The 60,948-nt window shown below is 44.9% G+C and overlaps 2 protein-coding genes across 7 annotated transcripts in view; both read right to left on the minus strand.

Annotated features, from left to right (window-relative positions):
• The window catches only part of LOC127382872 (uncharacterized), an 8,806-nt gene extending 2,097 nt beyond the window's left edge, over nt 1–6,709 (minus strand). Inside the window, exons 1-7 of the mRNA XM_051615017.1 lie at nt 5,869–6,709; nt 4,343–5,428; nt 3,299–3,364; nt 2,232–2,332; nt 1,463–1,527; nt 707–858; nt 470–622 (exon numbers count right to left, since the gene is read on the minus strand). Coding sequence (XP_051470977.1) covers nt 470–622; nt 707–858; nt 1,463–1,527; nt 2,232–2,332; nt 3,299–3,364; nt 4,343–5,428; nt 5,869–6,529 — 2,284 coding nt within the window. The 5' untranslated portion in view covers nt 6,530–6,709. The remainder of the gene's footprint in view (nt 1–469; nt 623–706; nt 859–1,462; nt 1,528–2,231; nt 2,333–3,298; nt 3,365–4,342; nt 5,429–5,868) is intronic.
• A 28,547-nt stretch (nt 6,710–35,256) lies between these two features.
• Nucleotides 35,257–60,151, minus strand: B3GNT2 (UDP-GlcNAc:betaGal beta-1,3-N-acetylglucosaminyltransferase 2). 6 transcript variants are annotated; one of them, XM_051614871.1, is made up of 4 exons: nt 59,180–59,736; nt 58,886–59,043; nt 38,188–38,327; nt 35,257–37,709 (listed from the first exon to the last, which is right to left on the minus strand). In XM_051614871.1, exon 4 carries the CDS (start codon nt 37,698–37,700, stop codon nt 36,507–36,509), a length of 1,194 nt encoding a protein of 397 aa, XP_051470831.1. In that variant the 5' UTR covers nt 37,701–37,709; nt 38,188–38,327; nt 58,886–59,043; nt 59,180–59,736; the 3' UTR covers nt 35,257–36,506. The 6 variants fall into 6 exon arrangements, with proteins under 6 accessions (XP_051470831.1, XP_051470830.1, XP_051470827.1 ...); XM_051614870.1 differs by lacking the exons at nt 38,188–38,327; nt 59,180–59,736 and adding an exon at nt 59,751–60,151; XM_051614867.1 differs by lacking the exon at nt 38,188–38,327 and having other exon boundaries at nt 59,180–59,735.
• Nucleotides 60,152–60,948: the final 797 nt, after the last annotated feature.

Genomic DNA, 60,948 nt, shown 5'->3' on the forward strand with positions numbered 1-60,948 from the left:
CTATTTAAGCTAAGCTCTGAAAGCTGGTGCCTTTGGTGTCTGGAAAAGACCATTTTTTGTGCATAAGATTCTCCTCCTGACTTGGACCCCTATGCTGCATAAACCTCACTCTTCCTCCCTCCCCTCAGTTTCTGGAAGGATCACATTTGCCTCACTTATATCTGAAAACAGCTCCCAGAGAAGAGCTCCTAAAGCCAAAGGAGGAAGCCTAAGGAGACAACCAGCTGGAAACAGCCTTACAATGTCCTTCCCACATCCACGTTAAAACCCCCACTCCAGTAGCAATGCCATTGTGAAGCATCACATGCAGCGTATGTTAGCAGAGGCACAGCTGGTAGGATTCCAGGTGAGGAGAGAGCCCCCTACCCTGATGTGCTCACTGCAGGTTGCAGTGCTGTACAAATCATTCACACACGCAAGAAAAACACCCAGCTGCAGGAGAAGGCATAGCTGCTACTTTGTCCTCTACCTGTTTGTGGAGCACGGATGCAGAGGGTGCCAGACTTGGTGGGAGAATGGTCTTCATAGTCCTTTTTGCAGCGGCAGAGGTACGTGCCCACGCCATTGAAGCACTCTGCCCCCTCCCCACAGAGGCTGACCCCGGCACTGCACTCGTTTACATCTGTAATGGGGAATAACAGGTCCTGTGAGCTGAGTCAGCCTTGGCATAGAAAGGGTTTATCCCAGGGAAAAGTTAAACACCCACCTTCAATGAACAGCGAAAGAAGCTGCAGCTTCTCCACTCCTACCGAGGTGCCAAGCAGCTCCTTCAGCTGGGAGTGCAGGAGCAGAGACACATTTCTCTCCTCTGGCTTCAGGTGCAGCCAGAAGGTGAGCAGCAGGTTGGCATCGCTCGTCCTGCGGGCAGGAGAGGGCCCAGGGTGAGGTGGGAAGGAAGCATCACCACCGGGCCTGGCTCTGAAAGCTCGTTTTGACCTCCCACCCACACAGACTGTGGTGCTGCAGGCTCTTGTACAAATTATTTGTGACAAGAGGCAGCTTTGTACTTGGATCAAGAGAACAAGAAAGCCCAGTAATGGCTCCTTACTTAGAGATAGGCTGAAGTGACTAGGTGTTCATGTAAAGTGAATTGCCATGGCAACCTGCAGCTCTGGGTCAGCCTCCATGAATTGTGGCAGGGACCTTTCTGACAGCTTCCAGCAGCTTTCTCCAGCAGACACTGTGGTAGCAGGTGTGAGTATCCTAATTTTGTCCAGAGCTTAAATCCATCTTAGACCTATAAAGGCTCTAGCCAGCACTAAACACAAATTTTCATCACCTTTCCTCTAGAAAGCAGATAATTTTTTTCTACTTTCAGGACAAGTTACAGGCAACAGGAGAGGAGCAAGGCTGGGTGTCTGCCTGGGAAAGGAGAATAAGAGCCCAAGCCACTGCTAACCAAGAAGTATTCCAGCTTATAGCAGAGTCACCTGCCAAGCTAGCAGCACATCAGTAACTCTACCTTTTTATTTCCTTCAACTTTATTTCATTGACTCTCTTGGCAGAAAGTTTCAGGTTCTCCTGGATCTGCAAAGGAAGAGTGACCAGTGCTGATTTGATGTTTGATAGGCAGGAATATGGCAGCAAACAGTTCCATTTCTCAGTCTACCTCCCCACCTTCTTCCCCATCACAAACCACTTGGGATGCATTAGATGTCCCATAGCCCACTGCTCTGAACTTACATTTTCTTTAAGAGAATACTAACTGTTCCCATTTGCTTAGCTTCAGTTCAACCCCCCAAGCACACAAGATTATTTGGGTAAAAGAAGGGCAATAGTAGCCCCAGGTAAGTGCTTGGGTTCTAAACCATCACAGAGCAGCAGTGGATGGATGGCAGCTTTCTAGGCCAGGCACCAGGCTGAAACCCTGGTCTCTCTCCTGTTTGCATCCAGAAAGGAAAGTTCAGGGGTAGCCCTGAAAGCAGATGCTCATACATTTGCCCTCTTCTAGGGCTGCCCCGTTTCTAGAGGAAAGTTACAGGCCTGGGTTTGTTGTATCCCTCTCTCTGCAATGCTTTTCTGCTGCCTTGTGATGGTGCAGCCCCAGGCAGGGCTGCAGCAGCTAAAAACCATCAGCCTCAGATGACAACCAGCACAAGCAACTCGGATGCTGCTTCATCATGTGCCTTTAACAGAAAATCCCTGGAAAGAAGGGCACAGCATGGTCTCTAGCAGTTGAAGATTTGCAACATAATATTTGGTTTTCTGCCCCTCCTCGTGCCCAGACTTACGTGATTTTTCACAGATTCAAGAAGACCCTTTTGGAGCTCACTTCCACCACGAGGAATCCAGTCCTTGGGTTTGATTTCAATAGTTACTTCAAACAGCACATCTACCAGAAGATACAAGATCCTAGCATGTTTAAGTTTGTGTAACACAAACAGGCTCTTTAAACAAGTTAGTCTTTAAACATCAACAACAGCAGAACAGCTTCACAAGAACACACTTGTGTAAGACAGTGCATCACATAGAACAAGTTGTGGAGTAACAGATGAAAACAAACCTTAGCTAATGCTTGGTGCTGAATATGGGAATTGATCTTTGAGCAAAAAGTATACAAAGCATTAACGTGTATCCAATCACATTCACATTGCTTTAGCTACTATCTTTTCCAAAGGTATCATAATAATTTCTGATGGAGTCTAAAAGCCCATTTCTCTCTCCCATCTCTCTTTGGATCAGCTTAGACAAACTGCTATGTTCTGGCTAAATCCAGGCTGGTACAGATTTATCAGCGTCTGCTGTTTAAAGCCAATTTATTCAGGAATATTTCTCTTGTTCAAAGCTCAGGCTCCTTCTCTATTGACTCCTTTTTGCAAACTGTTCCTGTGGCTTATTCTACTATACAAACCCAGTATTGTGCTGCTTAGTTGCTAATGCTCCCGTAAACGGGTTTGGCTTCTCTCCCCAGTCTGAGGAGCACAACTCCTGCAGGTTTCTGATTCAGATAGTCATGAGACACCCATTAGAGTATATTTGAGGAAGCAAGGTTCATTCATCTTTAAAAAAAAAAAATCTTTAAACAGCCAACAAGTAATGCTTGAATTCAAACAAGCCAGCATTTATGTCAGGTTTAGCATGAGCGCTCAGGCTTCTCCAGGATAAGTGCAAAGTGGCCAAAGCACACCTGCAGGGTAGCAGTGTTTTATTAAAAACCAAAATCTTCAGAGCAGTTACCACTCAGATGCACCTTTCACTCCTTTCCAAACTTTATGAGCAGGTGATGCCCACTCATAGCACCAACCAGCACACAACTTGAGGCAGTGTTTTAAGACATGTTTAACTCTGCATCACTCACCTCCAGGGTGGTGCTGGGATTGCAGTGCTGTGTCATTCTCCTGAGACGCCAGGGCAGAAACCAGATCTGTCAGAGCAAGGGAAAGAATCAGGCTGCTACCCACAGCATGCTGACTGGGGACAGGAAGTACATTAGGTATATGTCACTTTGCAAGAAGAGTGACATGTGCCAACTCCTTCCTGTATTCCTTGTACCAAAATTAAATATCGAGCTCTAAATACAGTCTGCTTTGCTCTACAGCGGGGAGTGCTCTTTAGAAAGAAGTTACCCAACAAGCCACATTACCCTTTCTGAAAGGGGATGAAGCATTAACCCTGTGAAGCCACCAGAGCTCCTACAACCAACAGAGCTGAGCTGGACCACAAGGGAACAAAGCATCTTGTGTATTAGATGCCAGCAACTGCAAAATAACTTAATCAGCTCTTCCCCACATCAACAATGAAGGGGCAAGAACAGTTTGCAGGAGAGGAAAGACCAATTGAAAATGCCTTTTCTTCTGTTTTCAGGCAGAAATTAACACATAGCATTGGCTAAATATTTCAACAAAAGAAGTCTACCATCAGCTCTTAAACTTTCTTAGGAGACAAAAGTCTTTCTTTTTCTCCCCTCCTCCCTCTAACTTCTGGACCTCATACTCAGTTTTCATGGCTAGAAGCACCGTGCCAGGCTACAGCCGTAGGAGTCAGTGCAAGTCAGAGCTGTCTAAAACCAAGATCAGCATTCACAGCCTGCTTTGGGTATAAAGTCATAGCTGAGAGGCCGGCTCCTCCATGGACAATTCAGAGCACTTGTATTAGGAACTAGCCTCTCTGTGTTAAGAGGAGCATCATCTCATATACATCCATGTTAGAAGAGAACTCTGTCTTCTCAAATACCACCTTCCTTGGATACAGAAGGAGTCAAGAGTGCTACCACATGAAGCAACTGAAAGTAAGAGCCATGTCTACAAATAAAACCTCTTAAGAGTGTGCTGTATGACTGGAAATGGAAATTGCACAGTGTGAGGTATCACTTCAGCCACGAATAGCCCAAAAAACAACTTACCAAGGAGCTCTTCATTCCTTTCTCCCAGAGACACAGTATCTCCAGCAGCCACCCCAGGAAAGGGGTAGAGAGAAGATTTTGTACTCATATTTAGCAGTGGCTCTTCCAGCACTGGCATCTGTGTGTGATGTGCAGCACCAACCACTTCTTCTGACAGGCCGTTGCTGGACTGGTCCAGGCTAGATGATTTCACAGAGACACCTACATGGTGGCTGGGTGCCTCTGAGGAAGAGGTACCCACTGAGTGAGGGACTACAGTGACCACAGCAGACACTGGGTCTATGCCCTGCTTTGCAGTCTCCAAGGCAGATGGCTCAGCTTTATGCCCAGCTGGAGCCAGCTCCACCAACATGTCATCTTTGGTTTCTCTGCCTTCAGTGACACCATCCTTAAGTTGTCTTTCCAGGCTAGTTTCATCCTGCAGCTGATCATGCTTACTCAGGTCAAGCTTACTGAATTTAGCACCAGACTGAGCATTTTCCATTAGACTTGGAGGGTACCGGGCCTCTTCATCTGGGCTTACAAGCTCAGGCTGAATCCTGTCACCAGCAGGTGCAGCTGATGGGCCTGGAGAGACTCCCAGCATGGGCAATAAACCTTTTGTTACCACTGTCCTCCAGCTCCCCTTTTTGGAGACCTCCTGGACAGGTTGGGGGGCTATGGTGTAATTTGAAGAGCCCACAGCTTCAGAGTCTCTGAATACATAATACTGCCCTTTAAAATGTCCATATTCACTGCTTAGGGAGCCACTCCCTGATAGAAATAGTACATGGACTGCAGTAGCTTGTGTAGCAAAGGTCAGAGTACCTCGGCTGTGACAGGCATACACCACTTTTGTTTCCACACTTGATGAGACCCCCTGGAAGATTATTTTGTCCTCATTTTTGCCACAGCCTTCATTGCCCTGGAACCCCCAGATGTAGATGACAATGTGCTTCTGGGGGCCTGCCCAGATGGTCCAGTTGCACCAGATGTTGGTTTTAATGTCAGCATTCAGTGGCAGGTAAAACACCCCAGATCTATCCTGGAAGACGAGGTGGCAGCTGCTGAGAGGGAAGAACTCCATTGCCCAGGGACGTCCTAGCTCTGACACATGGGAAAGGAAGTGCATAGTCAATGGTCATTGTACACACTAGGACATGGATATAAGAGCTTCTAGAAGCACTGCAAATTGCACAGAAGACACCTCCCCTTTAAATCCTTCCCCTGCTGCAAGATATTCTATAGCTTCAGCTACACTTCAGTTCTGCCATTGGAGCTGAGCCCAAGCTCCCTGCTTCTCTGCAGGGATCCGGTCCTTTGCAGCCCATCCAGCCTTCAGTAGCTTGAATTAAGTGGTTTGGCTTCCAATGGGGGTTTGGCCAATAGGACCACTTATTGGAAGTCTTCCCCTCCCCAGACAACTGGGGCTACACTTGCCAGGCTTGGAGTGCAAGTGATAAACACAGCCCTGTCCTTACCCCCAGATCACACTTCTGCCTTCTAAAGATGGCTTACAACAAGATATTGAGTACTAGGAGACCTACCAGCATGTCTCTGTTGCTGTACTCCTGGCACTGGGGTGTTTCTGGATACAGGATCAGAGGGTTCCTGAAGCTTCTGGTCTCTTGACGTTGTTTCTCTCCACCAGGCCACAGGAGGACCAGGGTGTGCAGGAGTAGTTCTGGGGGAGGCATTTCTCTGCTCTTCTGCACCCTCTTGAAGAGCTTTGAACGTTTTCTCTATATTAAATTCCTCAAGGACGGAGGCAGAAGCCGGTTTCTTGCTAGCAGCCGTGCCCTGATGCACCTTGTGCTCCTTTCTCCTCACCTCCCAGGTAATGGGCAGGGAAGCTGGTGCTGTCTCAGAGCCACTGTTCACCTTATTGTCAGGCCAAGGAAGCCCCATACCAGGCCTTGGTACAGTGATGGAGGCTAGGGAGGAAACCTTGGCCACCAAGCCCACAGAAGCTGAGGTTTCTCCTAGCTGGCCATCTGCCTCCCTCAGCACCAGCTTTGTCATCCCAGGGCCAAGGTGTTCAGGGTACTCATCTGTGCCCAGTTCAGAGGCTACTGACAGATGGGGAGGTGGTGAAAGGGAGACCACCTCCTGTTCTCCTGGGCTTGCCAGCGAGATGCCTGCGCTTTTCCTGAGGCTGATGGGGTCCAAATTCAAAGTAGCTGGTGGAGAGAAGACAGCCCTGGACATGGGCCCCACTTCTGGAGGAAGATGTGATTCAGGGTTTAAATTGGTAGAGCCAAAGTCTGCAGGGACAGGTTCTGAGCAGGAGACCACAAGCAAGGGTATTGTTTCTCTCCCTAGGGTGGACGTGGCTGTGGGAAGATGCTTCAGCCCTGTTGGCAAAGGGGGTATGACCAACCTCTGCTGTGCAGCTCGGTCACTTTGGTGGTAGCAGCTTTTTACACCCAAGGAAGACATACAAACTTTCTCTGCAGATGGACAGTCATGTGCTTGGGAATTTTCAGAAAGGCTACCAGGGTCTGTAGGGGCTGACTGCAGGACATGACTGCTCTGGCCGTGCAAATGAGGATGCTCTTGGAGGCTGTCCCACAGTGCTATGGGATGCAGCACTGTTTTGTCCTGAAGAACTCCCCTAAGACTTTCCAGAGGGGAAATACTCATGAGCTTCATATGTTGGAAGCTGGTTGTTTCCAGCTCAGATTGAGTCATGGACAAATCCCCAAAACTGCTTTGGCATCTTTGGCTTCTCTCAGGTAGCAGATGTGAGTGGTCCCTGTCTACCGCTTCATATGGGCCACTCAGGCTGGGCATTAGGCCCTTTGCAAGGCCATCAGCATCACCACTCACTGTGCTGTCAGCCAAGACACTCAGTTTGGGATGGCTTTCATCCTTCTCTAAGCTGATGGTGCTGAGCCCTTGGTACATGGTGATATCTATGCTGTCTTTGCTTTCTCCTCTGCCAGGGGACAAAGACTCCAGATGTGCAGTCAAGTCCAGCCAACTTGTGTGTGTTGGTTTAATAGCAAACTGTAGGTCTCCCAGGACTTTTGGCCTCAGGGTAGGGTGCAGGACAGACTGCCTCTTCTCCAGACCCACGTCTGCTGACTGCAAAAAAGGTTCCACTACATGCAAGGCACCAAGCAATGGAGTTTCCCCAGTCACAGGCAGACTCTGTCCCCAGGTATCCTGCACTGCAGTAGGAATTATGTCCAGAGGTTCTTCCCTGCCTTGAGCATCCTTGCAGCATCTCAGATCTCCTTGCAGCTCAGACCCCAGCACATAAGGAGCTTTTGTTTCCAGGAGCAGTGCCCTTGCACCTTCCCGTGGGAAAAGCTCAACAGGACTTCCAAAAGCCACACTATCCAGCATGCTCTCTCTTCTCTGCAGTGACCCATCGCTCAACAACATGGTCTTGCCAAGGCTCCCAGCGCTATGTGTGGTCTTGAAGCCCAGAACATCTCTAAGGTCTCTAGCCCATCCAGACTGAAAAATACCATCTTGCTTTGGCAGTTTTAGAGAAGGAGTTTCAGAAACCACACCATCTCTGGAGGAGGATTCACTTTCCTGGTCTTGGAAGATGTAGTACTTCCCTTTAAATTGCATCTCCCTGCAGTTTGGCAAGTATCTCTTCAGCAACACAACTTGGACAGCCTGAGCAAAAGTGGCAAAAACATATGTCTCCTTTTTCCAGCAAGCATAAACCACACTGTTTTCCGCCAGTGAATAAAATCCTTCAAATAGGATTTTGTCCTCGTTATTGTTGCAACTCTCCCTAGTGATAAAGCCCTGGATATAAATGATTATATGTTTTCTGGAGCCTGCCCAGATTGTCCAGTTGCACCAAAAGTTTATGGGGGAATCACCATGGTATGCTGGAGGAGAAAACTCCCCGTACTTGTCCTTCAGGACTCTGTGGCAGCTTCTTATAGGTACATGTGCCAATAGCCAAGGAAACTCTGACCCTGGAAGACAAAGTGCAACAACCTCAAGTTTTCCTCCATCTCTAGTTCTGAGAGCTAGTAGTTCTTACATCTAGATATTATTTTCAAGCCTCTTATCCCCCCATTTTGCTACCTCCCACTCGCATTTCGTAAGCAAAGTGCAAATCCTCTAGCAGGAGAACCTGACACAAGGAACCTTGTGTCAGGTCCTGAGGTCAAGGGGAGGAGGCTACCCGAGCATGCACCTATGCATCAGCCCAGGATGCACCTAAAACTGCTGCCCTTCCAGCCCCAGAGATTGTTTCCATCCACACCTGCCAGCAACCTACCCCAAGCCCCCTCCCCATCAGTGCTTCCCCCACCAGTACATACTGCTCCAGAGTATTCAGAGGGCTGAAACAGCTGGAGAAGCCCTGGCCACCACCACCACCTCCTGCCCCACAAAGAGGCCAGGCTGTACCCCTACTGCTACCACCCCAGAGCAAGGCATGCTCATGCTCTAAGTCCCCCCTGACATGGCAGTGCAGGAGCACAGAGGTCACAGCACACCCCCACAGCTGGGGACGTTGGTCCAAGGGAGGCAGGTCCCCATCAGCAGGGTCAGGCGGTTTCAGGATCAAAGCTCAGGGAATTGCCACATCAGCACAAGTTACAAAAGCAACAATTGCTTAATAAGTTTGGTTTCAGCACACAGGCAGCGTTTGTTGTTTCTACACCTGCAGAGCTGGGAGGAACTGCTCCCCGAAGGTGTTTTCATCCCCTGCTTTAAAGGGTTCAGTCAAGCAAAAAACCCTCAGAGCCTCACTAGAATGAGCAACATTAACATCTCACTATAGCTAATTTAGCCCTCAAAGTGGGAAACACCTTCCCTCAGGCAGGAAGAAACAGGGTGTTCTCCAAACCACTATCTGAAAGCTAGAAGAGCTACAAGCCAGCAATAGGTTTACCCCACAGAAGCACGATTAAAGTTTGGATTTAACTTTTGCTACTTGTTTTAATTGATACCCAACAGTGATTGCTACAGCACACTTGCTCCTGCCTCCAGGGTCCTGCTCTATGGTAGAGGTTTGGCAGCTGTAAGACAGAGGTACATAGAGGTCCTGTGTGATGTGCTCTAGGTGACCCTGCTCTGGCGGGGGGGTTGGACTAGATGATCTTTCGAGGTCCCTTCCAACCCCTAGGATTCTATGATATTATCTCCCACAGTAGCACTGATTTTTTTCCCTTCCCCAGCACTTGGTATCAGCTGTGTTCCCTTCCCTTTCCATGCCAGCCTGGGGCTAGGCTGTTGCTCCTGGCTTTCCATGGCTGGATGTGCCCAGAAAATTCTAGAAAGGACTTGTTCAGGCTGGGGGAAAAAACAAAAACAAAACAAACAAACAAACAAACACTTGGTCTGAGATTTAACTCTTACCTGGTTTAACCTTCTGATATTCCCCAGAGGACCCACATGCCTGTAAAGAAAAGAGAGTCTGACTGCAGACCTCAGTACCACTGTCCATGCTTGTAACACTCCTCAGAGATATCCCAGACTAAACTCAATAGGAAGGAAGAGCCAAGTTCACCGTGCCCTGGTAGCTTAGTGTTTCACCTGCACCAAGCCCTTAGGCCACCTCATTTTTCCCATGTGATAAATACCCACCATTCCCTGCCTTCAGAAGCATTGCTTGATTTATGCTGTTAGATCACAATCAGTACAAAAAAAAACCCAAACCCAAAATGTAGCAAGCAAAGCCCCAATAGGCTTTAATCCACAGGGGCCATGCAGAATAGAAAAGGATTTGTAATCAGGCTGGACATTGCACCCAGGAAGGGAGTTTCCTATAGGGAACTGAGTCCCTGCTTCCCATCACTCACCCCTGGGGCAGCACCAGCAGCAGAACCACAGCTGGTAGCACTGCAACCAGAGCTCAGCATCAGCCCCGGAGCCTGCCCTCCAGCAGCCATTCCCCACACCCAGGACACCAGAAGCAGGGTCAGAAGCATCAAGGAGGGCAAGATTTTCATTGCAGAGGCTTTCCAGAGATGCAGCATTAAAATGACACCAAAAAAGAAAATGAAAATCTCTCCCTCAGACACAACAAATCCAGAATCGCCAACTTTCCCAGCCCATCTCTAAAACACATCCCTGCACCAAAAGGGTGAGTCTCAGAGCACACTCACTCATATACTGCCCTTCTACCCTGTGATAGCAATTAACAAATCATTTAAATGAGGCCAGCTATAGCTCGTTAGGAACAGACCTGCTCATCCAATTGGCCATCCAGTGTTTCTGACTGTTCTGCTGAGAAGGCATTATTCCTTTATAACGTGTAACACTATATAAACTGGAATTGAAGTGATGCTGATACTCCAACCTGACCCAGAAGCAGGGTCCAAGTTGCCTGTCCTTTAAAAACAAAACAAAACAAAAAAACTGAAGGGAAAAAAAAAACCAACCAAAAAGCACCCTAATCAAAAGTGAGTGTTTTCATCCCAACATTTTAATTAGCTTCTGCTGAAGGCTGGGATCTCCCTTGGGGCTGCACTATCCTGATGCAGGACTGAGGGAAGCAGGTGAAACCATCTTGAAACACAAGCAGGTCTTCTCCTCATCTACACTTAGTGAAGTGTGGAAAGCAAATAGCCCAGGTGATGATGTGTAAATTATTAGATGCTTAAAATTCTTTCAGCTGTAGTAGTCTAACTTGTCATTAGGGGCCACGCAGATAAGGCCGTTACAGGCTGTTTGACATGTGACTTTGACAATATTCCTTTTAAATGTCAATCATCATTTAGCAAAATAAAAGAAAAAAAAATCCTTTCTTTCTTCTAAGTCATCACAGCTTGACAGGCTGATGGATGTTCAGGGACAAATACATCTTCTTTTTGTGGGTCAAAACAAGCAGCACATCAAACCTTCTCAGCTGTGCAGGGTTCACAGCAATGTTGTTCACAGCAACTGACCAGGTCCCAGCTCCTGATTTTTAAGCTTTCCTGCCCATACCACATGTGGTCCCCATGGCCAAATGGCCAGCAAGAGGCTGTGATCCTTCCTGCAACACAAACCTCTTCCTCCCATGACCATGTGTCTGTAACTACACATGTCCACAGTGCCCCAGATTCCCTCTCGCTGTCCTACAGCAGGCATGGACAGACCTGCAAACTCCCCTCCACACTCACCATGTAAATGGGGTTTGCCCTGTGAACACAAAGTAGGGTTGTGTGACCTTGATGTAAACCCTGGAAGATAAGCATCCTGGCTGGATGCCCTGTTGCAAAGTGGCAAGATCCCTAAAGTATCATTTAGACTTCGAGAAGAACAGGAGCATTTGCTTGATTTTAGCTTAGGAGATGGTGGAGATGACTAAATATATGGTAAGGCTGAGTTTATTTTTAATTTGCCAGTATGTAAGTATTTAAGTGAGCAATTATTACGTATAGGGTTTGTTTGTTTGCTTGCTATGTATTATTTTTTTTTAGTTTTACAGCAAGTATTTCCATAAAAACATAAATTGTCTCTTAGGCTGCTCGGCCCTTTTGACTAAATCCTTGTGCTCAGTTGTCATGGTTTAGGCCCAGCTGAGAACAAAGGTGGGATGGGGAGGAGAAAAGCCAACCAGAAGCTCATGGGTCGAGACAAGAACACAAGGACGGTTCACTCACCAATTACGGGCAAAACAGACTCAACTTGGGAAAAAAAATCAATGTAATTCATCGCTAATCATATGTAAACAGGACAAAGACAAAACCAAAAAACAGAGCTTAAATACCTCACCCCTCCTTTCTTTCTGAGCCCAAATCACTTTGTTCGTGATTTCTCTACCTCCTTCCCCCCAGCAGGACAGGGGACAGGGAATGGCATTTAGAGTCAGGTCATGACATGTTGTTTTCTGCATGTCTTTCCTCCTCAGGGAGAGGGATTCCTCACAGTCTCCCTCCTGCTTCACTGCGGGGCCCCTCCCAAGGGAGAGAGTCCTCCACGAAGCCCTCTGACATCAGTCCTTCCCACCAAGTGCAGTCCTTCAGGAGCAGACTGCTCCAGCGTGGGCTTCCCACAGAGTCCCAGCCTGCTGCAGTCACAATCACCTCCCCTGGCACGAGGTCCTCCACAGATGCAGGTCCACATCTGCCCCACCATGATCCTTCACAGGCTGCCCCACTGTGCCCCACCATGGGCTGCAGGGAAACCTCAGCTTGGGCACCTCCTTCCTCACTGACCTTGTTATCTATGCTGAGTTGCTCTCACCTCTGCTCTTATCTCCCCCTCTCCTTTGCCCTGAGGTCTTATAGCAAGAAGGGTTTCCCCTTCCTAAATATGTTAATCACAGACACAAATCCATTGTCTCTAATGGCCCTAGCCAGAGGTGTGGCTGCAATTTTGGAGCTGGGGGAGCTTTCAGCAGCTTCTCACAGGTGCCCTTTCCCCACTACAAAACTGGTGCCACACCAAACCAGCACATCAGTAGTTACTGATTTTCTTATTTATGTTGGGGCCATCTGACCCAAAAGTATCCTTTGGAGGAAGGCTGGTGGGCACATTCATGTTGGCCTGTGCTAAGTTGTACAGACAAACAGCACCGTGAGGTCAAAAACCCCAAATTATGGGTCTCATTCTCTCTAGCCGCTCCTACGTTCCTGGTTTCTCAGGACTGGGCTGAATCTCTCCCAGGACAAACTGATGGACCTGACAGACATGACCCTCAGCATCCAGGCAGCTCCAAAGCTGCTGAGCCACCTTGGGGATCACCGATGTAGGCAGGTCCATCAAAGGGACAGTCACCAAAATCCAGCTAATTTCAGAAAGTGCTCAAATTTCGTCCCAGCTCTGTACCAGGGCTGCCTACTTACAACTGCTCTGCTGTCATTTATAAGGCAGCATATAGTGGCTGAAAGCCTGGAATTGATAAATTTACCATCTACCTCCCTCTAGTGATTGCATTGCTGCATGAAAAGAGAGGGAAAGTCACGCTGGGCATTAGTTGTTGGGTTTTTTTCTTTCTTAGAAAATCATAGTGACTGAAGAATTTCATGTTTTTCTGTCAACTATTCATTATTCTCTTAAGCACCAAAAGCAAATGGGAAGAGCTAAAGGAGGATGAGAAATCAGGAGCTCACTCATGACCATGCTAACTAGAAATAATTAAGAAAAAAAAAAAAGGGTAACATGGTCAGCAGCTAAATGCTGCTGCAAAACCAAGGTTTTTATCAAAGGTGAGAGTATTTTTTAGGAAAAACAGTAATGCCACCGATAAGCTCTTTTTTTTTTAACAGGTTTCAAAAGTCATGTTATTCTTTACAGCTCAGGAAGGCTCCCAGCCAAATGCCTAGGGATGTATCCTGGGAGCCCATCTGAATGGCTCTGTCCCTCCAAGTGAGCTGGCAGTGCGGTGCTTGCAGGGGCCACTCTATTATTTATATATACATTATGTAGGACAAGATCCCTGTATTTAGTTACCAGAGATAAGCATCAGTTTAATTCCCATTTCTTTGTGTCACACATTAGCCAGATTGATTTGAGGCCTGTTGGGGCCAAAGATGCAATTATGCTCTTAGATACAACTAAATGTAAGGGATTTCTCAGGAGCTGGTGTTTTCCTTAAATATGGAATTGGCTTTCCTTGATCACAGCTGCATTTCATTGATTTGGCTGCTAATCCTCTTGTGTGTGCTCAGGGATGTCTTCAATGAGTGATGCCATCACATTCCGGTTTATCATGATGAGTGCTCTACCCATGTTGCTGGTAATAATAAAACTGATACAGAGTTTAGACTTCACTTTTTGTGGAATTTCTACAGACTATAGCATAAATTGCATACCTGCAAGATTTGTGTAAGAAGATGTGTTGCATGGGAGAGCTAAAGTGACATTTATCTGGGCTTTCAGATGCCTTAAAGGCACCTGTTCCTTCTTTATCCTGATCCAGGAGTCCACGGACACCATTATTTAACCTCAGTGGGAGAAAACTACAGGATCCATGTGCAATGTAGGTCTTGATTTAAAGACTCCCATCCTTGATTGCAGAGCATCTCCTATTTGCATGGAGCCCATCTTTGTAGCCCTTTGAGCCCAGATGTTTGTGTTCAGCTGTTTGTGTGACTATGCCCAGATGTAATGTGCCTAAACCAGCATAAACAGTGCTGAAGATGACAGTAAATTGTATAAAGTGAGCACACCCCTTGCTCTTTTTTTGTACCTGGTAAGATGGTACCTGGTTGGGACACCTAAAGCCCATCCTGTCTTGAAAGACCACAATCTTCTGAGTTTTGACCTGTGAGATGAGATGGACATGAATGTCACTGCCTGTGAAGAAACCTACTGCTTGCAGGCATTTCCCAGCAGATGGGCCCAGTGGTGGGAGACAGGCCTCCAACCCCACTGGCCAGCTGACCTCTTAACCATGTTGGCCCAGGGCTCCTGCAGCCCCTGCCCTCCCTTTGCTTGGGGTAGCGAGGCTTTTGTCCCCATCTCTGCCTTGCCTGTATTCCATGGTACAGTTTATCCCCCCTCCCGAAGCACTTACTGCTGGTCATACAGGGCTTTGTGTTTGAGGTCCATGACATCTCCTGGGTCCACGTCCTGAGCCACCAGGGCTGTGGCACATACCTATGGCAAACTCTCTTCCTAGGTCTTCCTCTGTCAGTGGTGTAAGGTCCCAGGCTGGGGAGCAGCACCCAAAGTTGCACAAAAAGTGCTTTTCCTGTACAGCTTTTGCTGTCAACTCAGACCCAAGCGCAGCCTCAGCTCCTGCCACCTGAAGGTGTGACATCCTCCCAGGAAGATCCCTGGGAAGCAGGTCATAAGAGCCTGGACAAAACCAACTTTGCTGCAACACTACCCTAACCCCCCTGCAAAGGGCCCTTGATTCCACATAGGGTAACAGGTGGTGGCAAAGGGAAAAAACATGGGATGTTGGGTCGTTTCCAAACACCAGTGGAATAGGCTGGTGTGGGATATTATGAAAGCAGCAGCTGGAGAGAGTGACCAGCACTGGGATGAGTTAGGGCTCTACAAGGCTATTTTAAAATTAATTTTAAAACTGGTTTTCACTATTTTTCAACTCAACTGATTTTTTTAAAGTCTCTTTTAGCTAGCCCAGCCTTTGTGGGGGACGCAACATCAGCAGGAAGCTGACAAAAATAGTCCCCTCTTCCAGTTGCAATAATATGTGATGAAGACATAAGGGCCATTAGTCTCCTGCGTTGATGCTGGTCATTTCTTCAGCTGGTTAATTAGCCCAGACCAGCTGAGGCACCAAGGTGGAAACGCCCTGTGAACAAACCAGGTGATTTCCAAAAAACTGTGGGTTGTTGGGGACCTGCCCAGCAGGTAAGGTCAGAGTAGCCCTTTTGAGATCAAGCTGGGGAGGGCTGGTCCCAAACCAACACCTTCCCTACAGAGAAATGGTGCCTTTGTTCCCCACGGTCTGGAAAAAAAAAAAAAAAAAAGAAAAAAGAAGGGGGAAAAGGGGAAGAGGAAACAAAGGGGAAAAGGGAAAAGAGGAAAAAGGGGGATGGTGGAAACAGGAACAATAAGGAGAAAATGAGAGAAAGGAAAAAAACAAAAAGAAAAAAGGAAAGAAGAAAAAAGAGAAAAAGAAGAAGGAGGAGAGAAAGAGGGAGAAGAAAAGGAAAATAATAAGAGGAGGAAAATGAAAAATCGTTTAAAGAGGGGCAAAGGTGGAGGGAAGGGGAGGAAAATAAGAAAGAAAAAGAAAGAAAGAAAAAGAAAGGCAAAGCACAGAGAAAAAGCAGCATGCTTCCCAGTCTGTGTCTGGTAGGAATATACTGGTTTTTCCAGCTGCAAGTTCGGCCCGAGGCGGCAGGTGGGTGAGGTGCCACCTCCCGTGCCGGGCTGTCCTCCCAGCCGGGGCACATCAGAGGGACAAACACGCCGTGGTTACCAAACACCGATCTCCACATCAGCGCCCACAGTTAATGAGTAACCTCGGAAATTCGCCAGCCTGGTTACTCACCAGGGGCACACCCCCCCCATTCCCTCTCTGATCTCCAAGGAGGTTTTTTCCCCTCCCACACCAGGCTCGGGGCTTTTCCGGAGGAGTGGCTCCCTCGGAAATTCAGGAAACGTCCTCCCCCCTCCCCAGTCAGCAGTTTGGGTGCCCAGGGCTGAGTTCAGGTGATGATCAACCCGGCCAGCATCTTCGCCACGAGGCGGTTTCGCTTGGGCTGGTGGCTGAGGTGGCACAGCCTGCCTGGTGGCAGCAAAGAAAAAAGGAGATTTCCAGCTTTTTTCAGCTTAAAGCACAGCAACGTGATGGCAAATGAGTTGCTCTCCAGAACACATAGTAAAACAGGTTTGAAAAGAGATGATGGAAATAAACACCTAGAGAAATATTTTTAAATTAAAGGTTTTAAAAATTGAAAAGCTTATGCACCCTGTACATACAGCATGTGAACTGCTGCTTTGTTGCACTCTGACTGACTTATTTCACTCATTTAATTCAGAATTGCTGGATGAAATTTGACAAACTGTTTTCAAAACCACAGGCATTCGTTCCCTGCCAGTAGCTCCTGAGGCCAGTTTTTCCATCAGGAAAGCAGGTTTATAAGAGAGACCACACATCCACAGGGATGCATGGGGAACTGGACTCTGCAGGGAATCCCAAAAAGAGAAGAAAACGGAGCCCTCACTTCTCTTCAGCAGGCAGAGGCCACCTTCCCTCCTGTTAGGTGGGTCCTTTTTTTGGTGACACGACTCTATCTGTGAGCTTTTCTTCTGCCGGCAGCGCCAGGGGTTAGCATTTTGCTCTGGTATTTCCCCATCAACTGTTTTAAAGAGCATCACAAGCAATTCACCTAAAATTGGTGAAGCCTTTCATTCCTCCCTAAGCCTTAGTCTAGGCTTTCAGTGGAGCTGTTGATGTGCAGGGTGCCAAAAATCACAGCATTCCTGCTGGGAGCCACCAAGGAGGCTGGTGAACACAAAGGGGCTGGGAGAAAGGAAGTACATTGCTGAATTGCCCCTCTGTGGCTCTGGATCACCCATGAGGCTGCAGCAGGGCTTGTCTTCCTCAGGAGGAAACCAAACTAACAAAAAAACCCTACCAAAATGGGGAAAGACCACTGAGGGAGCAGGAGGTGCTGCTGAGCTGGGCGGTGGAGGAGAGGGCGATGTGGAGGGTGAGCAGGAAGGACCATGGGCTGAGCCAGCGAGGAACATGAGGCTCCCCAGGCAGCTGAAGACTTTCCAGAAAGGATCTGGGGATGGATGCCTGGATGCAGGCGGTGCTGCTCAGTTCAAAAAGTGTTTGGAGCAGGCCCTTCTCCCTGTTTTCAAGTATGTGAGGACACTGAGCCAGATTGCTTGGCTGGCTGTCTCCAGGGAGAGGGGATTGCCAGGGCACTAGACAGGGACATGTGTCTGTGACGTTCAGGGAGAACTTTGAGAGCACCCCCAAGACAGCCTGGCTGGAGGAGGACAAACAGCCCACGCAACCAGCAGCAGCTCCTGGCCACCAAGAGCATCAGCACCTCAGTGCAATCCCAGCCCAGGCAGATCCCAGGTCAGCACCTACACTGCCCAGCTGCTGCTTGACAAAAGTGCCTCATGGTCCAGAGGGTGTGATGCTCAGTAAATGCTCTTACAAAGCAGAAGGCAAGTTACTCTTTCCATGCCCCTCTTGTTTCTTAGCCCTGTAAGCCACTGGAACTGTTTTCAGACACGCGGTCACATCAACCCACAATCCAGGACAGTACAGCTCTTTTTTAACCTTCTAGTTCAAACTCAAATCCCAGCCTGTGCTCAGGATGGATCCCTGTGGAATTTTCCTCTCCTGGGGCTGCGATGGAAGGTATCAGAGAAAATAAATCTCAGCATCACCCCAGCAACAGTAATTTCTGCTTGGTGACAATGGAGAGGAGATCCAGGGCTGGGACAAGACAGATGCAGGAAAGCAGGATCAGAGCCTCTTTTCTGCACCAGCCCAGTAGGATTTATGCCCCCCCCTAGTCTCTGCTGGCATGGGCAGACATTGTCCTTCTGTCCCAGACCAGAGGGGATGGTTGTGGACAAGAGGGCTAGTGGCCATCTCTCTGGCCCAAGGAAGGTTCTCAAGCCAAGGCTATCTTGGAAAGACCAGCTCTGGAGGACCTGGACCTGGGAGCACTTGCATCCAGCCAGGCATGGACAGGTTCATCCCATTCCCAGAGCAGAAACACCTTCTGCACATTCTGAGCAGCAGGAGAAAAGAGAGGCAGAACAAAAACCCTGCAGCAATGATGCCCCAGCTGCTGACCCACGCATCCAGCCAGGCTGTTCATTCTGGTGGGAGGAAACCTGGGCTGCAGACAGCTTTGTGTCCTGCAAACCACTGCAAAAGTGATTTATATTAAAAATAAAGAGCACACAATACCAAAGTATTTGGGGTTTGTCTATTAATCTCTCAGCAGTCAGCTGCAAACCTAACAAATCCCCTGAAATGGCAGCGGGGAGCTGTGTCCGAGCTCGTTCCTCCCTGCCCCCTTTTACAGCTAAAAATAATCAATAACAACTGTCCTAAACAGGGAGACCAAAGCAATTCTACAGGCTGTAGGATTATGACTCATATTTTCACTCGTGCAGTGGCCAGGCACAAAAACCCCCACGGGGCTGTGTTTCCCAGCAGCTGTGGTGGAAAAATCATCTCTGAAGCACCGAGGACCCAGACGGAGGGGCCACCGCTGCTAGGATGAGCTCCTGTGTCCCCTCCTTTTGCTGTGATCCTGCAGTGATGATCTGTGGGGAACAGAGGAAAACAAATAATGATGTAGCTGGGTTGAGAGCAGCATTATCCCCTCTGCTTTATGCAAGCGAGGGCTAATTGAACCACCCGGGAGCAACGAGCCCCAGGGAGGCAGCGGTGGTTGTTATTTTGCTGATAATTGCTGTTTTCAGCCACCGTAGGCAGCAGAAGGCACTTGTCTGGGGTTTTCTGGGGTGGCAACATTGCTGGAGGAGAGTTCTGTTCGAATCCCGATCCCATTGTCCTCCTCGGGCAGCTGCCCAGCTCGGGTGGGTCTATCCTTCCAGGTCTGCAGGCAGGTGTTTTGCCTTGAGAAGCACCAGCAGCATCAAAGGAGACACTGGCAGCAGCCAAACCGTGGCCCATTTCCTCTGTGGCAACCACACTTCAGGAGCCAGGAACAAAACCTGGTCTTTCCCACCTGGCTCGCTGCCACACTGGCTCCCACCACAGCCAGGGGTGGATTTTGCCACAGAGGGGAAAACACAGCCTTGTGTCTCTGCATTGATGTTGCCAACCTAGGAAAAAACCCAGAGTCCTGGGGAGTTCCCCGACCTGACAAAAAACAAAACAAAACAAAACAAAATAGTTATATTGCTCCTTTTTGCCCCAAAATAGCTTTTCCTGGGCTCAGGCAGGTGGCAGTGTGATGCCAGTGCAGCACTGAGTAGCAAGCCGGTGTGTTGGCTCCCACTGCAAACGTTCAGAGTGACTGTCCTTACATCCATGTGCTGAGAAACTTGTAATTTCAGCAGCTGGACCCCCTCTTCCCCAGCATGTTTCCTTTCCTGTCACTTTCTCACAGCAGCACGTGTGGGTGTGAAATGGCTGCCACCCTCTGCCATTCTTCTCCATGTTGGTTTATTATGGCAAAGCTGAGGGGAAAATAAACCCTGACCTCCCTGTTAAAACCTCCTTTTTAAAAGAAGGAGGAAGAGAAGGGAAGGGAAGGGAAGGGACTAAGGCTGTGGCCAAATTGATGTGATTTGCTCCCAGGACGATGGGAATTGTCCCTCTGCACCCTGCTCAGGAATGGGGTGCAGAGGGACTGCACAGGTCCCCTCCTGCCCCTGGTGCAGGCAGGCACAGGGGCTCCTTGTGTTGGGTTGGCCTCACTTCAAGTCAGAGTGGCCAGGGTGATGTGCAGGTCTGCACAAGGACTGGCCCATTGCAGCTACATGCAGGGCTGGTGACCCTGCCTGGTGTCAGAGCAAAACACCCCATGAAGACGAGGCCCTAGAAGAGGTACTTTCCTGAAGCTCTGGATGGATCCTCACAGCTCTGGTCAGACAAGCTTTCATCTGTCCTGGGTTAACATGCACCCCATCATCTCTGCAAGGTCTGTTACACACATGCTTCCTTCTGATGTTCATGGCATGCAGGTAGGGATGGGAGGCACGTTGATGAAACCTTCAGTAGATGTGTGCACCAAGCTTGTGGTGCAAGGGTGAGCAAGGGCTGGCTGTGGGTTCTGCAGGGGATGCTCATCAGCCCGCACACAGGTGTGCAAGGCCAAAGAGCTTTGAAGGTAGAGGCTGTGACCCAATGCATGGCACCTACCTACACCAGGTGCATTCAAATATGCTTTATCAGGGCTGATAACTCCTTCTCTTCCCACCTCCTTTGGTCTCACCATAGTCCGCAGATATTCCAGGAGTCAGGCAGTGCTGTTGCCTTCTGACTCACTGGATGGGGCAAGGTTTCATTTCTAATGTGCTGCCACTGCCACCAGCATTGCTGGGCACAGGGCAAAGCTGGGACTGGAAGGGGCTGGAGGAAGGCAGCTGGGACATGAAAAGGCCCCACAATGCTAGTAAAGAAACCAGCACTTTGAGGGTGATGTAGCAGTCAGGAAGTGGTTTAAGAAACAGTGCAAAAGTTCAAATCAAGAACACGTCACCCATTTTTCCTTGAGTGCTTCTAATTGTGCACAGTTCTGGAGAATGATGACATTTTTGGTACAAAGCTTCTGCTTCTTGCTCTTGCTGACAATTTTGACACAGATGAGAAGCAAGAGAAATGCTTAGAATCCAACAAACAAATCATAAAAGTGAAGGCAAAGGCCAGGTCTGAAAGTCTGCAGGAAACACTGTTCCATAATCCTACATGATGGACCCACTGAGGGGCCAGAGCAGCAAAGCCAACAAAAGAGATGGAACCGTCTTACTGCTACACACAGGGAGCAAATGGCTACCAATGTCATGTGTGGTAGCATCTTGGGAAACCACTGAGTTATGAACCATCACACTTCCAGCTTCAGCCAGAATTCAGGCAACACTCTGGTGGAAACCCCTTGGGGAATGGGCTGCTCAAAAGCAACCCCATTCTGTGCATGCAGAGGGTGTTCAAAAAAGCCAGTGGCAAAACTCTGCCTGATCTCCAGGCAGATATGAGCTCACCCTGAAAAGTCTAAATCCCAGGTGCTTTGTGTGTGCTTGCAGAGACCTTGACTAGGTCTGTGCTGGCAGCAGCCACCACCTTCAATATCAGCTCTTCCAGCGAAAATCAGAAACACATCCAATCCCTTCAGCAGGACATGCAAATGATGCCAGTAATGTGAACAACCTCAAACAGCAGACTGGAAGAGTTATCAAAAGAGAATTTCCCTTCCCTTCAGCCTGAACTCTCTTTTACGTCTGCTAATGACTTCACATTAAGAAATCCAGATGTTAGAGATGGCAGCTGCTGTGTGACACTTCCCCGTCCTCCTGGCTGGCTGGGCTGTGAAGGAGCCCAGGAGCAAAGGCTCAGTGGAGCAACAGCTTGTGTTAGCTGAATGACTTCCAGCAGCCACAGTGACTCCCCAGCCAAAAAGAAAAATCCCACCTGGAGTAAATCAGGATGAAGGTTGATTAAAAAAAAAAAAAAAATAGGCTGAGCAAGTGTCACAGTCCTTCATGGCTTTGAAAATAATTTGTAAAAAGGTAGCTTGACCCTGGGTCTCTGTCCAAAGCAACTGGACTGCAAGTGTCTGTGCTGGCACAGGGGAGGCTGCTTCCATCAGCCATCCACGCCAGGCCAGGGAAGATCTTGTGCAAGAGACATAACTGCAGGAGTCAATCTGATAACACATATATACATACCCTTAACAAACAGGTCTATTTGCAGCGGAACAGGACTTTACACTCGCTGGTGAGGCTGCCTGGTGTCTCTTAGCCACCATCACTCATCAAAAATCCCCCCTTTGGGGGCATTTGTGCTCAGCTGGGCCTCGTCCAAAGCTTTTGAGGTCTCCAGCCCCAGTTTGGTTGAAAAGAGCTTGCCCAACACCAGCCTTGCCCCAGCAGGGTGCTGGCCATGGCGCAGAGAGGCTGGGACAGTCGACCACGTTCTTTACATGCAGAAGTATTTCAACAGCTGGGCTTATGGCAAAGGATCCTAATGAAATGCAGCTGCCTCGTGCCTGTAAATAGGATTCTCTACGTAGCATTTTGCCCTAATAGAGTAAAATCAGAAGACAGGAACATTTTATATACAGAGAGAAAGACTTTCAGTCTCAAATCTAAAATTTACTGAACAGGCCAGCAGTGTTGGTTGGAAGGGGAGGGTTTAGAGATGATAGATTGTTGAAATAATTTATTGAAATGTGTTCACTATGACTTGAAGCCCACTCAAGGCTTTGCTCTGTCCCCATGTACCTGGCTTTGAGGGGAGGTCCAAGCACGCAGTGGTTGGTGCAACCCCAGGCACAAACACAGGCTGGGGGAAGAATGGTTAGAGAGGTGCCCTGAAGAAAAGGACTTGGGGGTGGTAGTAGATGAGAAGCTCGACATGAGCTACCATTGTGTGCTAGAGCCCAGAGAGCAACTGCATCCTGGGCTGCATCAGAAGAAGTGTGGCCAGCAGGGCCAGGGAGGTGATTCTGCCCCTCTGCTCTGCTCTGGTCAGACCCCACCTGGAGTGCTGTGTACAGTTCTGGGGCCTTCAGCACAGGAAAGATATGGACCTGTTGGAGAGGGTCGAGAGAAGGGCCACCAAGATGATCAAAGGCCTGGAGCACCTCTGTTATGAAGACAGGCTGAGAGAGTTGGGGCTGTTCAGCCTAGAGAAAAGAAGGTTCTGATGAGACCTTACAGTGGCCTTCCAGGACTTGAGGGGCTTTTCATCGGAGTGAGTAGTGATAGGACAAGGGGTAATGGTTTTAAGCTGAAAGAGGGGAGATTTAGGTTAGATAGCAAGAAGAAATTCTTCACCATGAGGGTAGTAAGGCACTGGAATAGGTTTCCCAGGGAGACTGTGCCCTCCCAGGACATGTTCAAGGCCAGGCTGGATGGGGCTTGTGCAGCCTGGTCTAGTGTGAGATGTCCCTGCTTATAGCAAGGGGGTTGGAACCTGGTGATCTTTAAGATCCCTTCCAACCTTAACCATTCTATGATTCTGTAAGTGGCCTTTCCTTCCTGAGCAGTTACACAGCCAGCAAAACAGCTGAGATACGGCGTGTCCTGTTTTCTCCAAGGGTATGGTCTCCTGTGGAAGGATGGAGTAAGAACCAAAGCATTACTCACATAAACCTCAAGTATTAGCTAACAGTAAACACACAAGTAATGAACATGGCTACCAAAGAGTAATACCAGCTCCCTTTTCCACTCACTTTTTCTCACTCAAGAAGTTAGCAAGTTGTCTGCAGAGTCAGTTACTCTTGCTTCAAAAGCCTGAACTTTAGGACTGTCATTCTGAGGAGCTTCATCAAAACAAAGGCAACAAAGTAAATGAGCACTACCTACATGAAATGTCTTCTTGTGAAAATGAGGAAAATAATAATAATCTCAGCAGTTATTACAGAGTTGATGGTCTCCTGCAGGTTATGCGGCTCGTAATAGCTAGATAAGTTGGATATTAGGAAAACACAGATTTTTGGGCCAGCTTCTGAAAATGCTACTGAACGTGAACATAGGCATTGGTACCAGGTCAGGCCATCCAGATCCATCCAGCCATGGCTTCACCTCCAACAGCAGCCAGAGTAAGAACAAGACAACCATGTGAGGTATTTGCCCCAAAGTGCTTTCCTGCCTTCGGTTGGTTTCATCTCAGATGTCTGCTGAGCCAAATGTGGTTTCTGCTCAGTGACACCCACAGCACAGATAACACACTCCTGAATTAGACTCCTTTTCCCAAGTACTTGTCCACTTTTCCTTCGAAACCTTGTAAATGTTTAGCATCCAAAAATCCACAGGTGGAGATCCATTGCCTACTGCATGTAAAAAAACCACCAGTTTTTGTTGTGCTTCTGGCTTTGACTGGCTTCATTTGAGGACCCTTGCTTCTTGTTTTCCAGGCTATTAATGATTTTGTAGCCCTCTGTCACACCCCTCTGCAGTTATTTCTTTCTTAATTCAATGCTCACACCTCACACAGATTGAAGATGCTCAGTGTGGACCCTGGTTGTCTCCTTCAGCACTTCTGGCAGTTCTCCTCTGGCCTTTTACACAAGAAAGCATAACTACGTGCACTATTGAAGGTATGGATGGACTGTGGATTAAGAGTGCCATAAGGACACACTCTATCCCTTTTCTTGCTGTGTTCAGCATGCAATTGGCTTTGACCACTTCCCACCACTACCTAAAGCAGCCCCAAGATCCTGCTCCAGAGCAGCACCAGGTTACACTACCTTCTCCCCTGCTGTGTCACCTTCTACCTATCTTCCTTCACATCTATGTTCCATGGTACTTGGCCTCCTACAGCACTTCTGAACTCCCACCAGACTGCCTGTGTCCTCATCACCACCACCCTCAGAAACTACATTGCTCATTTCCAGTTCAGCATGAATACATTGATGATCATCTTGGTTCCTGTAAAAAATTGTTCTATATTCACCTGTCTAGGACTGAAGATGGTGAGACCCAAATAACAGGTCAGATTTCTAACAGGGACCATTTGGCTCTTCTCAAAAATGTTCATCTCTCAAATTTTTACTCTTTTTACTCTCAGAGCAGGGCCAAATATGTGCCCAAGAGGTTAGGGAAAAGAAGGTGTTCACTGAATTGTTACCTGTATTTATACAGCAAATCTCAAATTATCTTTTCCTCTGCAGTAGCTTCATGAGTCAGTGTGAAAGCGTCCTGGAGCTGAGTTTCAACAGTCATCCTTTTTCCCAAAAAAAACGTCATCCAGGAGGATATGACACAGCTGGTAAGAGCACTGAGCTCCTCTGACTCTTTATCCTATTATCTTAAATACCAGACTACTTTTCCTCCAAGGGTGTGTTTATAAAGATTTTCAGATCTTAACATGAACAAAATTTCCCCAGGGTAGAGGCTGGCGTCATGCCACACTGTGTGTCATTCTAAAAGACAAATTCCAGACACTGAGATTTTCAGAACAGACCAGAAATAAAAGAAAGAAACACAGGGGGAATTTAAAGAGAAGTAGGTGGAAGGGATGCTTAATATGATGTAAAAGCAGCACTTGTGTATTTAAGCGAATGCCAAGTGACTACAGGAAATGTCAGTTGCAGCGTTCCTCTTTTGCACAGTTTGGGCCCTTTCATTTCACTGTTCTCCCTTCTGGGGATTGAAAGAGTAACATCAAGCCCCAAAGCACCATGTTTATCTGCTCACTCTCACAGAACTACAGCCACATGGGTATTTTGGCAATTGTTTAGCCGCTGGAGACATGCAAGGTGTAAACATACATTGTATCTGGAAATAAGCTATCCACGGTGTTTTTGAAACCACTCAGCTTCACTTGAAATCATGAAAGAGATACAGACCCAAGGGGAAAGGAAAAAGCCACTTAAATATTTATCTGCATCAGTTTTCCACCAGGTTTTTCATCAGGCTTTTCCCGGGATGCAGGAGGGGGTCAAGGTTCCTGCCTGCAGCTCCTGGTTTGCTGCTGACTGTGAAACCCTTCCAGCTCCAATGACCCTGGCTGCCCCTCAGCCAACTGCAGGCCCTCCGTTTACAAAAACACTCCCACACTGAGCTTTTTAATCTTTGTTTACGTACCCTCCTTCCCTCCCTCCCTCCACTGCAGAGGAGGACGGGAGGTCACTGCAGCTGGCAAGAGGAGCATGGTGAGTGAAGTCCCTCCTTCACACCACTTCAGCTGATCTACACAAGACCGGGTGCAGCACCAGCACTGGTCTTGCCGAGCTGGTTTGCTGGTCAATGCAGGTCTGGAGTCAGGCTGGCCTCTAACATTGTTCTCCTGAGCCTACTGGAACCAGGAGAGGCGTTGCCTTTATCATCTGGGCTTCTCCTGTTTGCTGCAGTGCTTTAGGACGCAGCCCTGCACACTCATCAGTGAGGTAAAGGGTAACTCTACAGGGTTACGCACCAGTCTCCACCCTAGACAGACACTTTGGGGATGGATGTAAATAGGACAGCACACACAGATGTATCTTCTCAAACATAATTCCCATTTAGTGAACACAGCTTAAGGATCTTCTGAACAGAAAGCTGTGCTGTCCACATCAGTCACGGACCGAACTGTAGCCTGTGAGTCTCCCTATCCCCATTTACTTCTACAACCTCCAACAGAGATCAAAGTTCATTGATGTCCTCTCTGGGTTTCGGACAATATAGCATCACTGAATTCAGCCATAGGTTTCTCTGAGGAGAGGTTGAACTGCATCGACTTCCCTTGCATCTCCAGACAGGAGGTACAGGTCTGAAAGTTACCCAACTCAAAATAAACAGGGAATTAAGTTTCATCAAGTGCCCTTATTCTTTGGAGGTATGAAAGGCAAAATACTGAATCATAAAGGTGTGGAATGACAAAGTCTTTAATTATTAAGTACCATTAAAAATTTCAGTGCAAAACTTACCTGTGTAATTAGGTCAGTATTAATTACCCTGACTGAATTATTCAGATCTCTCTGGCACCAAACACAAGCTACATACTACAAACATCTTACAACAGAGAAAATCCAAAACAGACAACCTGAGAACAAGCAAAAAGAAACCAGGGGAAATGATATTAGACTCTTAAACATTCAACTGAGAGCAGAACCTGGAGGTCCATGTTCGTGACTGCCCTAAAATAACCTCAAGAGTAGGGGAAAAGAATGTGCATGAGTGAGAGCACCCTCACATGTGCTGGAACTGCCTGAAAAGTGGGATAAAGGACCAGGCATCAGCTGAGAATTACTAAGCTGAGCCCATGCCAGTTCCTCCTCCCAAGATACAGACACATATTTCACTTCTTGAGCAGAGTAACTTTCTAGCCAGCAGCTGCAACTACCTCACACACTATGGCTCCAGCAACACAACAAGAGAGCTGGAAAATATGACAGATTTTGGCATATGCAAATGCAAATTTGGTGTAGCAAATAGTGGGAAGTCAGTTCCAAAGTTAGAACCAATGTATTTTTTTTTTTAATTTGAAATGCTTTAATTAGAGGTCCAAAGACAACTCCTCCATAATGCCCCTACTGTGGCACTCACTTTCCAGCAGCTCTGAACCCAATTTTCTCATGCTTAATATTCTTTCACATGTAGCTAAAAAGGTTTATCTTGCTTTTTGGTGGGGAAGAAAGGACAGGAATTAAAAAGCAGGAAGCTAGAGAAGAATAAATGGATAATCAGCATTGAATAAGAATTGCTGACACACATCACATGAAGATACAATTCATGGAGGGAGAATAGCTCTGGTCAATGATTCATGCAACTGATAACTGACTCCCTAGAAGAAAACTAATTTTTACTACAACATAACAAGAGCATCAGGTTTACGTTGGGTCACTAATATCCACTCTGGATGGTGGGAAAGGTCCATTCCAAAAAGATATAGTAAAATAGATACCTCTCATGCTAAATTTGTGTGCCTGATGGACTCTTAAGAGGGCAACACCTCCCTCAGTGGATGTTTTAACTCACACCAATAGGGCTTCAGGAGCCCTGCAAGGCTTTTACTGAGAAGGGACAGCAGGTGCAGAACAGCAGAGTACACTTATACAGATGTACCAGTTCTCACAAAACACAGTGTTTTGCTCAAAGACCCTGTTTAGAGACCTGTAAACCTAAGAGTCTCAGCTCTAACAGCAAGAAGCCAGTTTGTACCGCTCAAGTCAACTCTTCAAGCTTTTAGGCACAGGCTTCTTCTGGCTTTGATACAGAAAGAGGCCTAGTACTTGTGTCCACTCCAAACTGTGAGGAAGGGAGGAGACAGCTGACATGATTTTCTCATTCTTGGCAGTCCAGATACTGAATTTTCATACAGCAAATAATTATGTCACAGAGCTCTTTGCCAGAGCATGCAGGGGGAAAAAAAACACAACAAAACCAACCAACAAAAAACCAACCAACCAACAAAAGACAAAAATCCCCAAGACAAATTGCTGGAAGATACTTGTGTTGCTTGTCACTAACCACCCTGGTCTAGAAGCAACTTGTAATCATGGTGAAAAGAGCTACCAGAAACATTTGTCCTTCATCTGGGGGGCTTGAAGGACTAATCTGGCCTTGGTTTGGCCCAATACAGCTCTTCCTAGAGTGTAAGTTAGAACAATCCATGTTATATTTATACAGAGAACAGATGACAGCTCTAATAATAAATTCTGACTACTTTCAACAAGGAACCTCACTGAAATCTGAAGAGCACAAGCACAACTAGGTTGTGCAGCTCATCTCTGTTGAAACTCATCCAGTTTCTAAGTATCTTTAAGCATGGCTTACGTTTCAACCTTTTTGATAACGTTATTAATCATTATCTTCATCTAAATGTCATTAGCATTTTTGCTGATCACCTGAGATTGTATCAAAACCATGTAAGAAATATTAAAGAAAAACACAATTCACTGGACTCTCCGGCACTTATTTTCACAGAAGTAAAGTTGTCAACAACTAACAAGATGATGAAATTTTCTCTCTCGAGTCTCTTGGGCAGCTGCCAAACCTACATCTAAAGCAGAAGTCTGTTTCCTCCCATACTAGAAAGATTGAAGGGAAACGAAACCAGAAAAATTCCTTTGGTTTTACATCTTCAAAAAAATATTCCCTCACACTTCACCCTATGCATAGGGTCCATCTTAGAAAGGGGTCATTTCCTCCTTCACCTTAGCCTAGTATTCCTACTCTGGCTGTTGCTTACCTGGAAGTTTTTGCAGTGTCTGTAGTGCCGATTTGTGCCTCTCTTCTGTTTTTTCTTTTAAATATATTACTTATATATGCTTGAGCATGGGACAATACTAAATGTAAGCAGCAATGCAGATTTTCGAAAGGCATAAAACCACAAGGAATCTCTAGGTACACAAATGTACTTCTGTTTTCTTCAATAACTTTATTAAGGAATATTTCAAATCTCATTAAAATTTCGGTCTGAAATCAGATATTTTAAATCTTGCCTCTACTCCCTCGGGTGAGCCTTCAGGTTTTATTTCTGTTGGGTTGACAGATGCTAGTCTTCCTACCTGGCTGAGTGTGTACATGAATATATATATATATACTGAATATAAATCCCACAACTATTCCCAGCTCCATCACAACAGCTAACAACCTAACGGTACAGAAATATTGGGAAAAAAAAGAGCAGAAAATGTAATGAAAACATTAAGAAACTGAGTGGTTCTACAACTAAAAAAAACAGGAAAGAGAAGACTTGAAGGATGACATTGTTTTCTTAAGCTACAACTTATTCTAGAAATGAAAGGCCTGTCCTGTTAAAAGGAAGTCACAGGTTTTAGGGAGGGTTTTCAAGTACTCATCACATGCCTTCTTGCTGCTCTGCAGACATAACTCGTGTGGTGTCCCCAAAAAAAGACAAAATTCAGACCTTCATGAGATAACTGACTTTTCTAGAGGATGAATATCAGTGGCAGTGGTAGGAGTAGTGGGGAGAATACAGATGACACATTTCAGCCGCGTGAGGAAATACAAATGAATTCATCATGTACATCCCCCTTTCACAGCAGAAAGCAGAATTCAGTCAAAATTTAGCCGGGGGATAAAGGCAGAGAGGAATAGGACACAAAAATGCAGCTGCAACAAATACTAAGCTGCAGTTCTTGGTTTTAAAAGCTAACTGGGGATATTTAGGGATTATTTCTAACCCTTGTAGAAACTCTCCAACTCTGCTCAAAGCAGTTTTATTTAAAGAACTGACAATAGCAGTTAGAAAAGCTAAGTTCAGAATGAGGAAGTTTACGGTTTGATTTGCATCTCAGCACTTTTTAGAATCATAGAATCATTAAGGTTGGAAGGGACCCTAAAGATCATCAAGTTTCACCCCCCCGATATGAGCAAGGAACCCTACCACTAGATCAGGCTGCACAAAACCTTGTCCAACCTGGCCTTAAAAACCTCCAGGGATGGGGCATCAAACAACTTCCCTGGGAAACCCATTCCAGTTCCTCACCACCCTTACAATGAAGAATTTCTTCCTAATATCTAACCTAAATCTCCCCTCTCTCAGTTTAAATCATTACCCCTTGTCCTGTCTCTATCTTCTCTGATGAAAAGCCCCTCCCCAACTCAGACGCAGGACCTTGCACTTGGCCTTGTTGAACTTAATGAGGTTGGTACTAGTCCACCTCTCCAGGCTGTCACAGTCCCTCTGGATGGCCTCCCTTCCCTCTAGGGTGTCAACCACACCACACAGCTTGGTATCATCAGCAAACTGGCTGAGGGTACACTCAATCTCACTGTCCATGTCTCCAAAAAAGATGTTAAACAGCACTGGTCCCAGTACTGACCCCTGAGGGACACCACTTGCCTTTTGCCCCCACTTAATCCACCAAAACACTTTGAATCAGGCTCTAAGTCAGCTTTCTTTTTTTTTTTTTTTAAAGTTGGTGAATTCTCAGTGCACATTGTCCAAACTGTCTCTTTTTTCCATATTCCAAGGGTCTGTCACTGAACATGAAACCACAAAAAACAAGTACCTTAAGACTATTCAGTCTGAGCAAACCAAAAATCCATCTGCTAGAGAGGGGCTATCCACCCATTACAGTGAATCCGAAGAGGTGTTTCTGTATCTCAGTAAACCTCGAGGTGTACTGGAAAAGGAACAACTTTTCTCTCCACCAAGAGCTGAGATAACAGGGGATAGAGGGAACAAAGACATGCCAACAAGGCAAGATGAATCCATTTGGATAGGGAGCTCAGGAGCAAAGACTGGGAAAAAAGCGATGCAGGTCACCGCTTGAAGAAGCAGAGGTAAGTCAAGGACCCAAGAAATTGAGAAGAGTGATTGGGAATTTTCTCTCTATAAAATCTGAGATTGTGCAAACTTCTGCCTTGACAAACCTTTGGTATGAAATTCATTATGTACTCACACAATCCCCATCCGAGAAGTGAGTGGTGTAAGAGAGGGAGAAGGGTCTGACCTACAATGAGTAACTTTATACAGAACTCAACCAACAGCAATAGGAGAGGTCCCAAAAGCAGAGATCCCATCTCTCCCTTGTCCTTCACAGCTGAATTCCCTTTGTGCCACCTCAAAACTGACACCACAATACACCTAAGGTCTGAACTGAGTGACACTAGGGAGGCCTCTGCAATTATAACCACGTAACAGACATGCTGCTGGCTGACCTTAACAGCAAATGTGGGCTACAGCTTACACAGGAACATTCTAAGGCCTTCCTCCACAGTTCTTCAAGAGAGCAAAGATGCTGCCTGCTGCCAAGTGCCCCAGCCCCGGCAGCAGGGAAGGGTGCTGAGTTATACACATGCTACTCATGGCCTTGAGTCCTTAGGCTGGAGGGCAATTATAAAAAAAAAAAAAAGACAAAAGATAACTGCAATAACACACAAATACAGAAAAGAGCAACATTTGAAATCATGGGTTTGTTTTGTGCTTACATAAATGTTAACAGACCCTGAGGAGAAGGCTGACATGCACAAAGACCAGCTCAGGTTCAACTCACCTTGTTTAGTCAGATCTTAGATAGGGTACAAATGTTTAACAAATGAAAACAGACTGTAAATCATAGAATCATTTTGTTCGGAACCGACCTTTATGACCAAGCCCAATGATTAAATCTTTTGAAAAGGCTGCATGCAAACACCCAAAGGTGCTGGTTGAGCCATGCCTCAGCAGAGTGTAACCAGAGCTGTTTAAATACTACTTTTGAGCAGTCTGGGCCAATATAAGTATTATAAACTTTGATTAGCAACCAAAGACCTGGTGTGAATACAACAAAAAAACAAACACAACCACAAAACAACCGAAGAAGAGACCTGCTCGGTACTTCATCACCCCTGACATGTAGAAAATTTGCTTGCATCTCTCAGCATGCAGTTTGTAGTGTGAGTTGGAGCTCCAAGAAAACAAGAAATAAAAATGTTCCTGTGAGGTTGAGATGAAGACTGGCTCTTTCCAACCCTATCTTTATTCAACTTTCCTTCCTGGGAAAGCCACTAGCAGGTGTCTGCATTTGCACAGCATGGGGCTTGTAGGCCATGACCTGGCTACCAGAATCGTGCTTTGCTTTACTACGTTCTCACTCCCACTCCTGTTGTCATCCTCATCCAGGAACAAGGAACAGGGCAAGAACTTTAGTAAGTTCAAGGAAGAGGCTAAAGAGAATTTGTAGAGTGATGGTCTGTGCTCAGGCTGATGGACATTCTTCCTTCCAGACCACCTCCATGCATTGTCTGTAAAAGGGATTCATTAAGTAGCCCTCCCAGACCTTTTTGCTTGTTAAGTTGGTTTCATTATTATTATGGGATGGGAGGAGCAAACAGTTCAGTGGAGACATGAACTCATTTGGATTGGTGCCCTCAGGCAAACACAACCACAGTGGAAATCTTATGCATATGAGGTGTAATGTAAGGGGAAAGGAGGCCAGATTTCAGGGAGTAAACTGATTACTGTAAGCTAGATCAGCACAACAGTAGCACCAGATAAGAGTTAGGTTACTCATTACCACATCACAAAGCCCGAACTACCTGCATGTGGATCCTTGCTGAATTTGCATACCTAAGAGACTAAATTCTAGTATGCATCTTTCTTGTATTCTCCAGCCAATACTCTGGTCAAGTTTGCCTTCAGTGCTTCCAACACTGAAAAGCAGACAGGATCACCAGGAATTCTGTCACCACCAGTCAAGTGCTACATTTCACTCAAGTCTACATCACAAAATAAAACTGGGTAGAGGAAGAAGGGATCCAAGTGTAAGTGCATACAGTCCAAGAAACCAACCAGCGGAATATATTTTTTTTAATTTAGAAAAAAAGGGACTCCATCCTCTAGAAGATAAACATCATCATTTGTGCATTAGTTATAGCTCATTTACCTTTCTTATCCAAAGGCCTGTATTTCCTCCTCCCAACTGTGTTTAGAAGCAAAGATCTGAGCCTTTATGCAAACAACCTAATGGATTCTAATGGCTTACCCTGATGCAATGTCATTTAATCACAGAGGTACTTCCATTTTCCCTGCTGCATTCAGGGAAGAAAATAATAATAAAAAAGACTGAATCCACATTCAAAACTGTCTCCTCTAATTACCTCTCATTTCAGTTTTAAGATTCCATTATTCCCATTGAAGTAAAATTTTCTCATGCTTTCATCTCAGTAGACGTTCCTCTTGCTTGAATTTAGAAGAAAAATAATCTTTAGCTCCCCGTATTTCCCAGATCACTTTCACTAAGTAATTCCAAAAAAGCCATTCATGTATTTATTTTACAGTAGTTACCAATTTCTCATTTTTTCAACTCTAAATTTACTTCCTAGGGTATAAACCCATATGAAAAATATACCACCCTGACTTAATTACATATTTTTCATTTAAAGTACCTAGTGTTCAAGTAATGCTTCAAAAACCAGGAACTGGCAACCAAAAAAACCAAAAACAACAAACCAAAACAAACCAGAACACAATCAAACCAACCCAGACAGAACAACTTAATACTGTATCCACTTTTAAAGACTTTCCAACTGTCCCCAAGTCCCACTCTCACCACATATTGTTTCTTTTAGTTGCATTGTTTCCTTGTATCTGATTTATTTCACTTACTCTTTACTCCACACACTCGATTCTTTGTTGAGACAATTCTTTCTACACGGGAGTGGATCAGAGACCCAATCAGAGTCACTGGTGCTTCTGCACACCCAGAGTAAACAAGACTGGCCTAATTTCTTCTCCAGCACCTTTTCCCTACTTAGGCCACTGGGGCCACCTGCTTTCCTCTTCTCTACTCATTCCATAAAGTGGGCAGATGCCATCTCACTGCATCTTTCTCCTTGAGAAGTACCACTTGGCCTGGTTTTCCTTATTCTCAACTGTGTCCTAAAGAGCGGCCTGGTTTTAATCTCATGGTTAGAGGAAGGGTATAAAGTAAATAAAGTATATAAGTAAATAAAAAAAAAAGTTGGAGTGCTGGCACTCCAACAATCCCACCCATTTCACCAACAGGTTGGTATTGCTTACATACCCCACCCCATCTTACTCATAAGATCTAATTCTTGGGCTCTTTTCCTGTCCCTTTGTTTCCACAGCTTGCATTTGTGTTTGACCCTCCCCTGGAAACTCATTGCAACATTTACTGCTCAGGAGCCTCTCCTCTTTCCCTCTCCACCCTCCTTTTCCTCATTCTAACTGATGTTGGTTAGTAATTGAAATAAGTAGAAACACCTCTATTCCATGAAGACTCTCAACATCACATCTCTACTTGCATTCCCCAACATTAGCACAGCTTCTTTTCATTCACTTGGCCCAAACTCTTGACAAAAATCCCACGAACATTCAGAAAGAAACAGGGTCCTTGGCATAGCTCGAAAGAGCAAAGTGGGAAGCAACACATGCGCAGTAAAACCTGCATATATTTAAGAAAAGTGTAATTTCTCATGAGGAATGAGAAGGAACAGGGGACAAACATCATGGTACAATATCAGAGCACAGCTTTTCTTTGATTAATCTATCCTGGGATTGACAGTCAGTATCTACAGAACAGAAAGGTGGAAGACCTTACCTCTCTTCAAATATAAAAAAAACCCACCACATCTGTTCTTCAAGGTAAACGAAGACCAAGAAAGCAGTCAAGAAGCCGAAAGAGTTGTAGCAGCCAAGTTATTTAAACAAAAACTTAAATGCCAGCCATGCAATCCATCCCTTTACTCCTTCAATGTGTTACTGTGCAGCTAATTATTTGTGCACACACTATTTTTCCTAGGGCACTTAACGTTCCCTTACTTTTGCTAGAGTTGTCCATCTATTACAGCTTCCAACAAATCCATGCACAATTGTGACATTTTCTTGATAGTCTACTACATAAGTGTTAGAGACAGTTGCCAAATAATGCCTTTTGCTTCTGAAGTTATGAAATGTATTGTTAATGAATGCCACGCAGTAGATCACAACTGCTCTGTAAGTCAACACTGTGTCTCAGATGAAGCATTACAAGAAGTATTTAAATCACATTTTATTTTTCAAATTCAAAAATAACAATTAACTTTATTTAACGTTACACATCTCACAGATTTAAAATATCATGCTCTATTTAAATATCTGAGTGACAACACTATACAAATAAAATGTTACACAAAATATATTTAAGAAAATGTTTTGGTCTTCAATCTGAACAATAAATAGACAGGCACTTCTACATATACAAAGGAAGCAACCACTATTTAGAATAACTCTTATAAGCAAGATGTGGAAATACAGAAGAAAATCTGAGTTTTGAGAACATGTTTAACTCTACATGAGACATCATGCAACTTCAAAGTGTGTTTCAAAACTCTTAGGATCTGCACAATTCTAGATTTGCTACTGCTTTACAGGAGATCCAAACCATGCTCTCATAAGCAATGTGCAAATTTCAGTTATTTGCATCAAATCAAGCTACCCAATCACATTTAGTGCCAAAACAGAAAACAAGGACTGACCAGAGTAGCTTTTCACATAAATAACATGAGCAACAAGTCAGCTTTGCCTCACACAAGCTGGGGGCAGACCTAACTGTACCTACTGCCCAGACCCAATCAAAACCTGTTCTTCCTTCTCCTTGTATATTCAGCTCTTTTATGGGGTGTTTCAGTCAGCATTATGTTTGTTTTTTTTTTGTAAAAAATAACCAACCAAGCATCATCTAATAAAGGTAAATCCTTCAGACACAGGCACACTTTGCACAGAAGATCGTAAGCAAAGGATAAAATACTGTTCCAGGGTGCAGAAAGACTGAAAACTATAAATTAAATAATTCAATAGTTTAAGTCTCATAAGAGTGTTTCATACTTAAAGTAAAACTAGAGTCCTCCCAATTTGTGAATTCTCGATTTACAGTGGTTTCCACACACAGAGTACTCAACGAAAAATTACCTTCCACCATCACAATTAATGAAAGATGCATTGCAGTAGGCAATCCCTGTTTCCAAGACAGCTAACCAGTCACTTACAGCTAGTTACATACTTGAAGTCCTTTTTAATCTGAAGACAAATATTGAAACATAATGACCACCGGAACAGTGGAAAAGTCAGGACCAAGTCTTCAAGCCAACCCCTCAAATTTTAGTATCACCCTCATTTTCAAAAGTATGGGAAAAAGTTTCCAGAGAGAGAAAATTAAACTACTAAACAGAGCTTCAATGGTCCACCAAGAAAGTCAGACCCAAACCTGGAAAGTTATTTGGACTTAAGACATTTATTCCCACTACTTTAACAATTTAAGTGTGGATCTTGCAAGCTTGTCCAAATCTTAATCATTTCTTGAGGTTTTCTACTATGTACTAACATTAAGTTTGTGTAGGAACACATGTTATTTCTGTATTTCTCTTCAATGTCAAATGTTTTGAAGCCTTTGTGTTTTTCCGGAGCAAGCCCAAGCTTCTGAAGGCACATTCCAGTATAAACATCATCAATAGGGTAAAGGAGTACCTGGTCAGATGCATTATTCAGTCTTAATGCCAGATCACCAGAGTACAGAAACCCACCACCCCCTGCATATGGAGGATACGAACCTTCATAAACACTTTCTGGGATGTAGTACTTCAGTTTTTTTTCCCTATGAGGTCCAGCATCTTTGATCACATCGCCTATAAATAAGTCTTTGGCTTTCTCCTTTGATAAGCTCTTCAAGTAATCCAGGATCTGATGGGTATTCACAAAAACATCATCATCGCCCTTAAAAATAAACTGGACATCTGCGCAACTGCTGCTGACCCACTTAAGAAACAGCACCTCTTTCAGAGTTAAATTGAAGAAAGTGTCTCTGTAGTTCCAGAGGAGAATGTCTTGGTGGGTTTCACTCTCAAATTTTATCATGTCTGAAAGATCAGGGAAATTATCCTCTGGTGGGGTCTGTCCAAGTAAGAAGACCCTTTTGACTGTCACATCTCCCGACTGTATTTCCTTGCCCCAGGATTCCCTAATTGCTTGCCTTCTATCAAAATGGGGTGTAAGTGACTTAATAGCTAGCAGCAGAAAAGGTTTATGTTTGCACTTGTTTGGTTGATCCATTAATAATGAATAATTTCTACATCTCAAATAAAGCAAAAAGTCTTTGAATCTGTCTGGTAAGCTTGCAAAGTCACTAACCTCTGAATGTACCCATGGGTCAGGGTCACAGGAACTGAGAACACTCAAGTTAGAAATTAAGTTCTCTTCCACAGTCATGTTGGAAAGCAAGGTCAGAATAGGGTTGTACAGCAGCTCAAGCTTCTGCTGCTGTCTGTTCCAATAAGCTTTGTGAGGAGTGTATTTTCTCCAAAATTTGCTGCGTGGTATAATAACACGGCCTTTTGCATTCTTCTCTTGGCTGCCACTTTTTGAGACTTCCACAATCACATAAATAAAAATGTTTACCATCATCAGAATTCCCAGCAGCTTTAATCTTCTGCGTCCAACACTCATTTCTCATATCTGGAAAGAGGAAAACAAAAAATACATCTTTAGCCTTCTTCCTGTCAAGTTCTTGATCTCATAAAAACGCAGACCACTTTCAGACTAAGAATGTGCAAGTCAGTAGCCTAAAACCAGCAGTTTCCTACACCCCCAAAAAAGCAAAAACTAATCTCACTCTAATACATGCACACCTACAGCTAGTAAGGGTTTGGGATTTCATTAGCAAATAAGAAGCTGGTAGGAATGTAAAATTTCCATTTGGTACTTAGGAGTTGTACACAGCATTTTACAGTGCATCAAAATTAGCCAGCAGTTTTTGCTCCTCATTTAAGTCTCCTTGAAACACCCGACTGTATAATCATTAGAATCTGAGCTCTCATATTGGCAGAGGCAGGCAGAGACTTTTTCTTCTGCTAAGTAAGGTAAGCTTAAGGATATAGAATATATTACTATGTGAAAAGGTCAGTTATTTTTAAATTGTTTCAAGCATTTATACCTGCACTCTTATACCTTCCAACTACATAACAGGCAGAGATGGATTTTAAAGCACACAATTTTTTCTGTCCATTTTACTTGATTGTTCCTTGAGAGAGAGACTGACACCACTGGCCAGCTGCACTGCTGGTATTCAGATCTCTGCAGACAAAAGAGAACATGAATTTTGGTATTTTTTCTTTCTCCAACTGGAAAAGGAAATGAGGGGCACAGAAAGTCTAATTATTCCTAGGAAGGGGAAAAAAAAACAAACAACAAACAACAACCTGAAGAGAGATGAAACAAGGAGAGGTTTCCCATATTTTTAAGACCAGGAGTATGTCTCTCTGTTGTAGCAAAGGTTATTCTGTGAACAACCTCCAGTACTTACTAAGAGAGAAAATGGATCAATCCCCCTTTCTTCCACAGCTGTCAGAATGAAAGGTGCACAATACAAGCAGCAACATGAAAACACTGTGTTCCTCTAAAGCAATGCTTATCAAACTATTTACTAGCCCAGGGGGATATCGATGTACAAGCTACACGAAAAACCTAATGAAATAGAAGATTCGTAATCACTGTTTAAATTCCAGCTGTAAACACTGCCTCTGAGGTCCTGAAGTCACAGAGCAACAGCAGAGAGGAAGATACTTTCGAGAAGTGTATCTTGTCCTTGCTTTTAATTTTATTTCCAGTCATCACCAGACAACCAAGCTAGACTGACACTTAGTCTCTTCTGGATTGACTAGTCTTAATTACTTCTCAGCAAGTTAAACACAACATTTAACAAGAAAGCAGCAGGTAACTTAATCAATTATTTTTAATTTTTTTTCCTTAATTGACCTCTGGACTCTCATTAAAACCAAATGTCTGGAGGGAGAAATATTTTTGCATTTAAATAAAAAGCCACTCCTAGAAACAATGAACTACTTCTAGAAAAATTCCTACTCTTCCTTCACTTGACTTCATGTACTATCTGCATATTTATCTTTTTATATGGTCAGGTCAGATCTACATTATTTAGTGTCCTGTTCAAAGCCAGCTATGAAGTCTGCTGTTCTAATTTTCAAGTAGTTATCTTTTGTACCTCAAAGACAAAAACATAGTTGTGGTCAGTGCCATCATTTAAGCTGAACAGAAACTTTATCTTCCTCTTCCCACTGCTACAGCAGCTACCAGTAAAAACAGATCATTACACCCTGTTTTCCTTCACTACCCTTTTAGTACACACAAAAATACCAGAGAAGCAGCTGTCCCACGTTTTGCACTATTCCATGCAGTTCAGCATGCGTATCAGTGTTTGTCTACCCAGTCCTCTACAGCACTTCTCCCTAGAACAACAAACAACATGATACTTGGCCTAGGATCCCAGGACACCCAAGACAACAGGGTGAGAAGCTCCCATTTACTAATAGGTAACACATGCAGGACTGTGGAGAGCTCAGCCAGAGCCTGATTTTCAGGATATTAGCACTCTGTTTACAACCCTCAGCTACTGAGCTGAGTACTCCACACCTCTCGTAAGTCATCTGGAAGCTTGAGCTGAGACTGTTCTGAACACGAGACAAAATTTGCAAAGACTTTATTTCAGTCACCTAACAAAATCATTCAAATATTTAAATTCTGTAACAAGATCTTCCTTAATCTTCCTGGTTTTCTCTTTTAGACTTGCACCAAATGAGACAGGATGTACTGTTAGACTTGGTAGAACTTTCAATCAGAAAAACTACCAGTCTGGCATGATGGCAGTGGTTCCATCACACAAAGCACAAAAAATGCTATCAGTCCCACATATACATACTTCCACTACAATTTTCAGTCTCCTTTATAAAAAGCTATTCAATATTGCTGATAAAATAAATACTTCTCAGAAGAGACAGGTAACAAGTGACATTCAGTATCAATACAAGTAAGAGTTTTATAAGACACAACACCCACCCAAAATTTTGCATGAAAGTATTCTGTAATCAAAAGCAAAATACATGAGTTTTTTTCAATTTGTTAAAAATTTAACTTGTTCAGAGTATCAAACCAAAACTAAGGGATACCAGGTAAAAAAGGATCAAAACTGCTCTGTTAAAAAGTGTCCTCTTTCTAAACTAAAGACAGGCTGCATTTACACTTATTCACAGCATTAGATAAAAGGTTCCTGAACTAAAAGCAAATAGAAAACAGACTTCAGAAAGGCTATTCTATACATTGAAATAGTCCTCAGTTTTGCAGTTAGTACGTATAAGCTTTAATGATTACACCTGAATACTGGAATTGATAAAAGGATGCCAGTTTGGCAGTTTCATACCAAATGAATTGGATTTATCACAAAATGGTGATATTTTGAGGTATTACAACCTTCATCACAATGGTAGAGGGCATGTTGCACTTGTAATGTCGTTGCTAGTGGGGGTTTGGGGATTTTTATTTTCTTTTGAGTTGTTTTAGGTTTTTTTAAGTAAGCACAGCCTATGCCTCAAGGTAAATCCAATTTCTTCATCTGCTTTGCTGATACTGCAGTGATTGACCACAGTGCCAGCACAACGGAAATACTGTGTGCTGGGCAGCCTGCTAAGGAGCAGCACTGTACAGCACCAGACAGCACCCATTTCCTACTTACAGCTTCCTGACAGTGATTTGGACAGATCACAGGAAATTCCTCCTATCTTCTTTTATCAGCATTAGCATTACAAAAATTCCCAGCTGCCTCCTTCGTCAGCTGAGAACAATCTGTTAATGAAGCCAAAAACAAGCTAAAAGCCATCTGATTCATACTAAAATCTACCTGATGGACTTTTATACAAGTTTTGTTGAGAACAGAGATGAGCAATACAAAGCAATGCTCTACACGAAACATTCCTGCTGCTTTAATCGTTAAAAAAGAAAATGTTAGAACAGTTAGCAGAAAAAGCAGAACACAAAAGCAAAATCCTATACATTGGTACAGTAAATGACAGTACACACAGAACCTCAGGAACAGAAAATCTTGCAGAAATTTATTTCAACTTCAGTCAATAAAGTAGAGAGTTACCTACACTCAAAGGCAATCCGACACACAGTTTTTCAATGCCTGTTTTCAGCTTCTCAGCTACACTAAAATACAGACACCTTTTTAGCAATCAGTTCAAGTTTGCACAAATCACCATTTTTCTGCTTATGCAACTTCCTGCTGCACAGTTACTCATCGGTATCATTGCATACATAAAGTCCATTTGTTCAAAGCCTGTTGAAAACACCCATGTGGCTAGAAAAAAAAAGGGTTAACATTAACCATACTCTGGATAAACCAAGGTTCTGTCAAAGATTTGGAAAGACTGATTCTGCAGAAATTAGGGGGAAAGAAGGAGGAGTTGCCCTCTTCAGCTCCTCTCCACCCCTACACTTCACTGCATCAAAACTAAGGTATTAATAGAAGGCAACAGATTTATGCAGCCACAAAAGCAGCACTGAGATCAAGAGATGGATGGAAAAGGCAAGCCAGCAGAACCTGGGAAGAAAAACAGCTTCACTGTAGGGCCAAGCAGCAATCAATAAAACAAGATGAACTACAACAGAGAAACAGAGGTATTACAAAGAAGCCATGAGCTACAAAAAAATATTCCAACTGCACACAAAATCTTTAAGTCCAAATAACATTAATGTAAAAAAGTGAGAAATTGTTCACACATTATTTTCAAACAGTATTATTTTACACTTTATCTCAAGAGTGAATTTATTCCAAAAGCCTGTAAGGAACCTAGAAGTCTAGAAGAGTTGGTATTAAGTAGAATCACAGAATCACTCTCCTGCACTGTAAGGGATCCTCAGTGAGGATCACTGAGTCCAACTCTTGACCCGACACAGAGCAACCTAAAAGTTAAACCATTTATCCAAGACCAACATTCTTGAATACCAAGTATGCATACTCTGTCCAGAAATTAATTATATGAGACACTCTTTTCTGGAGGCAGTAATTTACAGAAACAGGGGCCATGATGCCCCCTGAGAAAAGACAAGGGTTACATTTGGAGAATGGCAAGCTCAAGGTCAAATCCAAGAACAAGTTACATGTAAGAGTACCAGCCAAGTCAGCAGTCACCAACCACATGAAGTTTAACAAGGGGAAGTGCCAGATTATGCAGCTGGGATAGGGCCACCCTGGAGGTAAGTACAGACTAGGGAACAAGTGACTGGAAAGCAGCATGGTGGAGAGGGACTTGTGGGACCTGGTTGATGGCAAACTAAATATAAGCCAACAGTGTGCCCTGGCAGCCAGGAGGGCCAACTGTGTCCTGGGGTGCATCAAGCATAGTGTTGCCAGCCAGTCAAAGGAAGGGATTGTCCCACTCTACTCTGCACTGATGCAGCCTCACCTTGAGTACTGTGTGCAGTTTTGGGCACCACAATATAAAAAGGGAATCAAGCTACTGGAGAGTGTCCAAAGCAGAGACACGAGGATGGTGAAGGGGTGGGAAGGGATGACTTATGATAAGTGGCTGATGTAATCTGGATTATTCAGCTTGGAAAAGAGGAGGCTGAGGGGTGACCTCATTGCAGTCTATGGCTTCTTCACGAGAGGAAGAGCTGGGGCAGGTACTATCTCTTCACTCCTGTGACCAATGACAGGACTTGGAGAAATGGAAGGAAGCTGAATCAGGGGAGGTTTAGGCTGGGTATCAGGAAAAGGTTTTTCACCCAGAGGGTGACTGAGCACTGGAACAAGCTCCCCAGGGAAATGGTCACAGCACTAAGCCTGGCTGAGTTCAAGAAGCATTTGGATGATGCTCTCAGGCACATGGTGTGATTCTTGGGGTACCCTACATAGGGACAGGAGTTGGACTCTGTGATCTATGAGCAGTGATGGTCAATGGCTGCCTTGGCTGCAGTGACCACAAGATGGTGGAGTGCAGGATCCTGTGTGGGAGGAACAGAATACCCAGCAGGACCAGAACTCTGGACTTCCGCAGGACCAACTTTGGCCTCTTCAATCAATTGTTAAGAGAAGTCCCATGGGACAGGGTACTAGATGGTAAAGGAGCTCAAGACAGTTGGTCAACATTCAAGGACCACTTCTTGCAAGCTCAGGATCAGCGCATCCCAGTGGGTAGGAAATTGAGTAAGGGAGCCAGGAGACCCGCATGGTTAAACAAGGAACTGCTGGGCAAACTCAAGTGGAAAAAGAGTCTATGGATCATGGAAGGAGGGGCTGGCCACTTGGGAGAAATATAGGACTGTTGTCAGAAGATGTAGGGAAGCAATAAGGAAAGCTAAGGCCTCTTTGGAACTAGACCTTGCTAGTGAGGTCAAAGACAATAGAAAGGGCTTATTCAAATACATCACAGATAGAACTAATACTAGAGGCAATATATGCCTGCTGCTGAATGAGGTGGGTGCCCTGGTGACAGAGGATATAAAGAAGGCAGAGGTACTGAATGCCTTCTTTGCCTCTGTCTTTTCTGCTGCAGACTCTCCCCAGGAGCCCCAGAAGTCAGGATGAAGGAGGAGTTTGCTTTGGTCGATGAGGATTGGGTCAGGGATCAGTTAAGCAGTCTGGACATCCATAAATCGATGGGTCCGGATGGAATACACCTGTGGATGCTGAGGGAAGTGGTGGAGGTCACTGCTAGGCTGCTTTACATCATCTTTGGTAAATTGTGGGCAACAGGAGAGGTGCCTGAGGACTGGAGGACAGCAAATGTCACTCCAGTCTACAAGAAGGGCAAGAAGGAGGACCTGGATAACTATAGACTGGTCAGCCTCACCTCCATCCCTGGAAAGGTGATGGAACAACTTGTTCTTGGCACTATCTCTAGGCATATCACGGATGAGGGGGTTATTAAGAGCAGTCAACATGGTTTTACCAAGGGTAAGTCATGTTTGACCAAGCTTATAGCCTTCTATGAGGAAGTAACTAGGTGGATAGATGATGGTAGAGCGGTAGATGTGGTTTATCTCGATTTCAGTAAAGCATTTGACACTGTCTCCCACAGCATCCTCGCAGATAAACTGAGGAAGTGTGCTCTTGATGGTCAGGTAGTGAGGTGGATCATGAACTGGTTGAAAGGAAGAAGTCAGAGAGTTGTGGTCAATGGGACAGAATCTAGCTGGAGGTCTGTGACTAGTGGAGTCCCTCAGGGGTCGGTACTGGGACCGGTGTTGTTCAATATTTTCATCAACGACCTGGATGAGGGAACAGAGTGTGCCCTCAACAAGTTTGCTGATGACACCAAGCTGGGAGGAGTGGCTGACACACCAGAAGGCTGTGCTGCCATTCAGTGAGACCTGGACAGGCTGGAGAGTTGGGCGGGGAGAAACTTGATGAAATTCAACAAGGGCAAGTGCGGAGTCTTGCATTTGGGGAAGAACAACACCATGTACCAGTACAGGTTGGGGGCTGACTTGCTTGAGAGCAGTGTAGGAGAAAGGGACCTGGGGGTCCTGGTGGACAGGAGGATGACCATGAGCCAGCAATGTGCCCTTGTAGCCAAGAAGGCCAATGGCATCCTGGGGTGTATTAGAAAGGGGGTGGTTAGTAGGTCAAGGGAGGTTCTCCTCCCCCTGTGAAGCCACATCTGGAATGTTGTGTCCAGTTCTGGGCCACTCAGTTCAAGAAGGACAGGGAACTGCTTGAAAGAGTCCAGTGCAGAACCACAAAGATGATGAAGGTAGTGGAACATCTCCCTTATGAGGAAAGGCTGAGGGAGCTGGGTCTCTTTAGCTTGGAGAAAAGGAGACTGAGGGGTGACCTCACCCATGTTTACAAATATGTAAAGGGTGAGTGTCAGGACGATGGAGCCAGGCTTTTTTCAGTGATGTCCAGTGATAGGACAAGGGGCAATGGATGCAAACTGGAACATAGGAGGTTCCATGTGAATATCAGGAAGAACTTCTTTCCTGTGAGAGTGACAGAGCACTGGAACAGGCTGCCGAGTCTCCTTTGCTGGAGACATTCAAAACCCGCCTGGACACGTTCCTGTGTGATGTGCTCTAGGTGACCCTGCTCTGGCAGGGGGGTTGGACTAGATGATCTTTCAAGGTCCCTTCCAACCCCTCAGATCCTGTGATCCTGACAGAACCCATCCAACTCAGTATATTCTGATCCTATTATTATTAGCTTGCGTGCAATGGCAACGTAGCCTGCGGTAGCAGTGACCCATGACTCTGCATTCCTCTGCAGAGCACGGGCATACCTACTAACTCTTCCAGAAAGATTAAGAAACACAGTATTCCTGCTTACTACAAAAAGAAAGAAAGCTTCAGGGAGTGAGAGATAGGTAAGACAACAGCCATTTCCAAGTTCAGGGTTCTACTGAATTTGCAGCTAAGCAGACTACACAAAGCAGAACTCCCTTAAAATAGCTTGAATATTTAGTATTGACGACTAACAATCCATCTGGGAAAGAAATACCAGATAACTTGACGCAGACTACCTTAGGTGGTGCTCCTTCCTACACAGCACGGACCCACACGAGCATTTCTGCAACAGCAAAGTGCTCCACAGCAGACGCAGCCATAGTAGCAAATCCATACTTCAAGGCACTAACCCAAACTCATGCACGCTCATGCAATCCCAGAATGAAATAAAACCAGTATGTTTAACCATCCTCAACCCTTGCCTCTTGCAGCAGTTCCAGGCTGTGGATCCACAAGCATTTGAACCGATATAATCGCCTGACCCTTCCTTTTTATTAAGACTTTCTCCTCCTCCCTTTCTGACTCGCAAGAACTCGGGCCCAATCCCTCCCTTGCACTGGCTCTGGTGCTCTGTCAGGCCTCTCCATAAACCAGTTCACATCACTAATCCAGCAGAAAACTAACAATGACCAGAGATGCACACCAGATAAGCACCAGATCAGCTACAGAGGCAGCATACAGCAGAGAGATGAGGAGCAGAGATCTCTCCTCTTGGGCAGAGATCATACCACACCAAGAACTGAGCCTTGGTTCTGGACCCATACTCTTCCACCCTAGAAGGATGGCCTAGAGGCCATCTAGCATCAAAGCAATGACATTATACTTACACCCTGGTACAGAGAGTCCCATAACACCAGTCTTTTAATAGATGATTCAGACGCAAGATAAAACACCTAACTTTTTCTTCTCCTACAAGTATGACAGACACCAAGACCTTTAACTGCAAATACTTGTTTATTCTACTGAGGACAGAGGTTATGCTGTGTTTTCTAAGAGGGCTGAGTAACCTGTCTGCATTATTTGACTGCCAAACCCAAGCATTAAAAGTCCATTTACTTACGGGGGCTGACAAGAGAAAATAATCCATGCTACCTGCAGGTGTTACACCAACCACTCTACTGGTTCAGGACTAAACAATAAGGAATTTGGCAAAACAAAGCTGTAATTGAGGTTATCTAGCAAATACTACCACCCTTCTCCCTTTGCAAATTCTAGTTATAACTGTGGCTGGATCTCACTATGTAACTTCATTTTCAACCCTGATATCCCTTACGGCAGTTGTACGTGCAGCACAATTTCTGGTAGTGCTAATAATCATGCATGCAATAGTAACACTATGGTTCTGAAGATACTTTTTAAAATTATTGCTATTATTAAATACATCACAAGCCATATGCTGTCTCTCTAACCTCCTATGAAAGGCATCAGTTCTTCTAGTATCTCAGTTTTCTCCAGCGAGTCAAAAAGAGATCCCTGGATTGAGCCACAATACAGTTTTAGAACATGAAGATGTTGTTAAGAGCCCCAGGCTGTTATAAAAAGTCTGTGCTATTTCCAGCTTTAAAGAACTTGAATATTCTATTTTTCTAACTACACTCAATTTTATCTCCTTTTCCCCTCAGAACTCTACACAACAGGAGTTAAGAACATCTTAAGACCTGGCAAATATTCAACAGATACCAGCATTCTGCTTTTGCAGAAGCACACCACAGTGGTTACCACTGAGCAAGTCAATGTTTTCTGCATTCTTCAAACATCACTGACAGTCTGAAACAATGTTCCAGTTGGAGGAAATTTACCAAGGTAACACCACACTACACAAAGCACCAAGAAGTGCAAGGAAATTCACAGCAGTTAGTATTTACTTTAACATTAGCTTTAATTAATTGCATATACCTGCTTTCAGCAATCTTTCAGTGTATTATTTAGTTTTGGGAGAAATTCTACTGTTGCAATATTTTAATACCAAAAGACACCAGTGCAACTTGGGTATGGAATTTCAAGGTCCAAATAAATGGCAAGAATGGGAAGGATATGCTTCTATTTTCCTAAAACACAGCTTGAGGCCTAAAGAACTAAAGAGTCTGAATAAAAGCAAATCTAACTGCACATTTTGTTTCTCAATAGTTATATTGAACACATTTGCATGTTTCACTCAAAAAAACCCAAACCCTAAACAACCAACCTCAAAAAACACTACAAAAAACAACAACTAAAACCTGAAACACCAAAAGCAAAACAATAAAAAAACCAACAAAAAACCCCCACCAAATCCCCCCTTATATATAAAATCAACAGTGCAGGGAAGCATTTCTATAGTAAGACTCCCCTGGTTTTCTGTAGTAAGGCATTAGAGGGCCAGGAACTGAATCTGAACTATGTTTCATTGGTGTTATTGAATGTAACCTCCTTAATCTGTTTATACTTTCAGTTCTTATGAATTCCACTGGTGATTAATTCCCTCAATTTGCCACACAGCAAGAACTTAAAATTACTTGCTTTTCTATTACCACATGAGGGGAACCCTCAGAAAATACAACATAAAAAAAAAAAATTACCTTTATTTTCTCTATGTACATTTGCCACACCAGCTATATAATGAACTTTTATCTGTCTTTTGTTCCTTCTTTGCCACAATAAGAAGACCTAGTCATTTTATTTCCGGAACTATTTTGCATGTCTGACTATCCTTGTCTTTTCCCCTCCACCCCCTTTCTATTAGGTCACTTTGATATTGCATAATAAACAATCATTTAGTACTTAAAGCCCACAGATAAGTATTCGTGAAGACTTTTTAAGTGCCATATTATCAATGGGGCTTGATATAAGGTGCAAGCTGGACAATATTCTCAGTCTCAGTATATGTAAGGAGAGAGAATTACTCGCAAAATAACAACATTTGAGAAAGAATTATTTCCCCCATGCATCTCAGCATATTCCCATTAGCTTAGAAAGTTCTTATTTAAAGCATCCACATATGCAACTGGTTATCCAAGACCCTCATGGAAGGTACACGGTGCTGAGCTTTTGCCATTTAATTTTTCAGGAAAGTCATCACTGTCTCATGCCCTGTACAAAGTTGAATCTTCTTGATTCAGTTTCCAGCATTCAGAAATTTTACCACTAAAATTATCACCAATGGATACTCATTTTGCCTGCCTACTGAAAAGATTAACTGGACCTCAAGCCCCAATGTTCCTCATACTACAACTAACTCAGTTACTCCTACACCTTGGCCTGTAACTTCAGGGCACGAAGCTGACACTGCACAGAATCATAGACTTTTTCATCAGTTTTGTGCTACACATCAAATGTTACTTTGCTCATCTTACCCATGCAGTAACTCCCTTCTCAGATGGATTCTGCTCCTCTCTTTTCTGAGATGGACTGATGAAAAACAAAGTAGTAAGATACCATAAATATTAAAATCAATCTGAAACTGCCAGTGTGACACAGGATTGTTAGACAGTTGCAGATGACCAGTGAAACAAATGTCATCTGCTCAATTCACCCTTTGCCTTAAAGGTCACTATTTTGCACTCCCACTAACCCTGATCCATGCATTCAGCTGCTTCACAAAGTAGCTGTACAGTCGCTACAATAATAAACTCCGGCCTTCAGCAGCTCTGCCAGGGGTTTGTCTTGTAGGTTAGAAATTCAATTGGCACACTGTCTTTTCACTGGCACAGAAGGGTTGAAGCATCTTTCATGAAAGAAAACAATCTCAAAACCTCAAGCACTGGAGCTACCCTAGGCATGGTGACAAAGCTCTCGCTGTCTCTCCTTTTCTGATAGCCCATTTGTAGCCCTTTTCCTACAGAAGGGTTTTCAAATATGCTTGTCTTCCTGCTTTGAAATAACACCTCTCAGCTTCACTGGTAGTTTACAAAAAGTTTATATATTTCCCCCCTCTGACTTCAACAACGACTTCTGCAGCATTGGCAAAACTGGAGCTACCTACAGACTTCAGGAAGTAACTGCACCGTTCATTCTCAACTCATTTGGCACATCAGATTTGCAGTCACAGGGATAAAAGCTTAGACCCAGCTTCTAAAAATATGCTGAAAAAAAATTACTGTACAAAGATGGATGAAAAACCTTAGTTTCCAATTGAAATATCATTGAAAAAAAAAATATGGAAAAGACAAACAGTTGCAACTTCCCCACAGAGAAAATGTCTTACTCCAGGAGGCATTTAATCCAGTATCCTACAGAAACTAATTTTTTTCTCTTTAGTGATTAACATACTGAAGACAGGCTGACCTGAAGTACATGTTCATTAGTCCAATGGTAATTTAATTGAATAAAAACTTTTAAAATGCTGTAATGTAGTACTCACAAGGCCCATTGTTTTTAGTGATCAAAATGAAGCCTGGAAACAATTTCCAACAATCTGAACTTTTGCTATGATCCAAGGAAAAACTACAGTGAAAATGAAAGGATATGTTTCTAATCTTTGACTGACTTGATCACACACTAAAGCAATAGTCCTGATCTGAACAGTTCCTTTCCCATTCATTCTTACAGGAATTTATTACTTTATAAATAAAAAATATTTTATTGAAATGTCTTATGAAGGTTAATATGCAACATACAAATATTTGAAATGCAAGAAAATAACTTTATACTTAACAGAATTTTAAGTGCAGCAGTCCATAAAATACATGACATCTTCTCTAAATACAATCTAGAATTGTAAGTCAGAGCCCAGTTTCGTGAAGCACTGCTGGCTTACTGCAGTTACTACTTTTAACTGCAGAACAGGTAAATATTTTTCCCCACACAGGGTAATGGTGACTGTCATCTGGCACCATGTGAATACAACAAAAATGGCTTTTTATTTCAGTTATACCATCTCATATTTCCTGCGGGACAACTTCCAAATATTCTAGTCTAATTCTTCCAGAAAAACTGTGCATATACTAGAGAAGGAAGGCACAAAGACAATAAAGTCATTGTGCACCCAGCATGAACTAGTTCTGAAGTGAAAGATCGATGCAAGACTCCCCCCGAAGTCTCTCAAACCTCATCCAAGTCATAACCACAACCAAGTGGGGAGAACATGTTCCAACAAGGTGGTTCTTACAGCACAAGCCAAATTTGACCACATTCCATCACCATGTCTCATGAAGACTCCAAGTCACATGCATTAACAGTCAGCCTTCTTTAGGCAAGAACACCATCATACAAGCTTGCCAGTAGACAATCAACTATCATTGAAGCTGGCTCCTCTAGCTGCAAGGCAGACAGACCCTGCAGCTATATGAAGGGATCTGCAAGTACTACAAATGTTTAAATTTCTCAGAGTACTACTATCTAAGGTCAACAGGCTTAATCTCTGCAAGCCTTGCTTCCTCAAGCAATCAGGTAATGTGCAACATTTAAAGGCATAGCTCAAAGCAATTATGTTAAGATGAAACTCAAGAAGTTAACTTGTTATAAGCTGCTACAGAAAGGTATGGAAATGCCTCCTACATGAAAGTTTACAAACACATAATGAGAATCCAGAACTCCCTACCCCAAATATCCCACTTGGCTGCTGTTCTGAGACTACTGACATCAGCTTCTGACTCAGAGACACAACAGTCCTTTAATTGACTGCTGAATGGTAAGTTCTGAAAATCAGAATCCAAAAATCTTCAGAGTAAGTTGTACTACTGATATGTTTCCTGTCACCATTTTGACTAAATCCAGGTGCTTCCCTCCCTCTAGCTCCTCCAGTAGGAAAGAGAACTTACCACAACATCACCATTTAAGGTACGCTACTTAAAATAACAGCTCTGAAACAAACATTTTGTTGACTTTATATTGCTGCTTAGAAATACTGAAGCAACATCCACAAATGTGCATCGTTATCTTTAAAAAGTAATTAATGACAACAAAAACTTATTTTAAACTTCATTAAAAGCAATTAATGCAAAATTCCTGCCTGACAGAATAGTTACAGATGGAAGAGACACCACTGGATCTCTACTACTTCAACCTGAAGACTTCCAACTTTGAATCAAACTAATAAAGTCACAAAATCTTCAACTGCAGAGTTTTCATCCATTTTTAATTAGAAAGTCAGTTACCTAGTAAACCACTCAGATCATCCTAACCTTTTGTATATTTAAACTTATTATAGATGTATATCACAAAAGGTCTGGGTTTAATTAAGAAGATATTTAAATTAATTGCTATTTAATTCACTGCAAGCTACGACTAAGTTGTTCTTTTTACCTGTTAAAGTTGTATCTTTGAATTGGTTGAAAGAATGTTTAGTTCATATTTGTATTGTTTCAAGTCTTCCTATAGAAGTTCAAGGTATATGCAAGAAAAGCTCTCTGGTCACAATGAAAAGTTTTCTGTAAACTTAGACCCAGGTTTTGTTGTTTTGTGTATGTTCCAATTTTTCTACTGATATAAACTCAAAGAGCTCGGCCATTATTTTCTACAGGGATAAAAACCAAAAGAGCTCCACATGTACACCATGCTGCATAGGACAATTTAAATCATGGCAGTGTACCTATAAATAAGTACATTGTGCTGATATTATCATTCTATACTGGCATACCTGTAGCCACACTAAATATCTATGAAGGTGTTCCTAACTGCACATGCACATGATTTTAAAAGTTTGACTTCTTTACCTAAGAGTAAAAAGGATTTGGGTTGTTGGTTTGGGGTTGTTTTGTGTTTTTTTTTAGGAACTGAGACTTCACACTGACAACTGAGTCAGTGATCTCAACTTCCTATAAAAGCTAACAATGTTTAATACCTCAGTATTTGAGGGCCTACAGCAGTGACCTGTTTTTCCCCAACCAGTACAAACACACATACACAGAAATCATGTGTCATTCTAAGGGCAGTTGAAGCTTTAGAAGCATGACATTGTGCAATTTGTTAGGAATAACTCAAAGCTGCCAGTTTCAGATTTACGAACTTCAGTCTTTATGTACCTTTGAGAAGGCTTCAACTTGAATAAATAGTAAATTATAAAGAATCAAGAGAAGAGGTTTAACTGAGTGGCAGAGGGGAAATATTTCTTGGAAGAAAATGAACTGTCATTCACCACATCCACTTCAAGTTGAGGGGTACAGTTTCAAGACAGTTTAAAACAGTTTCAGTCATGGCTGATACATTCCTGTAATTTAGTCCTTTGTCTATAAACTGCACAGCCCCATCCCACCATTCCACCAGTTTGACTGTGTTAAGTCAGTTCAGGGAGCTAGAGGATGATAAAAGAACCTAGCAATAAAGCAGCAATTAGTTTTCAGCTGACTCACATCACTAGATTTGCCTGCCACTGTGCTACCCAAACAACAGTAGCAGTGCAGAAAAGGGAAGGCTTACAAAGCCAAGACCAAGGCAGATTTCATTTTCAATCAGCTTAAGCTTTCAGATAACAGCAAACTGCCACTGCTGATCTTCCCATCTTCACTCTCAGAGGCCAGACAAGCAGGGCCAGACAACCACCAGCACGGGTCCACCAGAAGCAACTAGCCTTTAAGCAACCTCCACCAGAACAAGATACACCCTTGGGTTAAATTTCTCACTTTCTGTAATCAAGTCAGTGGGTTAGCTATTGAACTAGCACCCACTCCGACTACTCCTTATGCTCTGCTTATCTCAGTGTGCTCTGCTTATCTTAGTGCTATCTTCCTTATCTTAGTGTTATCTTACCTGAGTGTTATTTTCCAGTAATTAGCAGAAAGCTAAAGAAGTGGATAGTGAACTACCTTTCTCACAGATATTGAGCATGTGGATCATGCTAGTCCTGGTGATAAAGAATGAAGAATAGGTAACAAGTTGAAAGCATTAGTCAGGTTTGCAACGGACATTTAAAAAGATAAAGTCTACTGGAGAGGCACCGACTTCATACTTTTATCCTGTATTTGAAATAAAAAGGTGATTCGGTATACCTATTCAAGATGCTGATAACTATAACTTCCACAAACTAAACAATTCATCTCCTCCCGGCATCTCTTCCAGCTTCATCTTAAAACCAGTAATCACTACATGTTCCAACCACCTTTATATCTGCATAGGAGAGCATTCACTATTTAGTCAACTAACAGAACTATCCACTCAGCACCATACTTCAAGTCATCAAAATTGCACCTCTCCTTTGTCTTCCCGTACATGTTAGACTGTCAGACATAAGACACGCTACTAAAAACTATGTTTCAAAAGTAAGGACACTATAACTTCCTATGTTTGATGAGGTTACTACCCCAGTGACTATTTCCCTTTGGGATGAACAGACACTGGTTTTCAATTTGACTTCCGCAAGATGCCTCCTTTGTAGACAGTTGCTGGGTGGTGGGATAATACAGCTGGGACAATAAACCAGCCAGTTCAAGTCATGTTTCCCTGCAAGTGCTATGCAGTGAGACAATCAAAAGTCAATTCAAACCGAATTCACGCTGTGAATATTCAAGTTAGAACTGTGAGATCTGCCTCTGGATTTACAGTAGTGAATTAAATAAATGTTTAAGATCTCAAAACCTACATTTAAAAATGCAAAGACATGAAAAGATTTTCACCTTTAATTAGTTTTGGTAATTAACAGGTATAGTAAAAAAGGGGTTGCATCTTTCCGAAGAATTCATCTGAAGTTCAGAAAAACATTGGAGTTGTAAGCAGGGAAGTTAGTTTTCCTCCTTCAAACTTGTAAAATGTAAGATACAGATCTCACTCCAGCTTACAAAGTTTAGGGAAAAGGGGACAATTTCTTCAGCAGTTTGAGGCAGCTAAACACACATCTAAGTATCTAAGTACCAGGAGGATTTTGTAAAAGATCTTTAAGCAGGTTAGGCAGCTAACTCCCATTTCTCTTAATGGCAGATAAGCACCTAACCCAATTAGAGACTTCTAAATCCAAGCAGGAACCTCTTCCATACCTGTTACTTGCACACCAATGCAAAATATCCACTACATTTGAGAGTGTCTTGAGTAATCAACTCTTAGCTGTTTTGCATGTCTTTCAGTTTTTTTATTCAAAAGCAAATCAACAGTAAGTTTGCAATAGCATTCTCCATCCCAAAGCAAGCCCTGCACTACCATTTTCTAACATTCAAATACCAGATTTTAAGATACTGCTTAAGATGAAACAGCACTAAATTCAGGGTACAGCCTGACATTCAGCTGCACTGCTCCTTAAACTGGATTAAAAAAAAATTCCACCCTTCCCAAGTCCCTGGATTCCAATAATTGCGCAGCTCACTGAACTACATCACGTGCAACACCAAAGACAGGCGAGCAGCAAGGTTATTGCTCAATCCCTTTGGTTCCTCAGTTCAGTTCGGAACACAGCCACACAACCAGCCATGCCAGGGCAGCAGACCGGGGGGCAGACAGGAGCACTGCTGCGGCCACCCTGCCTCACAGCTGCTCCAGCCCTCAGCGGGATGCTGGCAGCAGGAACCCGGTGCTGGCAGAACGGCAGGAGCCTGCAGCAGGAAGCTGAGCATCCCGCAGGCTCACTCACACACCTTGGCGGGGCCCATAAGCTTTTCAATACCACACTGCTGTTGTATAAATCTCATACAAATATGCGTTATCCTCTGGCGGTTCGTATATCCTCGAGAATTAAATCTTTTGTGGAAAATTAATGAGTCATACACCAAAAAAAAAAATAATTAAAAAACCTCAAGATTTCTTGCTCATTTGATTTAGACAGTTGACTGACAAATTAAGTGGTTTAATCAACTCACTCAAGAGTAACTCTTTTGTGAGTTTAAGATGAAGCAGCTGCTAAATTTCAGATGTTACTTACAAAGATGGACAAAACTAGTTCCAAGTTAAAGGCTTTTCAACTCTCACTATTGTATTTCTCTCGAACAACAAAGCTTTCTTAATCAACTACTGATGAAATTGTTTCATCAATTCTCCCTTTAAAAAGCTCAGCACCACACCCATCTCACACTGGGATTCTCTTCCTTATTTAAATGCTAATTGCTTCTCTTGAGACATAAATTCGATCATTCTTTTGCACGGTTCATCACAAGACATTTTAATGATCCAGCCTTTTCACTGGGTTTTACATGATGATATGGAGACCTGGGGAGCCTTACTTACTCTTCAGTCCCAAAAATGCCCAGTTAAATCAGTAGAAAAGAAACAGGATCAAGAGCAGGACACCTATCAGTGCTTCCTGTGTAAAAAGTAAAATGTACCTGAATCGATCAGAGATATTTATTCTCCAACTTTCTGTTTATGACTTGTTCGTTCTCTACTAAAATACTGGGAAGAGCCTGAACTTCATTATTTCATCATCTTTTCTAGTTATTTTTTGCTGGTTTTTGAGCACATGAGGATTGTGCAATGCATCTGTGAAATAGTGACAGACCCATAAAAGCATTTAAATATGCATTTGTGAGGTGAAAACACGGCATAACAGGGAGATGACATTAGTAATTTTTGTTAACTGCACTCCTAGGCACAAGTTCTTCTCTAAGCCACGTGAAGCACTTGTCTGAATACAGCCTACAACGCACTAGAAACATCACACACTCATCTGGTGATTTCTCATGCACACAACCATAATGACTGTACCTTCTTAAACTTGTTGCTAACACTTTGGTTGAAAACGTTATTTTATAAACAACCACTAGGGCTTAAAAAGAGGTACATCAGGAAAAGATTACAGAAGTTCAAGTTTGAAAAGCAAATGGATTCCTACTTGCTTCAAAATTACTTATATATGCTACTGTATAATTAAAAAAAAAATAGGATAAATAGACATACTAGGAAAACAAAACAAAACAACAAACTGACAACCTCTGAAAGAGCCAGAGATGATTTAAAGCTTTTGGAAGGTGATCAATCCTAATGGTTTTCCAGAAACATTAACATGAAAACCAGACACATTAAAAGGCTCGTTATTTTAATGAACTAAATCATCTTTTTGTATTCAATGCTTTCTACAAAAACACCCCAAACTAAATAAAACAGATTATTAAAACCCTGTTGCCACAATAAGTATACTCTTGCCGACAGCTTCCTGCCACCCCCCTCTGGCCTGCTCTTGGCAAGATTTAGTACTATACAGTTTAAAAAAACGTTTAAGTGTGTGACAAATGTAGAAGAAATCAACCAGGCTATACTATGTACAGTAAAAACGCTTCATTTGAGAAAGAATAAATTAATAGGACTTTTTACAGCAGGAAACATAACTGAATACAGTAACATACAGTCCTAGAACAACAACCCTTGATGTATTTCTGACAGAGCTGCTAAGTCACCTTCTGTCAAAACCCACAAGCTTGACAGCAAACAGAAAAAGCCCATCAAGTAACTAACTTCATGAAGTTTCACACACTGTCTGGAGTAAAGATTTTAGAAGATAATTTGACATGTAGCTGTCAAAAATGACGTTGCCTGCTGAAAGAGAACAAGTTACCAAAGAAGCTGGCTGACTTCAATCCTCTTCCTCTCCTTCAGTTAACTTGGTGAAATACAGCTATACAGATTTCAGTCAAGCACACACATCAGTAACAAGCCATCCCTGCTTCTTGACTGTTATGATCATTACAATATTGGCTGTGGTAGCAGACATATGACTACGTCACATGTTTCAACACCATCAGCACTGATACAGACAAGTCTTTTCTCACCACCGTTTGTTCTCTTTCAAGTGGCTTAACACAGCCAGTGGGAAAAAAATCAGTACCAGAGCTAGTCTCTCTGGAAAAACTGCTGCACCAGGTGGCAGTAAAATTACAATTGCTAAGGTCTTGGCACTGACAAGTCACCATGGAGGAGCACTCCTCTGAAAGACTTCACTCTTTAAGGAGTGTGATGGGTGGACAAGAAGATGAAGACTCAAATCCTGCACTTTTTTCTACTCCATATGCAGTGTAATTTATTCATGCAGACAACTGCATGTATTTGTCAGCACAGAACACAAAAACTTTATATCCACTTCTCATTTCCCATCAAAGTGCTTCTGAGCAAGCACTGCTTTTATACTGATGTCCTCAGCAGCATCTTCATTACCCAGAAGTGTTTAAAAAACTTTAGAGGAGCTTGCAGGAAACAGTAATTTATTTATTTTTCCCCCACGTTGTGTTCATCAGGAACAACCTCTAGGGAGATCAGTGAGCTGCATCTATTATGACACAGGGCATCAGCTAGCTGCTAGCTAGCACTCCCACTCATCTAAAGCATGACCTTCAAAACAAGTCCCTTTAGCAGTTTTACCTTGCTGCTGTACCTCATTTTCCTCCATTTTCCTTGTCTATTTATAGTACATAGGGAAAAGAAACAAGCAAAAACCCAAGCAAAACCAGTATATAGAAGACGCAATTCCTTCAACCAAATAGCAATTTTTTTATCACTTTAGGTGGTGTCTGCAGCTTCCTTTTAGCCACACAATTGTATTGGACAAATCTCAGGTAGAAAGTCACACGTCCAAAGCATGCAGCAATAAAAGGTTTTCCTTTAAACCAAAAGATTTCTAACTGATAACATATTTTTAAATATATGACAAACGCTTTGTATTTTCATTCATCTCCACTGCAATACTGTGGGTTGTTTTGGTTGCTTTTCTGTGTTGTTTGTTTCTTAAGAGCCTATTTTCTCTCCTCAAGTTGCTCACGGCCCCAGGAAAAAAAAAAAAACAACAAAACCATTAGAAACTGTACCTGCTGAACGAGAAAAGCTAATTCTCCTACCTACCTCCACGCATTTGGTAATAATCCCGAGCTATTTCAACGCCTCCGGTAAGTTTCAACAGGCGCTGACTAGGCTGGGCCACTGAGGCGACCAGGCAGCCAGCTCCTCCGCTCCTCACCTGCCCGAAGGCAGCGACCGTCCCCCTCCCCGCGGTGTCACCCGCCGCCCCCGCACACACGCCCCTCCGCGGCGGCGTGAAGCGGAACCGCACGCACGCCGCACACGGAGTGCAGCGTTTTCAGCAGCTCTGAAAGGGGGCTGAATTCGAGGCTGCCTCTCTTTTAAGGCAGGGGAGGAGTAATTCACCAGAACTTTCCTCCGAGAACGCCATCATCACGTCTCCGCGGCACCTTTCGGATGATAGATTTAGCATGTCAGTTTACGCACACATCCTTGCACGGCCAGATTAAACTTTGCCTAAACTCACTGTGTCCAAACTAGTTACATTTAAAACAAAACGGGGGGGGGAAAAAAAGAAAAAAAAAAGGCAACCGAACCAAGGAAACTCTTGATGCGCAGTTAAAACTAAACACTAGTGCTTAATAATCAACTCCGAGAGCACTGCGCATTTTGGGAGGTCAGACTACAGGGTTACTCAAGTAACTTTCCCCACAGATTTTTGCAGGATGACTAATGAATTGCGAGCTGCAGTTGGGCCGAAACCACAGTGAGTAACCTGAAGTCCCCTCCTGACGGGGAACGGTATGTCTCGGGAAGCCCTGCAGGACTAAAAAGCAGCATCTCGTGAAGGAACACACACACACACACACTCGGGTCAGCTCTAGCAAACATCTCAGCTCTCCCCTTCCCAGGCCCACCGAAGTCCAGACGTTAGAGCCGCCGCGCCTCAGCCCTGCAAAATCCTAACGCCACGCAGATGCCAATAATTAACCTACTTGCTGGCAGCCTGCTAATGAGCTGAGCCCAGGAGCTGCGCTAGTCCTCCTGCTCCAACAGCAGCCCCCGACGAACGCCCGCCGGGCCCTCTCCTCCAGCCCAGGAGAGGAGGGCAGCAGCTCCCAGCACCGCAGCAGCCCCACGCCTCAGGTTTTCGCTGGAAAAAAAAAAAAAAAAAAAAAAAAAGCAACCAAAACCTGACGGCTTCGGCCTCCCCACGCTACGGAAAAAAAAAAAAAAAAAAAAAAAAAAAAGGGCAAGAAAGGAAACCAAAAAAGCGACGACAAACATACGGTGGTGGGACCGGGCTCAGGTGGCCCCAAGTTCCGCCCGTGCCGCCCCCCCCGGGCTGCGCCTCTCGCCGTCCTCCCCTCCCCGCTGGCTGCAACATGTGCCGCTGCTCCCGGGAGCCGGGGCCGGGGCTTCGCCGCCTCCTGCTCTCACCCCACCCTTCCCACCGCCTCCCACCTGCCCCGGCGGGAGGTGAGTGGGTGGGTGTGGGTGTGTGTGGGGGGGGGATGCAATTCACACAGCAAGCCCCCCAAATCTCAACTCAATAGATGCATCTCCCGACCGCGCGACCTGCAGCCCTCAGCTCGGAGGTGTCAGGGCATGAAATAAACGAGGGGCTACGGAAAAAAACCCAAAAAAAACAACAAAACACAAAACAACAACAACAACAACAAAAAACCCAACCACCACAAAACCCAACAGACCGCACGCTCTGGAAAACAACGGGAGGTAAAAAAGCAAAGTTTAAACGTTCTCGCCGTCCCTGCCGGGCCTTTCTGGCAGCGCCCATCCCCGCCGCCCCGCTCCGGGGGCGCTGCGGGGGCGGCAGCCGAGCCCCCCTCCCGCACCCACCTTGCCAGGCTGCCGCGGGGCCCCGCCGGAGTTCTTCCTGCCGCCGCCTCCACATCCACCATGCTTTTGCCCGGCGGCCGCTCGCCTCTCCGCGCTGCGGGTCCCTCCTGCCGCCCCGGCCTGGCGCTCTACCACCGCACCCGCCGCCGGGGCTCCACGCAGCCTGCCCCCGCAGCGGGCGGGGGGATGGGGGTGCTCCGCACCTGAGGGCGAGACCGGGGCGGCGCCCAGGTGGACACCAAAGGGTTGGTCCCGTCCCACCGCCGCCCCCGCCGCTCTGTCCTCCGGGCCGGCCGCTGCGGGGCTGGGAGCGGGAGCCTGGGGGGGTGGGGGGGGGATGCGGCGGGTGGAGAGACAGCCCCGCAGGCGGCGCGGGGCTCGGGCGGCCGGGGCGGGTGCGGGGAGAGCGGGGCCGGGCTCCGGCGGTGGGGTGGGGGGGGGGGGGGTGGGGGGGCGGGAAGCGCCTCCTCTCTCACTTGTTGCCCTGTGTGGCGGTGGCGGCGGCGGCGCCGCGCGCGCGCCCGCCTTCCCGCGCGTCACGCGCGCGCGCCCGACCCGCCCGGCGCCGCCGCGGCGCGCGCAAGCACGCGCTGCTGCTTGGCGGGGAGCGGCGGGAGCGCGGGGGGCGGGAGTTGGGGGGGGGGGGGCGGCCCGGAGCGCCGCGCTCCCGGGCGGCGATGATTGGCGGGACGGGAGGCGTGGGCGGGGCCGGCGGGCGGGGGGTCCCCTCAGCCCCTGCGGGCGGCCCCGCGGCTGCCGGGCCTTTTGTGTCTGCGGGGGGGGCGGGCTCGGGACCGCCGCTCGGCCGGCCCTGCCCTGCCCTGCCCTGCCCCCGGCAGGACGCACGTTTCCCCCCCCCGCCACCTTCCCGCGCCTCGCGGGGCCGCCCGTCGCCGCCTTCCCCGCCCCGCTGTTCGCGGCCGCCGCCCGCAGCCCCGCCTCCCGCCCGCCATGTTTTCCCTCGACACCTTCCCCGTTTCCCTGAGGCCGAGCAGCCTGGGAAGGGGAGATCGGCGTCCCCTGGGCGCCCGCGGACACCCCGCAGCTGGCTGCGGGACGCAGCGGCGCGGGCCGCGAGCGCGGGAGGGCGGCCCCTGGGCCCCCCGCAAGAGGAGCGCTGTTCCCGCAGGGAGCGAGCTGCGCTGCACTCGGCGGGAAAGGGAAACACCGGCACGTTTCCATCGGCCGGGCTCGCCGG

Source organism: Apus apus, chromosome 3 (genome assembly GCF_020740795.1).
Source record: "Apus apus isolate bApuApu2 chromosome 3, bApuApu2.pri.cur, whole genome shotgun sequence".
In the NCBI taxonomy this organism is placed as follows: Eukaryota; Metazoa; Chordata; class Aves; order Apodiformes; family Apodidae; genus Apus; species Apus apus.

Excerpts from the sequence above, each read along its gene's own strand:
- B3GNT2 (XM_051614869.1), bottom strand. The coding sequence starts at position 37,700 with ATGAGTGTTGGACGCAGAAGATTAAAGCTGCTGGGAATTCTGATGATG.